Genomic DNA, 72089 nt, shown 5'->3' with positions numbered 1-72089 from the left:
AAACAACGAGCAGTTACACGAAACGCTTCGCAAAGACCTTATTGTCGCCTTCTCCCGTGCAGGACATTGAAGGGAAGGATTCTAAAGACCTGCTCTCTCCATCGCCGGTGCACACTGGTGAGTTGGGCGGAGTAGACTATGAACGACGGTGCAATATAAAGTAAGAGGCAAACCATAGATTGTTTTCGTGTGTATTATTCGGTGTGTTTAAAAAAAAACTAAGTTTCCAAGAACAAAACCGAATTTTGCAACAAAACAAAACTGCAAAAAGAGGCACATCTATGCAAGTGTGAGGAACCAATTTTGACGAGACCATTCACACGCATGTCATATACACGCACGAGCGCGCACATGTCCCTCTAATTCTCAGCACCACACATATCTCAATTGACTAGGAGAGCACTCTCCATTTTATGGAGTTCTCCTCCCATAAAATAAGCAAGGTGATACTAAATATCTTTATGCATGCCATCTCATGTGACCTATAAAAGCTATCAGATGTAAGCGGGCCCGGCCTGGGAGAGGTGGGATGTTACAAAATGGTATCAGAGCCGACTCTCGCGGTTTCACGGGCGCGTGTTCGCAGTTGCGCAGGCATGGTGCGCATGGCTGGTGTGGACCAGGAGTGGTCACACAGCATGGCACATGCGCTGGCACTGGACACACGGACGTGGCCAAGAGGGGACGTTCCTGGCCTAGGGTTGATCGACGAGGACGTCGATCTCCTAAGGAGGTGAGGATGTGACATCCCAGCCTAGGGCTTAATAGGATTAATAGAATACTCATATAAACAAGTTGCAACTTCTTTTTCGCAAGCCGATCTCCAAAGAACTTCAGGGTTAAGTGTGCTTGGCCTGGAGCAATTTAGGGATGGGTGACCAATCGGGAAATTTTTCCGGGTGCACACGAGTGAGGACAAAGTGTGCAGAAAATACTTGTGTTGGTCTGTGACCTATGAAAGCTGCCCATGTATTAATTCCAGCATAGCAAAAGTCATCTATGTAGCCCAATTCAACGCAAAAGTCATCTATGTAGCCCAATTCAACGGTCGTTCGGAATTGTTTTGACTTGCCGTACTTGATATCGAACGTAACAAGCGGTTCTTTGACGGAAAAGGTAAAGCAAAATCAACATCATGAACGCAAAATGACGCTGCTGGCCACCGGCGCACCACGATGGCAGAGCTAATAGCCTGTCGCTTGGTGGGTTCCGGGCGCACCGGTACGCGCACCGGTGCAAGTGGCGGCTAGAACGCCAAGGGAAGCGTGAAGTAAGTCCACCCTCCCGACAGCGGGGAGCAGTGCGGCGCCTCGTTCGGCAACAGCATGATGTAGCTCGCGAGGCAACCGCCGCAGGCGAGCACGGAGAAGAGGAGCAGCGCCAGCGCCGTCACCAGCCACACGCCCACACGCAAGCGCTCCTCCCCATCCAGCATCGGTGGCGAAGAGGACACTAGGCAGCGGCCGGCGCGGGTCAGGATGAACAACGAGGCGGCGTGCATGACAATGGCGCCAATCCCCTCTGTCCGGCCTTGTGTTGTTGTCCAGCTTGTTAATTCTTAGGTTTGATATATCGGAAAACTGTGCCAAAAAGTTATGATATTGCTAACGGGAGTGATTTTGTCCAGCCCTACGTCGTTGGCTCGTCGCAATTTCTCTTGCAAAACACGATTACACTCGTGCTTGTGATTTTAGCCAATATCCATTGTCGTATTTTCAATAGTACAAATTTGTGCAAAACCCGAGGATTTTAATTTTTAAAAAGGTGATTCTCCAAAAAGTTTGGTGATTTGGCGTGCTGCTACTCTGTCCCTCTAGAGTTTAGGAATTTTTTTTGTTTTTAGATTTTTTTTAAAATATTTACAGAAATAATCTATCGGCCAAAAAAATTACAAAAATAGACCCTGCCGCTCACCTCTGGGGCGGCAAGCTGATGTGGCAAACGGGGAGGAACGGGCGGTGACGGAGGGAGGGTTTTTTGCAGGAAAACCCTTGCCGCCCTCTGGTAGGGCGGCAAGGGGCCGAATGCAAAAAAGCCATTTTGCATTCGGCCCCTTGCCGCCCTCTGGCCAGGCGGCAGGCCTCGCTACCTATAAAAGGCCTGCCGCCCAGCCCCCAACCCTCATTCCTCCCCCCTCAAATCCAGTGAAAAAAAAAAGAAGAGAGGGGAGGAGAAGAGAAGAAGGGGCGAAGCCCTGCCGGATTCAGACGCCGATTTCAGGTAATATTCATAGATCCTATATGTGACTATTGAGTTAAATAGTGTGTATTTTTTAAAAGATTGTTTGAATAAATGCATTATATTTTTAGGGTTTTAGTTGTAGTAATCTAGGAGTGCGTATTGTAGATATCGGTAACTACGTAGATCCGCTAGTTTGGAATCAATACATTACCGTTGCATTGGCTTACACAAGAAGATATTACGTTGTAGATGTTTATTGCATGAAAGAGTAATATGATATAGTTAATTCGTTGACAGATATGTCGAACAAACAAATATTCCAAGTTTACCATGGACCAGGAAACGTCCGTTACGGGCCAACTGGGGTAGATCTGTCAGATTTTATTGTATCAGAAAGGGGAATTGATAGACCGGCTGAGAGGAGTGTACCTTCTATAAAAGGATGGTTAATGAGGGGCTTGAGAGTTGATCCACAGACAAGTGACATAACAATCAATGTTATAGTAAGTCGGGCAACTGAGGGTTTTTATTGGGAACTAATGCCAGTTCAAAACTCTCGAGTGTGGAGATGGTATGTGGAAAATGCATTGCAACGCGGGTGGCCTCTAGCTTTGGTTCTGTTTGTTCACCCGAAGGATCCAGGTGTGCAGATGAACATGGATGATGGCGAGGGACCCAGTGCTGAAGTAAATGAGACTTCTGTGGAGGAGGTCAATGCACGAGAGGACAGGGGCGTAGTAGCTCCAGTGGGCATTCAACCAGGTGGAGTGGCCGACGAGGGGGAGACTGTCGGTGCCATTGTGGATGAAATGGAGAGGGAGGATTCTAACAACGAGCGTGTAGAGGAAGGTGATTCGTCAGATGATGAGACGGATATTAATCCAGCAGAATGGGCTAGTGAGGATTTTCTGGGCTGATCGTCTCTGAAGAGGATAGTGTGAGATGGGAGTACAAAGAAAATGAGGTTATTCAGGGAGCGATTTATAGTAGAGCAGAAGATATGAAGGAGGCGGTAAAACATTTTGCAGTGTCACTTCATAGAGAGTTTTGGGTTGCCAAGTCCAACCGGTCGCAATATGAAGTTCGGTGTGTTAAGGAAAAAGATGGTTGTCCCTGGAGAGTGGACGCGTATAAGGGGAAATGGAAGGATTATTGGACAGTGTCAGTCGTTACCAAGCATACATGTTTTCTACCTGGTGTTCAGAAATACCACAGGAACATTACATGTGCATTTGTTGCATCTGAAATGTATGCGCATGTCATCGATAATCTCACATATGAACCAAGGTCATTAATCCAACACATCAAGGAGACATACAAGTATACTATTAGCTATGCCAAGGCCTGGAGGGCCAAACAGAAAATAATAGAGATGAGATTTGGAACTTACAAAGCCTCGTATGACAATTTGCCACGCCTGCTTGGTGTTATCGAGGAAAGAAACCCTGGGAGCTCTTACGAAGTGAAGAAATTCCCCTCAATTAAACATCCTGGCAAGAGTGTGTTGCAAAGGGCGTTCTTAGCTCTACATGCATGCAAGATGGCATTCGTGAACTGTCGTCCTGTTCTCTGCATTGATGGGACATTCTTGACAGGAAAGTATCGGGGCCATATACTAACAGCAATAGGGGTAGATGGGAATAATCAGGTATTGCCCTTGGCATTTGCTTTTATTGAGAGTGAGAATACCGACAGCTGGTACTGGTTCCTGAAATTGGTTAAAACAAAAGTTGTTGGTATGAGGCCAAATGTGTGCCTGATACATGATAGGCACGCTGGCATTCTGCGAGCGATAGAAGAGTTCAGTTTGGGAGTATGGAATGAGGATACCCTGGTGTTTGGGAAGATGTACAGAGTAGGTGGTGCATGCGTCATGTGGGAGCTAATTTCTTCAAGAAATTCAAGAACAAGGAGCTCATGGACATGTTCAAGAGGCTGTGCAATCAGAACCAGGAGAAAAAATTCAATGAGCTTTGGAAGAGATTAGGTGAGTTGACAGCCAAATGCAGTGATCAGCGTGCAGCGGCTCCATCGACCGCCGTTGCTGACCCTCCTCAAGCTCTTGGACCTCTCCCAACGGATAGTCCAACATTGGTTAGAAGAACTGGATTGGAGATTCGGAAATTTTCTCAGTGGATTCTGCATGAACCAAAAGAGAAATGGGCCAAGGCGTATGACATAGGTGGTGCTAGATATGGAATAATGACAACAAATTTGGCAGAAGTTTACAACTGGGTGATGCGCGGTGTCCGTGGACTGCCACTTGTTGGCATAGTGGAGTTCATTTTACATGGGACATGCAGGTATTTTAGGGATCGGTTCCAGGCAATTCTTCCCTCTATGCCGAACAACAGCATTTTGTTTGGAACTTTCATGCAGAAAAAGCTAGAGGAGTTGCGTAAAAAGGCCATGAAACATCGAGCTCTAGTGCAAGGTACCCAACAACTCAAGTTTGAGATACTATGTCAAGATAAGGCAGGCAGGGGTATCTACCGCAAGAGAGTGAAGCAGGAGTGTGTTCTCAAAGCCGACGGCACATGTCATTGCTCTTGTGCAAAGCTGAAGCTGCTCCACAGGCCATGCACCCATGTCATTGCTGCCGCAGCGGAGTGTGGCATACCATATGCAGTATATGTGTCACAGTACTTCAGTAAGCAAGCAATATATCATACATGGAGCGGCGAGATTTATGGGTTCGGCATAGCTGGGGAGTTCACAGAGACTAACGATGAAGTACTGAATATTCCTGACCCATCGAAGCTCCGAGGCAAGGCTGGAAGAAGGAGGAATCGTCGCATCCGCAACGATATGGACGAGTCGGAGGCTGGCAGGGTGAAGCGTTGCAGCAAATGCGATGAACGTGGGCACACCTACAAGCATTGTCCTAAAGACAAGGAGAAACCAAGTGCGGCGGAGGCAAGACTATCAGGATCAGCAGCAGATGGAGCTTGCCCTACGGATGAAGGCACTACCTCCACTCGACCACATCCTAGGCGTCGTCGTGCCACGTCTGGCTACGTGGTGTAGTTCTTATGTTCTATGTTGGCATGCGGCTTTGCTTGTAATTTGTTTCGAACTTATCAATGTGTTTATGTTTCGTCGTGTAATGTCAGACTTCGGCATGTCATGTCTTTAGGTCTCGTGATGTAATGTCAGACTAAGGCACCTAGTGTCTTTAGGTATGCTGATGTATGTCGGACTTCGACATGTTATATTATATTATCGAACTCTACATATATGTTAAATTGCACGTCATCGTTAGGTTCCATTAGTAACATTTGCTATATTTAAATAGCTTGTACTCTTGTTGTACATAATTATTCTCATGATTTCATTACTATTTCATAATTTTGCGAGTTATCTTTTGTTTTACATTACTACTTTTTGAATTGTTCTAACACGAAACACTATATTTTTCAGAGATGGCACGTCAGGATACACCTCAGTTGTTGGACCCGGCGATAGATCACCGACACCGGTCTCACCTTACTGTGGTGCAGGGGGCTCAGCTTGGGACGTTCCGGGCACGGACGTGCGGTGAGCTATTCACGGTTCATGACTCCTTTGTCGAGAGGTACGAACAGTGTATTACTAAAAATTAGTTGCGCTGTAATATTTTTTATAATGACATATTAATTTGTTATTGTAGGCTGCGTGAGGCCGGCTTCCTATCGATGTGTCGGCTGGTGGAGGCTGCCGCCGGCGACGCGGACCCGGCCAGACGATGGACTGTGGACAGGTCCCTCCTAGCAGCTTTGGTCGATCGTTGGAAGCCAGAGACGCACACTTTTCACTTGCCGTGCGGTGAGGTAGCCCCTACCCTACAGGACGTATCGTACATGTTGGGGCTACCGCTCGCGGGAGACGCTGTTGGGCCAGTGACCACGGCTGTGGACTGGCAGGACGATCTGACGGCACGTTTCGCACTAGTACAGCGCGCACCGCACCTCCCGCTCGAGCCGTTGGCACACCACCGCAACACCGGACCTACGAAGAGGTGGCTGCTTCAGTTCACCGTGAGTGTTTTTGTACCAAAATGACAAGCGTACTACATATTTAGTCCACAGTTAAGGTGCCTAACATTTTATCGAACGCTTGCAGGTCGAGCAGCTACAGGCGGAGGCCGACGAGTACTCCTACAGCCGCTGTTTTGGAGGCGTACTTGCTCTGGCTTTTTGGCTGGGTGATGTTCTGTGGCGGTCACGGGCACGCGGTCGACAAGGGACTCGTGCACTACGCCAGGAGCATCGCCGACGCCGCGGTAGGCGAGGTGCCTCAGTGGAGCTGGGGTTCCGCATTGTTGGCGGCTTTGTACCATGGACTTTGTGAGGCTTGCACGAAGACGGATCCCAGTGTGACTTTTGGTGGGTGCCCTCTCTTTCTTTCTATCTGGGCAGCTGAGAGGATTGCGATCAATCCTCTCAGCTGCCCTGAGGTGGTCCAACACGCGTACGAGGAGTCACTGTACGAGGAGCGACCAGAGGTCGACTACCCTACGATGGGTACTCTATGGTGCCGTCGTCAGGTATGTTGCATCGATCTTCTCGTATTGTTAAGTTAATTGCTAACTTCATTGTACATCACATCGATTGTCTCGTATTGCAGCGTCGATGGGCTCACGTCCAGGTTAGGCGGTCGTATCCTGAGTTTGTTATGGAGTTCGACTGCCTTCTGCCGACTGACGTCGTGTGGGAGCCCTACAGTGCCGCGGCTACCCAGGCTTGTGCGCCGTTGGGTCTGTCCACACTGTGCACCAGGGACCAGGCGTACTGGATGACTACGGTTCCGATGGTCTTCGACATCTGTGTTGAGCCTCACGTCCCTTTCCCCGTGATGCGGCAGTTCGGCTTCCGTCAGCCCTTTCCAGTACCGTTTCCGACGACCGTCCCAGCAGCTATTCACCGATAAGATCTTTCACTACGCTTTCCGTTGTTGCATTAAAATCTACCTGTTCACAATAATTTGTAACATCTGTCGATTCACACTAATATTACACATTAATTCGCAGGTACTCGCGCAAGGGTCAGCAGTCAGCTGGCGACTGGCCCGCCAAGTTGGCGACTTTTATTGAGGACTGGTTGCTCGCAACCGAGGAGGTCGTGGACCACGAGGGAGAGCCACATACTGAGGAGGCGTACCAGGCCTACCTACGCTGGTACTAGCCACGCACCCGTACTAGGGTCACCTTCGCTCCCTTGGAGCAGCAGCCTCACGTTGCGAGCACTAGAGACCTCTACAGCAGGCACCGTGACTAGGACTTCGCTCGTGCTGGGAGTACCTTGCATCGCACCATTCCTTTATGTTTTCATGTCTTTCTCTTCGTCAAATTTTACGAATATGTATGAACAAATTAACCATGCAGGTCGACGACATCAACCGGGTCGTCGTTGACGGTTCAACGACGATCCAACGTTTAGGCGCGGGGATTCCGGTACCCGTAGAGGAGCACCTGACGACGTACACGCGGATGGTGGAGTCGATGCGCTCGATTCTCCGAGTGCTCACCTGTCGTGCAGACGACGTTGCTCGGGCAGACACAGCTGTACAGCGGCCACCCGTACCGACTGGTCCCCGTCTAGCTGTGCACGTTCCTAGGCCGACTCCCCCTCCGCATGGAGGTAAGTATTTTTAAGGATTTTTCTGTACATGCCTCGCACATATATGTGAGTCGTTTCACTTGCCGATTGCTTCAGGGTTTCGTGCACCGTTCAGCACCCCGCCTTCCTCAGCTAGGCCTTCTGTTGTGCCCCCCACAGGTACTTAAAAAAACAACATTACTTCGACAATCAATTTACATGCATTTTATGTCTTAGCTTACAAGGGTCCCGTTGTCGATGTGTAGGTTTCGCCCAGTTCGCTATGACGCAGGCCGCCCACTTCTCCCAGGCTGTAGGGTCAGCGTCTCAGGCAGCTGCGTCGACCTCGCACTCAACGCAGTTCTGGCAGTACACCGGGACTTCGTCACAGGCAGTCGGCACGTCGAGTCAGGGTCCACCACTGGACCATGCTGGGACCTCGTCGGACCGCTTGCTGCCTTCCACCTTGCTCTTCGACATCACTGACTTCGACTTCGCTTCAGGCTCGACAGAGGACATCATCGGCCCCTCACAGCTGGGAGGCGCACCGCCGGTGCAGACGCAGGACCAGGCGCAGGCCACTCCTCCGCCAGACACTCGTGCTACCCGTGCTGTGCCACCAGATCGTTTCACCTACTCCCAGGACCACGTGCGAGCACAAGGCCCGGAGGACCAAGCGTGGTCGCGGCGCGGGGCAGGGCCAGTAGAGCAGTCTTCTCTTTGTTTATTTGCTTCACTTTCCAGTACTGTATGCTTGTGTAATGACTACATTGTTGTTATATGTGCACGATACCTTTCGACGCATGCACGACTACTTTCTGCCGCACCGATGCAGCCTCCTTTTATTCGCGTGCGATACGAGTATTTGCCCGCCATTTGCCGCATACAACCAATGTAACTTTCAGCGCCGATCAGGCATGTAACTTTCGGCACCAATCAGGCGTAGCCACCATGCCCCACCACGTTCACATGTCAGGGGTATCACTTGATTTTTTGCGCCTATATAAGTCGCCTTAACGAGTGAGACCTCACAATCTTTCAGAACTCAGTCACATTCAGTACTCTCTTCCCCACTTGCTTCATTACAAATCCTACCGGCTTTCGTCAATGGCTAGAGGCCGGGGTGTTGAGGATCCAAACTGGCGTAGCGATCCTTGTGTATACCTACTACCACCTTGGTGCCAGCGTCCTCCCTGCCTATGCGGTGATCGATGCCAACTAATGGCTTCAAGGAATCCTGATATTCGAGGAAGGCGCTTTTTTAGTTGCCCTAACTATGACCGTGAGGTATTTTATTATCTGCATATGCTTATTCTTCCGTATGGGCAATCGCTTTATTCTTCGTAACACTACTCTATTCGGTAGACCCGCACTACGGCTTGCGCATACATCGAGTGAGTCGATACAGAAAATCCCGTTCTCAACCTAACCACTTGTTTACAAGAAGGTCACTGGTATTTCGTATCCGAAAGTAATGAGCAATACTTACAGAGAAAAGCGGCTTATGAACGACAATGTCGTGTACAACAGAGCGACTGGCGGGTGCTAACTACGGCACTCCCTCCATGGGAAGCCCGTCCAAGATGCAGGTGTGGTGATCGTTGTCAGGTTCTTCGTTCCATAAATCCTACAACATTGGGTCGAAGGTTCTTTGTTTGTCCAAATATTCTTGACGATGATTTCATGGTAACAATATTTTGATTACATGAATCCTTATTTTCTCACAACATTTACTAACTTTGCTCGCTTTACATCTATTCTTTCCTCCCAGGAACCACCAAGGAGATGTCAATACAGAGAATGGATAGACACCAGAAGGGTTCTAACTCCACCTAGCCGTGTTGTGCAGCTTGAACTACCAGAGCAATACAGGGTTACTAAAGCGCTGTTTGAGAGAGGAGAGGGATCCTCACGTAGGGGTTAGCTATTACCGGACAACGTGGCATATTGAAATTTCTACTGTCATGCTTGCTTGTCCCATTAGTACATCGTCGTTGTGTTCAACTATTGCACTACCTCCCTCCTAGTTCGAATCTAATATCATCTATGTAACCGCAATGGAAATAGTTGTATCATGTTCAAATTGTACTACTATTTCTTCATGTTACATAATTCTCCTTGTTTAAGTCCATATAATGTTTCTACGACCGAGACTGCAATAGGCCTATATTAATTATCCGAGTACTAATACGTCGAATAAGGTACAAAATAATACCTCACTTAACATATGAAATTGCGCAACAACCAACTTCAATACATTTTTGTAACAATATTAACAAGTTTTACCAATAAATACTTCTTTATTTATTATTAACATAACATAGAAAAATCTTTCGGCCGTACTTTTTACATCTGGGTCCCTTGCCGCCCTCGATGCAAAAAGTACGGCCGCAAGCTCTTTATGGGCGGCCAAAATTGCAATTAGCCCCTTGCCGCCCTCTGTATGTGCGGCAAGGGCCTAATCGCAATTTTGGCCAACGGCGGCAGACGGCGCGGTCGACCCACCGTCTGCCACATCAGCTTGCTGCCCACCATTGGGGCGGCAGGGTCTATTTTTGCAATTTTTTTGGCCGATAGATGATTTCTGTAAATATTAAAAAAAAATCTAAAAACGAAAAAAATTCTAGAGTTTAGTCTGTGCTGGCAAGTGGCATACTAGCAACAAGCCAAGAAATCTTTGGCCCAGTAATCCAAAAGCTCTGACCAAAGCTAACTTCAGCTAAAGGAATAAGTTCACTTCGTGACCCTCAAAAGTGATCGAAATCTAATCCGTGAGCCTAAACCACAAAACCGGATATCTTGACCCCCAAACTCTTAAAACCGGTGCAATTTGACTCCCTGGGCGGTTTTGGATGGTGGTTTTGCTGACGTGGCGTCTACGTGGCGATATTGACCGGGTCTCCTTTACACGTGGCGTTGACGTGGCGCTCAGGTGGCATTAGAATTTTAAAAAATAATTCATTTATCATTCACATAGAGGATGACATGCGGGGCCCACTGACATGGGGACCCACATGTCATCCTCTCTCATCCCCTTCTTCCTCCTCCCTCTCTCTCCCTTCTCTCATTCTCTCCCCCAGGCTCTCTTCACCACCGGAGCGGCAATGGGGATGGCGGCGGCATCGCCGGGCGAGAGCTGGAGCGGCGGCGGGGACGGCAAGGGGGGTAGATGCGGCGGCCATCGACGGGCTCGTGCTGGACGGCGGCGGCAACCATCGGCGAGCAGTGGGGACGGCGGCGGCGTCCATCGGCGAGCGGGCGGGCGAGGACCGTCGAGGGCGATAGATGCGGCAGCCATCGACGACGACGGGCGGGAGCTGGAGTGGCGGCAGCTGCACCTGCCACTGCCACCGCCGCCGCCTGCTGAAGGGGAAGAGAAATCGTTGGGATCTCGTCGCTCGACGCTACCATCGCCGGGGCGGAAGGGGCCGAGCCTGCCTCTGCCGCTCTTCGTCCATCTCCGGTCCTTCCCTTCTCTCTCTCTCCCCTTCCTCTCCCTCCTTGCTGCGCTAGAGTGGCGGGCAAGGCCAGTGCGGCGGCGGCGACGACGGACAAGGGCTGGAGCGGCGTCGGTGACGGGCAAGGGCCGTAGTGGCGACGGCGGCGGGCGAGGGCCGAAAGGGAGGGAGGAGAGGTGGCGCCGCCCGAGATTTCGCCCGCCCACAATGCCGCGTCAGCTACCTCCGCCATCCTCTGTTCCTCCCACACATACTCTCCTCTCCTCTCTCCACTTGGCAAGGCCACCTCCGCCGCTTCAACTTCCGCCGCCACCCCCGCCCGCCGCCGTTCTAGCTCCAGCCTCCTGTGCTCCCCGCGGCCGGCCGAAGGGGAGAGAAGTGAAAGAGAAAGAAAGAGAGAAGGGAGGAAGAAGAAAAGGAGAGAGAGAGAGGATGACGTGTGGGGTCCACATGTCAATGGGCCCCACATTTGTTTACTTTGTGTGTGAATGAATATGGGTCCCATGCATATTTTTTATTTCAAATGCCACCTAAGCACCACGTCAACGCCACGTGGAAAGAAGACCGAGTCAATACTGCCACGTAGGCGCCACCACTACACTGGCCAAGGTCACCTGTGACGGGCCCAAACCCTCATCTTTGACGGCTTCGCGCATGGTCAGTGATCAGTGGTCACTGGTGAGTCCAGTCAGCTTTGACGGGTGGCCGGCCGTCACAGGTGACACCTACCTCTGACGGGCAAGTTACTAGAAGGCCGTTAGAGGTGTTGGTCTCCGCTAGCCTAGGGCGAGTTAGGACCCGTCACAGGTGACTCATCTCTGACGGCCCTTTAAATAAAGGCCGTCAGAGGTTGAGGTCTCCGTAGTTAGAAGTTCTCATAGGTGAGCTACCTGTGACAGCCCCAAAAGTAAAGGCCTGTCACAGGTAGGTCACCTCTGACGGGCCTTTATTTGCTAGTCCGTCACAGGTTAGGTTACCTTTGACGAATTTTTTTTCCGACCCGTCACTGATGAGTTAATTCCAAAAAAAATAAATGCTAAGTATTGGCTAGCCTTAGGATTTGCTAGCCATGCCCTTTGAAACACAGATACATTACAGATATATTCCAGTCACAGATACATCACCCCCCCAATATAACATCACAGATCCCCAACAACACATATATGCAGTTCAAATGCCACAATTTTGCACAGCAAATTCACACCCCTTGAAAGCCACAATTTCGGTCGTTGCTCATAGAACCGCATATATACTTACCAAATGGATTAAAGCCATAATGTACTCGACCTCCACAACTTGTCAATAAGGAAAAAAAGGAGAAAACAGATGAATAGTACAACGTAAATCGTAGTTGATCAAATGTGATGACAATTTAGTAAACTACCATAAATATTGCACATATGAAAGTAAATTACATTGCACTCCATAAAAACATAATTTTTTACATCGCAAGAAATTATAAAAACATCTTTTTTACATCACAATAAATTATCTAGCCAAGTTCATGAGTCTATTTGACATGAAAATGTCCTTTCTTGTTCATTATTTCTGCAAGAATGAAAGTGCACACTTCGCCTCTGATAGCGGGGGGTAGATGGGTGAGATCTTGAAGCCAGCTCTACCTTTCTGTTTAATAAATAAGAGGTTAATTAGCACGTTTTGAATAGCAATGTAGGTATTGAAATGAGCTTATTCGCCATTAGCAACAACCTCAGGGTCGAAATCTTTCACCTCTCTTAGAAGTGTTGACATGTTGTGGCACACGTGGAAACCACATTGGTCTCCGATCTGTTGTGCGCATGCAAACTTGGTGTCATGATAAAGTTCGTCGTTGCCCTCCTTGTGCCTACCACCCTTTTCCACATATGGGCCCCAAGCCATATTTAAGGCCTTGGTGATTTCACTGAAATCATAATCTTTGGACTTATTGGAGTTAAGGTAGGTAACCCTACTCCACTTAGGTACGATGACTAGGAGAATCCAATGTCGCCTGCGCAGTGGTTATGTAGCGTTAGTACTAAGAACCTTAACTTCAAAAACAATATACACAAAGGGTATTGTCCTCTTACTCTTGGTTGTGTGAGCACATGATGTACTCCTTGTCTTGATGGGCCCATAAACACCGGTTGACAAGGAACCCAACCTGATTACCAAGGCGACGACTCTCGATCCAACACAACCTTAAAACATTTACGTATTAGAACTAATTTAATTAGGAGATATAGTCCAATCATATCACAAGTATAGAAGGTATGCACTTACAAGGAGTAGCATTTTAGAAGACCAGTGTCCAACTTCCGGATCCTGAAAAGGTCGAAGAGGTCATCAAAGCCTATAGTTATATAGGCAGGTGACGATAGGAACGGCTGGTGGTCGTGATGTCCAACTATGGATGACTCCCTCATTTTCCGCTTGGCATTGCTTAGCTCCATGTATTGCTTATGTAGCTCTCGGCAAGCAATACCCATCACGGCTAACACATTGTCCTCCACCAATGGCATGCCTAACTCAAATTGGGCTGGCGCCTTCACGACCTTCCCCGCTTTGCTCACCGGCATCGACGTCACAGCCTTGCCCCTTTTTGGCTCCGGCGCCAACTCCCCGACCTTCCCCTTGCCGCGTTCACGCTTCTGGCCGTTGACAAGTGGTGGGGAGCTATCGGCCTTTCTTGTGGTCTTTATTGGAGCTAAGCTTTGAGCTATATCTGCCAAGTCCATATCAACTCCACCGGGAGAATGGGTACTGACAATGCCGGTCCACGGGGAGCCTCAACTGATAGCTTAGACTTGGAAGGTGTAAGCTCCGTCGGTCGACTTGGACGAGGAGTCATCTTCACAACTATGTCTTCTTTGGGCCATTGTATGAACGTCTTGCGCGCATCGCCCAAAGTCATGATTTCATCATTTGGGGGCACGGGCAGCGGATAGCCTGACCAGGTGTCCTTTACTGTATCGATGGACACCTTGGCATACCCAGCTAGCAGGTCTGCGCCATGGACCTTGTCTATAACTGAGGGCTTGAAAGCCATGACCTCAGCGACTTCAGGAGCGAAAGTTGGGTGGACTCTCGCTAGTAGGACACACTGTGATGCGCCCTGCATAAGGTGAAAGTTTGAATTTAATATTGGAACGTGTAAATGTCTTTTATTAGATATGGATCGGATAACAATAATTACCTCGATGTGGTCCACTGCAGCTAGTGGTGCGATCGGGAGACCAGGGGCCGGCACCTCTGTGGATGCACAACTACTCCTAAGCTGTGACGGACTCGCGTCGTGTTGTGCACGAGGAGTTGGTTGCACAGCAGGTGTTGTGACTCGGGGTATATTCATGTCGGCGAGGACCTTGTTAACCCTTTCTTCCAACCTTGCATTCATGCTAGCTTCTAGTTCTTGAATGACCTCAACCTTAAGTTCGGCCTTCAAACGAGCGTCCCTCTCTTCCTTGGAGACTTTCCGTTTCCTGTATTGGGAGCTATACTGAGGGAGTCCATGCTTCCAGGGCACATCGCTACCAATTCCCCGAGTTCGGCCAGGATGTTCTTTGGTTCCGAGCGCCTTTGCGAGGATGTCATCTTCACGCCTCTTCGGCGCGGACTCAACCTCGCTTTGTGAAGCTTGTTCAGCAACCAAGCCCAACTAGAAAAGAAAATAGTTGTTTATACGAACTTGTACTTTATACGAACGGAAATTAGTTAGGTTAAGTAGTGAACTCACCAGTTCCTGATAGACGACGGCATCACTTTTGTTCTCAAATGTGACAGAGCCATCCGGGTTGACCTTACCCCTTGCCCGCGCCAAGTTGCGAGCTCTTTGTTCAAGGATGTCTGAAAACGGGGCAGGGACAATCGCTGCTGCAGCGGCTGCATCTTCATGGGCCCATATTGCCTCCTTGCCGATGTACCCTGCGGTGCCCAGCCGATGCAGGTGCTCATTCCGCTGTTGCAGTAGGCGATGTGCCTCGCTTGATTCCCTAAACTCTTGGGTGGTCTTGAGAGAGCAGAATTCCTCCCACACCGCTTCGGTTATTTGAGGGTATTCATCGAACGGCGTACGATTGCGGGCGGGTTGACAAACTCGGTGAAGAGTTTCGACTTCCAATTCTTCCAAGCTTTGCCCATCTTTTGGAATGCCTTCCGCTTGAGCCTATCCTTTGCTTCAGCCGGAAATGTGAACCATTTCTCCATTGCCGTCCAAGCTCGCTCTTTCTCGGCTTCTGCGACCTTCTCGATATCTTTATGGAGGATCCCGAAGTTCTCACGTGCCGCTAGCCCGCAGCAGTTAGACCATCTTCCAATGACAGTCCTGGGCGCCGTGGGCCTACCACTAGTGTCAACCTCTCTTATAACTTGCACTGTGGTCGGCCATATATTTTGTGACCGGGGATTTCTACTAGACCTACTTGCACTTGTCCCGCCCGACATCGACGTATGTTGTTCCTGCGGCAATTCTGCAACACAAACAGAAGACAATATTTGCTAAGGGGTGCTAGCTAAAATTTATGTGGTCATGTGGTGAAAATTTATCCTATAAATTACCATGAATTTCGGGTTGTTCGACCGCCGTTGTCGCGGGATGACCTTCGGCAATTGTCTATGTGGCTGGGTTTGCTTCTTCCTGGATCCTCGCAGGTGTTGGGGAGGGCGGGTTTGCGCCGGGCGTTGACATGGTCTAATTTTCGCGGAAAAGCTTATAAATTTCCTACCATTATACTAAATAGCATTAGATCCAATGTAATACGGGGTATACTATGAAAGATATGGCCTCAGTTTTGCTCAGAAATATGCATCAATTACAATCATTTGCATGAAGGGATAAAAAGATGAAATCATAACATCAAAAGAGCAAGTGCAGAAAATCTGTTCTTATGCATAAAAAAAGAACAAGTGTAGATACTCTGTTCTTATCCATAAAGAACAAGTGTAAAGGTATATAACCACTGAATCAATCATGCAAATTTAAAAAACAGCAGCAGCAAGGGTACAGAATTTGCATGATTGACATAAAACAGCAGCAGCAGGAGTATATATGCCACAGGGGTAGCAATAGCAGGGGAAATTCACATAAACAGCAGGGTGAACAAGTAGCCACAGTAAGACCAGTAGCAGGGCAAAGATAGTCCACAGGGGCAGCAACAACAGGGGCAAATTAACTAAAACAACATGTCTAGATATACTCCTCTTATCAATCAAGAAGAAAAGAGCAAGTGCAGAAAATCTGTTCTTATGGATAAAAAAAGAACAAGTGTAGATACTCTGTTCTTATCCATAAAGAACAAGTGTAGAGGTATATAACCACTGAGTCAATCATGCAAATTTAAAAAACAGCAGCAGCAAGGGTACAGAATTTGCATGATTGACATAAAACAGCAGCAGCAGGAGTATATATGCCACAGGGGAAAAGAGCAAGTGCAGAAAATCTGTTCTTATGTCTAGATATTGAGCAATTCATCACTGGCCATTTAATAAGGAACACATTGGGCAGCAGCAGCAGCGGCAAAGATACTCCACAGGGGCAGCAACAATAGGGGTGTATTAACAAGTAGCCCACAATAACAGCAGTAGCAGGGGTGTATTAACATAAAACATCACCTCATATATTTCACATCTCAAATATGCATATATTTCATAAAAAAAAAGGAGACAGTACTACTAACTTCATGTAAACAGCAATTCATCCATTCAATTCATTTATGTGGCAGCAGCAGCAAGGGTATATAAATCATCAAAGAATGACAGAAAACAAAATGCATGGAGAACTTTGGTGTCTAGGTCGGTTCCGTCCATAGACTACACTGACCTATCCACCAAAATTCCCCATGCATTTTGTATTCTGTGATGGTTTGATAACCTCGGAACTACATTAAATCTGCGGCCAATCTATCAATTCTTCCCTTTTAACTAAATTTTAAACCCTAAACCTAATAAAGGTCCTTAATTATCAAAGAATGACAGAAAACAAAATGCATGGAGAATTTTGGTGTCTAGGTCGGTTCCGTCCATGGACTACACTGACCTATCCACCAAAATTCCCCATGCATTTTGTATTCTGTGATGGTTTAATAACCTCGGAACTACATTAAATCTGTGGCCAATCTATCAATTCTTCCCTTTTAACTAAATTTCAAACCCTAAACCTAATAAAGGTCCTTAATTATCAAAGAATGATAGAAAACAAAATGCATGGAAAATTTTGGTGTCTAGGTCGGTTTCGTCCGTGGACTGCACTGACCAAACCACCAAAATTCCCCATGCATTTTGTATTTTGTGATGGTTTGATAACCCCTAACTAGCTAGCTTAATAAACTTTTTCTAGCTAGCTACCCTACCTAGCTAGAAACACTCCATGAATGGTTATATGTCCAAATGGCACTTAAATCCACTATCAAGTTGCAAACTAGCTACACATTCAATGTTTAACTAACAGTTGCAACCTTAGGCCGCAGCATGGGCAAACATAGACAGCAAGGGGCAAGTGTAGATAATAAAACAGCCCACAATAATTTATGTGGCAGTAGCATCAGGGGTATATAAATCATGTATATAAACAACAATTCATGCAATTCAACTATTCATAGACAACAAGGGTATATAAATCAACAAGTGTAGATAATCTGTTCTTATCCATAAAGAAAAGAACATCCACTGCAGCAAAATTCATGCTAAGATCCTCTATTGATGCTAAGATTCACTGCACCAAAATCATGTATATAAAATCTAGCCCCTACATTCATCCAAAACATCCACAGACAACAAATCACATTTAATTCATCTATACAGCAGCACCAACAATCGAAACAACAAATCACATTTCATTCATCTAAACAATGCAATTCATCCATCGAAAAAAGGAGGAATGGGGGAGGGTGGCGGCGTACTTGGAGACGGCGGCGCAGGCCGTAGTCGTCCTGGATCCTGGTGGCGGCGGCGGAGAGGCAGCGGCGAACAGGTCGAGGCGGTCGGCGGTGCAGGCCGGTGTCGTCAATCCAGGCGTCGGGGAGGTCGGGGAAGTAGATGGCGGTGGAGAGGGCAGCGGTGGTCGGGGATCCCGGTGTCGGGGAGGTCGGGGTCGGGGAGGTCGGGGAAGTCGATGGACGGACGGCAGAGAGGACGAGCGGCGGCGAGGGCGGCGGTGGAGAGGGGGTCGGAGAGGGCGGAGATGGCGGTAGAGAGGGCGGCGGAGATGGCGGAGGAGAGGGTGGCGGAGAGGTTGAGGCGGCGATGGTGGAGATGGCGGTGGAGAGGACGGCGGCGGTCGAGAGAATGGCGGCGAGGAGGCGGTGGAGAGGTCGAGGCGGCGGTGGAGAGGGCGGCGGCGAGGAGGACGGTGGAGAGGTCGAGGCGGCGGTGGAGTGGGCGGCGGCGAGGAGGACGGTGGAGAGGTCGAGGCGGCGGTGGAGAGGGCGGTGGTGGAGAGGTCGAGGTGGCGGCGGTGGGGAGGGCGGCGGATCTGGATCGAGACGAGAGAGGCGAAGCGGCGGTCGAGAGAGTGAGTGAGTGAGAGTGGGTGCCTGATCTGGATCGATCTAGAAGATGTCCAACCCTAGTCAAACTCACCTGTGACGGGCGCCAACTGTGGGGCCGTCACAGGTGGCATCACCTGTGATGGGCGCCAACTGTGGGGCCGTCACAGGTGGCCTCACCTGTGACGGCTCCACTGGCCACCTGTGACGGGCCCAACACTCTGGGCCGTCACAAGTGAGGTCACCTGTGACGGCCCCACAGATAGAGCCCGTCACAGGTGAGTTTGCCTACAGCAATTTTATTTTATTTTATTTCACTTAGTTCTTTTATTTTCCTTAACATATTTCCACATACACTACATATTTTTGTTATACTTAATTATTTTATTTCACTAACAGTAGTAATTGCACTTCATTATTATACTAATTTTATTATTTTATTTCCAATGGTTATACTTGCTTAATTATTTTATTTCACTTCTAGTGGATGCTTCACTTAATTATTTTATTTGACTATTTCATAAGCAATATACTATTGATCATTGCGAACATATTAGAGTCATACAGATAACAGACATGTAGACATAAACTACGTACATAAATTACAAAAATAATCTTTCCTCATGGTCGACATGTGCATTTTGAACTTCATCTTCTTCTTCCTCCTCTTCTAGAGGTATTTCTTGACCTATGCCGTGGACGTGCTGGTTGTAATCATCCTCGTCTGCAATATTGTCTAATCCAACAATTCTCCTTTTCCCTTCACGAACAACATGTAGTTTCTTGTTACACGGGTCAACTATGTAGAACACTTGAACAACTTGTTTGGCGAGAACGAACGGTTCATCCTTGTACGCGTTGTTAGCCAAGTTGATAGTGGTGAAACCTTCATTGTCAACTTTTACATTGCGAAGATCGACCTATCGACAACGAAACAACGGGACTTCGAACTTCAAGTAATCCACCATAGTATTGATCACGACGACCACCGTCACTACCAGCCTCGATGCGTAACCCACTGTTCTGCACTGTGCATTTGCTGTCTTGCTTTACCGTGTGAAAGGTGTATCCATTTATGTCATATCCTTGCCAGGTGGTGGCACTCCATTCAGGACCCTGTGACAACCACTGAAGTGTTTCACTAGACAAGTTCTGCAACCTGGCAATTCGGTTCTTCAGCCACTCGTTGAATGAAGATATGTGCTTATTCCTGACCCAACTCTCTGATCGGCTTCGGTTCTCTTGTCGGATAACTGCAAGGTGTTCGTCAACGTACGGCACCACCTTAGTCATATGCTGTAGTACCGTGAAATGAGCTTTATCGTACACCTTCCGATCCAGCCTAATAGTCTTTCTTCCAACAGTACCAACACCATCAAGCCTCCCTTCATGATGAGATCGTGGTAATCCAATTGAAGATGTTTCTGACATGTAGTCCACACAAAAATCGATGACCTCTTCGGTGGTGTAACTCTCGATGATACTCCCCTCGGGATGTGAACGGTTCCGTACATAACCCTTAAGGATCCCCATGTACCTTTCGCAAGGATACATCTGCGTCATGAATGCTGGACCACAGCACTTTGTTTGCCTCACAAGGTGCACCGGAAGATGTTCCATTATGTCAAAGAAAGTTGGAGGAAAGTACATCTCAAGATGACATAGGGTTCTCACAAGTTCTGCTTGTCGTTCATCTAGTCCCTCGGGATCAATGATCTTCTGGCCAATTGCATGGAAGAAGGAACACAACCGCTGGATCGTGTGTCACACTTTAGGAGGCAAAATATTCCTTATTGCAACGGGCAACAGCTGTGTGATAAGAACGTGGCAATCATGCGACTTCATTCCTACCAACTTAAGATCTTGCAGTGAAACGAGCCTACTGATTCTTGATGAGTAACCAGATGGAACCTTTATACCACTCAAACATGTTAGCAAATCAATCTTCTTTTCTTTCGACAGAGTGTAGCAGGCTGGAGGAAGGTAAACCCTGCCGGATTCCGTGGTTATGGGATGTAGCTCCGAGCGAACACCCATATCTTCCAAATCTCGTCGGGCGTTGAGACCATCCTTTGTAGTACCTGGGTTAAGCAGTAATCCCATTAAACTCTCGCATACATTCTTCTCGACATGCACCAAATCTATGCAGTGGCGAACTTCAAGATCCTTCCAGTATGGTAGTCTCCAAAATATTGACTTCTTTTTCCACATGCTCCTTTCTTTTGTCTTTTGTTTTTCCACATGCTCCTCTGTTTTTTCCTTCGATGTGCTCTTCTCTTTTCCCTTTCCAACTTTCCTCTTTTTTCCAAACTCGTTGGTTATTCCCATCACTAAGTTGTGCACCTCTGTCCCTGTTAGCTCTGCCGGGGGTCCGGCTGTATCTCTGTGTCCATTGAAATTCTTTCTCATATTCCTATACGGGTGATACCTTGGGAGAAATCTCCTGTGACCCATGTAGACCGTCTTGTGTGAATGCTTCAACCATTTGCTTCTCGTTTCCTCCATACACTCCGAACACGCCCATTTCCCTTTCACAGTTTGGCCAGAAAGGTTGCCAAGGGCCGGATAATCGTTGATGGTACAAAACAGCATCGCATGGAGGTTGAAATACTCTTGTGCATATGCGTCCCATGTTCGTGTGCCCTCATTCCATAGCTTTTCGAAGTCATCGATTATCGGTTCAAGGAACACATCGATATCGTTGCCAGGTTGTCTCGGTCCTTGAATGAGCATGGCAAGCATAATGTACTTTCTTTTGAAACACAACCAGGGAGGAAGGTTATAGTTAACAAGCAGAACTGGCCATGTACTGTGATGACTGCTCAAATCACCAAAAGGATTAATGCCGTCCGTACACATTGCGAAACGCATGTTTCTTGGGTCATTTGAGAATTCCTGGTAAATCCTATCGATTGTCCTCCACTGTACTGAATCTGCTGGGTGCCTCAGCATACTATCGACTTTCCGTTCTTCGGCATGCCAGCGCACAAGCTTAGCTTGTTCCTTGTTCGCAAACATTCTCTTCATGCGCTCCGCAATTGGGAGATACCACACCACCTTTGCTGGGCCTCCCCTCTTTGACTTACTTCCTTCACCTTCACTCTTTGCTCATTTGTATCTTGATGCCCCACAGATAGGGCAGACATCGAAGTCAGCGTATTCCTTGTAATACAAATGCAGTCGTTCGGACATGCATGAATTCTTCTGACCTCCAGGCCCAACGGACATAATACTTACTTCGCTTCATATGTAGTCTGCGGTAAATTGTTCCCCTCTGGCAACAGATCCTTTAACAGCTCAAGAAGTTCTGTAAAACTCTTGTCCGACCAGCCATTACTAGCCTTAAGCTTCATGAGTTCCAACACGCATGACAACTTGCTGTGCTTCGACTTGCATCCATCATACAACGGCATCTGACAATCTTCCACCAACTTACTAAACTTCTCAAAATATCTGTCGTTGTCCTCTGCGTCTTCAATGTCATGCAACATTGTAGATAGACACTGAGTGTCCAAATCTATGGTCTCTCCACCTAAAGGAGAAGGTACGAACATGCCTTCTCGAGCTGCGGCGGTGTTCTCTACATCCTGATCCAACACTTCTTCAGCTGTGACATCAGGCGCCTCTTGCTCTCCATGCTTGGTCCAGCAGGTATATTTCTTCATGAATCCATTCATTATCAAAAGAGCATGCACTTCATCCTTGTCTTCGATCATCTGTTCATTCTTACAGTCTCTACATGGGCACAACATGTGCATGCTCATCCTACTTTTTTTGTCATTATCCGCAAATGTGACAAATTCAGTGACCCCCTCTCTATACTCGGTAGACGAACGATGCGCATAGTACATCCATCTACGATCCATCTGAAATCAACAACATACGAAGAAAAATATATGATGATCGATATATTGAGAATGAATGGAGAATAATGTGCTTTTTACCTTGAATTTTAGCAAAAAATCGCCCCCCCTTGCCCTCCCAACCGATTTATGAACAGTAAAATGGCCGGGATGGAAAGCAGTTAGCAGTTTGGGGGTATTTATAGATCCAACACACCTCAAACGGGTTAGATAAAAAAAGCCCGTCAAAGGTATTGGTCATACCTTTGACGGGCTTCTATTCAGTGGCCCGTCACTGGTATCCCCTCACCTGTGACGGGCCGCCACCTGTGACGACTTTCATTTCTGGCCCGTCACAGGTGAGGGGATACCAGTGACGGGTTGGAAGCAAAACTCGTCACTGGTATACCTGTGACGGATTTTCCTTTCGGCCCGTCACAGGTGAGGGGATACCTGTGACGGTCCGCGGCCGGATAGCTCACCGGTGACGTTATCCCGTCTGACCCGTCAGAGGTAATGGTCACTAGTGACCAAATCGTTTGCCCGTCACAGGTATCCCGTCACAGGTGTGAGGATCTGGCGTAGTGCACGTAGGCGAAACCACCTTCCAAAACCGCCCAGGGAGTCAAATTGCACTGGTTTTAAGAGTTTAGGGGTCAAGATATCTGGTTTTGTGGTTTAGGGTCATGGATTAGATTTCGATCACTTTTGAGGGTCATGAAGTGAACTTATTCCTCAGCTAAACGGCTATGTGCTGCTCTCTGGGCCCTGGACTATATGGGCTTAGCCGGAGCAAAAAAAAAAAAAAAGCCTTGTCAGTGGCCAGCCTATTAACGAAAATCCATGCAGCCCAATACTACGGTCGTTCAGAGTTTAGACCATAGCAACACCTTGATGTTGAACTAATCTTTGGTCGAGCCTTATTGGAAGGAAAAGGGGAGGAAAAAACAACATCATGAACGACCTTATAAAATAACTTTTGACAGTTTCATAGTCAGTCACAGAGCTTGCACACGACACGACCCATGCATGGAAATTAATTAATCGCGTTGTCGACGTCAAAATTAAAATATACAACTACGAAGCAGCATGCGTTCCTCTCACCATGCAAGTTAGATTTCCTTAGATTTGAGTTGAGTCTGAAGAGAAAAGAGATGGAAAAATACCTGTAAAACCTATACTCGCATCAATTATCAACTGCTTTAGTAGTTCTGTTACGTGGAAGGGTTTGTTCAGCAATGAGAAATGCCCAGGATATTTTCCTCAATATGACCAGACGAAGGTTTGAACTTAGCATGAAAATTCTGTCAAAATCTTCCAAGGTCTCATCACTCTTACTCGTTTTTTAGGACGTACGACATTTGATCGAGTCTAAAAAATACTACCTAGATTACACCTAGATTACACAAGTGCAAAACAGCGGAACTACTTATGTATATAAACGTTTTCTTAAACACATATTTGGGATAATACTAAAAAATGGCATGTAATTAACACGAAATTAATTGGTACAAATTAGAACACTTAGGTGTGTTCGGCATAAGAGGTTCCCAACTCCTCTCCCTCGTGTTCCGCGCGCACGCTTTTTAAACTACTAAATGGTGTGTGTTTTGCAAAAAGTTTCTATACAAAAGTTGTTTAAAAAAAATCATATTAATCCATTTGTGAAAAAAATTTAGCTAATACTCAATTAATCACACACTAATAGACCACTCCGTTTTCCGTGCACAGGAGATTGGTTCCCATCTCCTCCATCCGAACACAGCCAAGCTTACAAAAGCTCCAGAACAACAAATTCGATCACTTGAAGCTTTCTCAACGAGATCCTTGCTAAGAATGTCCAGTTCTAAGGGTATGATTCTTCCAAACTTGTGTGGATCGATGTATTTGTGATATTCACTAATATTATTCCACTCTAACCATTCGTTGATGTATTATTAATTAGTGCAGGACTTAGTAGCTCTGTGCCTCCGCAAGGTGGCTCTGGAGCATCCAAAAGGCACGCGGACACTCGTCATGAAGTGACAAACCTTACAGGTAAATGTTTTTTTTCTTCCAAATTTTGTTCAATCCAGCCATCCACAAAATACAGAACTTATGTATAATATGTTCCAAAAGGATGTATAATATCAACTATATCCATCTATCCCAATTGTCTCTTGTAAAAATACCGTAAAATGAAACATAATTAATTTACTACATGATTCATTTTGATTTCTACCTTTGAACGTAAATAGTTTCTGTTGTCGTTTCGGATGAATTCGCTTTCCCGTGCTACTTAATTTGTTCCAAATTTGCTGCTTCTTATTTCTCCGAGTTAGTTGAATAATATAACAAACACATTTCTGTATCAACAAGAGGGCTGCTATATATAGTAATTAACTACCTTCGGATTTAAGTAAATGATACTCTGACTTTTTTTAGGCAAACTATTAAAACTTTGACCAACAATAGTTCTTAAATACGAAAACGTAAAATCCATGTGGCTAGATTTTTATTATAAGTACTTTTACAGTATTATGATATTGTTAGATACTATCATTATATTCTATTAGAAAATGGTAGTGGTCATATATTTTATTCTAAAGTCCAATAAAGTTAGCAATGCCATATATTTTAATATAGAGGTATTACAAGAAACTCATTTCTGGCAAGTAGATATATACTCTATTGAAAAATATTAGGGACGGTCTAGTACTAAAAAATGATTACACATTAATTGGCATACATATAATGGCGATGGTACACATATTGCAAGTTTAGCTAGGTTGTTTAAATTTGTTGTAAATAATCTGTAGACCATCCAACTTGTCCACACATGTAGGATCGAAAGGTTTTCTGACACCTCGGAACAACAACCAGCAGCCCTACAATGGTCAAGGTGCTCACAGCCTCACATACGGGATCAAAACATTTGCCACAAAAGTAAGTCAACTGGGTGTCCTAATTGATACAAATAGCATGACAATTTCTCTGTTCGTTTTTGTTAAAGGACTTGTTATGGTGCAAAGCATCAGCATGTTAATTAGGCTTGAGAAACACACTGACATGTATATATTTGTTTTCTCATCAGGCAAGGGCATGTCCAAATTAGTCGTATAAGCCATGAACCTAAATGAGCAAGGATTATCAACACTAATTCATTGTTCAAACCTCTGTGAAGATTACAATGTACATATGTATATAGGTGATACATACGGAAAAGATTATTGTAAATAGCTGTCCACGTAGGTCATAATATCCACATCAATGGGATGGAAAAAAATAATTGTAACATGTTATTTGTTCAAATTTGTTGTATACTCCTTAAAATGGGGAGTTTATATATCTTCAAAAGTAATGTACAGCACATATTGTTCAATGTAAATCCTCACAGCGTTATTTTTTTTTTGTTTCCAACAACCATGTTAACAGAAAGTTTTGCGCTCTAAATAAGTAATTTTCTTGGCAGTTTCTCGGCAGCTAAGGAAAGATATATTCTTGTTGATCCAGACTGACAAGGTTACATATCTTGGAGCTTTAGAAAGTTCACAATCTTCTTAATTTGCTTGGCGGTCCGACCACTAATAAAACATTTTCTTACGGTTAGCAGCCAAAAAATCTAAATATTCCTGGCTTTCTAGACTTGGCGGTCAACCAAAGGAATAATGAACCTTGGCTGCTTTCATGCTATACTTGGCTGTTTTTGAACGCCAAGAAAATTACGGTTTCTTAAAATACTATTCTCCTATCTTCTATGGCGGTTCTTATGAGAACCGTCTAAGAAAATCAATTTTTACAGGTATTTTCCTCAAGAGAACCATATATTAAAAAACACCCTATTTTAACAAAATCCGCCTATAGAAATCATGATATTTTAGCTCGTTCTGTACATTAAATCATTTTCTATGTAGCATTAAGCCATGTATTTTCTTTAGGGTTTAGGATTTTCACTTGAAAGCTATTTTAATATTGCCTCTAAACCCTAAACCCTCAAAAATTGCGGTCAAGAAGAGAAAAACCTTCCACGTAGTTAATCATATACCTGTAACTTATTATAACATATTGTTAGAACCTAACAAGTAAAGCTTAACACTCGAATATATGTGGTACATACCACATTATCAACAACTAAACCACTAGCAATATTAGCTCCTAAAGATTAACAACAAGAATGCCATATCATCAGCCACTAGAAAACATGACAAACCATCATCCTCTACATCATTTTCACAATATTTTTAACATATATCTTTTTACCATTTTCATAATATTTAACATACATTTATCCATGTATTCCACAACAAAGCACAATGCATCAACTAGTTTTTATACCATTTCCTCATGCAAACTGCAATTAAGAATTATTATCTCCTATAAAACTTAATTATATCTCCTAGCAGTAAGCCATGCACATGGTGATAATATATAATGGGTGGCACGCACATTAGTAAGTGGGCATAAGCTTGGACTCCTTCTACGCACATATTTTATCTCACTATATTGCTTCATTGCTACCTAAGGTTGAGTTTACCTTGATGATCAGCTTTGCATGCACTTGTCAAAAGCAAACATTCTTTGCTGCAAGCCATCTTATGTCAACATGATGGCAAAGGGGTAGAGTGTAAATAGCACTAGTAGAAAAAATGGTAGTCTAGAGTAGCTTGCAATTTGGTCATGCTGAGGCGATTGGTAAAAAATAAAGAAATATTTTTTTTCTTCAGTAGTGCGGGTGCTTTTCTAGTGTCAATGTGCATTTTGCCCCTAGAATTTACCATTTCTTTGATAAGGAAAAATTCTCTTGATGTGCTATTATTTCTGCACGTGTACCACGATTACATATATTGACATACTATAATTATTTTTAACAACCAGACCACTCCCTCCGTTTTCTTTTAAATGATAGATGTTTCCGACATGCTCGACTGAATTAAGGAATGTGTGAATTGACACTTTTACCCTCCCGTTGCTGTATTCTTCCACGGATCACGCCCGCACCGGGAGCAGACCAGCGGTGGCTGCGGGTGGCGGCTACGCAGCCTGCCAGTGAGTAGTGACGGCAGCAATGCGGCTATGCAGGAGGGTGGGGCGGGTGGCCATGGAGCAAGGTGTGATGAGCGGCTGTGGAAAGCAGGCAGCAGAGGCTACAGATGGACTTCATCTTCATCTTCTCTACCAAGAGGTGCGTTGACGTCTTGTCTATCCTGCGTGTGAGCCTCATGATCAGTAGAAATGTGGCAAATTGAATCTTTGCGGCATGTGAATTTTTAATCTTGGTCTGAGATGGTGTTGTTCCTGGAGAGAATAATCGGTGGATCAGTACAAAATTATCCTCAGGTTGATTATTGGTATGTAAATGTTGACCCTCTCAGGGATAGACTTGGGCTGGGCTCAATTATCTACCGATCGAGATTGTGTGATCTCCGCTGAATAATCAGTAAATGAATCTTGATCTCGATGCTTGTTCAGCATGCAGCACCACACAGCTTTGCTACTCCGAAAAATTTAGGTGAGGCTGAAAGAGATGGCAACTGTAACTGTGTGTGTGCATTTTTTTTTTTTGACTGAATTGCATTATGGGCTAGCTATGTTTACCATTGTTTCACAATGGACCAGGTCATGGTTAGTCTTTTCAATTTAGGCCATATATCTTTGTAATTATTTGCAACATGGATCAGGCTAAGAGAGTTGGGCTGGCTGCTACGATGACTTTTCTGGTCCAGCCATGTAATTAACATCCACGATAAGCTCGAGCGAGCCTCGATCATCACGCAAACCAGAAAGGGGATCAGCGGCGCTGGTGAAGTTAGGAGAGGAGGCGGTGGCCAGTAGCCTAGGACAGTACAGCTTAGAGAAAGATAACGAAAGGGGATTGGCGGCGCTGGTGAAGTTAGGAGAGGAGGAGGTGGCAAGGAGCACAGGACAGTACAGCTTAGAGAAAGATTAGAGCCATATACATTTGGGAGGAGTTAATGGATTGATTCATGCTTGCTTTCTCGGTTATTTCCCCAGCCTCCACCTCCAGCGGCTGTTGGCACCATTGCCGGACCGGGACAGGTAACGGGATTAGGATTTTCATTTGGGCAGAAGCAACGGATGCTATGATTTAACAGGATGTTATGCAGGCTGTAGATCGATGGTGGAGGCGCACGAAGTAGAAGACATTGCCACTTGGTTCATGATGCAGCTCATACTAGCATTACAAGAAGATCAACGCCATTACCAGTATGCATGGCATTACCTGCCGGCTGCCGCCGTGCTTCTGAGTGGATGGTTCGCTGTGCCCGGCAGCGCGTCGGCGAGGGTGTGAGGCTGGATAATGGATTGGCTGATAGGGACTGGTACTTGCCGTCCAACATCGTTGTCGACGTCGGTCTTGAGCTCGCCCTACGAGAGCCGCTTCATCTCTCTACTAAGAGAACACGATGTTGGAGCCGCGCTGGCAGTGAAAAACCTAGATTGCTATACCCTGGTCCAAGCTGCAAACAACTGCAATCTTATACGGTGTTCAGTGAAAAGTTTGGTATAGACATGGTTCATTATGCAACTTGGGTAATAAAAACTAGACCATAGTGCAATTTACTCTTTTTTTTTGGTCTTGGATTTCTGCCCATTTATACATTTGCTAGTCCACATAAATATTGAATCTTGCTCTAAGTGAATCTTGAATCTTGGTCTGATGAATGTTGAACATTTGGTTAAATTATTGGAGAAGATCCATATAACTAGATGACCTCTTCTTAGGGGCATTCACATAAAAAAAATGTACTCTTCCCCTAAGAAAAACATTTACACTGAAAATTTCTGATTTTCATCGAAAAGTTTGATTAGTGCTGGCTTTAATCTTATGAGTATTTCATACCAGTGCTTGCTTTAATCTGAAAATTTGATCATTGCAGAGGTGCAAAGTTTCAGTCCTAATTCTTAGGTGGTGTTCTTTACTCTTGAAGATGAAGATAAAGATTAAATTTATGATTGATTGAGTTTTAATTATTACAAACTTGAAAAAGAGGTTAATATGATATTTTAGAGCAACTTTCATTTAGAAAGTTTTCGCACGAAACGCACCGTTTAACAGTTTGAAAAGCGTGCCATGAAAATCATAATCTTCATCCAGCTTTTGTTGGAGAAAAGAACGGGACCTTACTCTTGCTACAGATCCAAAATACAGAGGTCTTCATGATACAGCCATATGAGAAGCTGATAATTACTGCTTGTTTGTAACTGAAAATGCATGGGACTCACACATATGGTCTCCAAGCTTCAGTTGATGTATATCTTCCTTTACCCTTTTATAATTTGATTTCAGACACCTTTTAATTGGGAGTATGAAGTCTAAATATTGAATTTGCTCTGAATAGGTGGAGGCAGTCTACATGGAGTTCTCTAGCTGAAGTGAATGGTTTCTACTGGATAATGCTACATTGCCACCGAGAAGAGGACAGTAGTGGTTAAGCTGTGCTGATTTCCTTTTTACAGTTCAAAATCTGTAAAGACATGACTAGCCCAAATCTTAGAGGTTGCTTTGGACTAGAGATTTTAACACATTAGGAGTATATTTATAAGTGATTTTATCTTTTTTTTAAAAAAATGAATGGAGTATAATATATAAGTGTTTGTTGGATTATATCAAAAGGATGGATTCCAATCATTCATCAAAATATTACAAATGGAACATCAAACATTGAAATATGGATTAATAGCTAGGAATCATAGTCCCCATTCTAGAAACCCAAGTATCAATCGACATACAAATGGTGATGGTAAAAGGACATTACGGTGAAAAGAACATCAGGAACGCTGTAAATCGCTAGACACACTTGTGACAACCAAAAACAGAGAAACACACTACAAGCTTCGATACAGATACATTATTTATTCAAATATTAACTTAACCACTACTTTATTGAATTCACCGTTCCGATCTGCTGATGGCATCATTCGCGATCTGACAATTGCTCAACCTTAGACCTGCACAAAGAACATAGCAAAATCATGGAAATGTAAAATGCTGGATAATTTTTGCATTAATAAATAAATAAATATAATCGTGCATTTATATTTTAATATATATAGGCATTGGCAATTTGGCTTGGTGACATTAACTAGAGTTACTAAGTTCATTCTAACTAAGTTTCTTGCATATCTAATGGGGAGTACTTACCACTGCCTCGGGAGTGTGGAATACATGAATATCAAGCTCTCTTATGTCATCGGTGGCAGTGCTACTCTGGGAATTCGTAAACTTGATAGTTCCATGCGTACTAGCAAATGTTCCAGTCCCACCTGTAATGGACCACTGACCATTGGGTTTGACACCCAGGAGCCCAGCCACCTCAATTGTGGACCCTGCAAAACTATTCCATACACAAAGACATTAAGTTTTATGTATCGCAAGTACTCTTAATGTAATGATTCTAATGTCATCAATCTTGTGTACAACTTTAATATCTTTTGGAAATGTAATTTTGTAACTATAGAAGAAATAAATACTATCAAATATTTGGTGGAAACTAAACACTACCCGCCAATTCACGAAATGTACAGTCATGTGTATAGATCTTGTTTTCACCTGCCATCGCTGAACACCATGGTGTGAGCCATGTACCAGCTGGTGGTGGTTTGACCAGCTTGGAGATGAAAGCCTTGTAGACGTCCAACAATATTTTCATTTGCGCTAGGTCCTGTGGTGAGAAGCCAGTCATGAACATACATCTGGCCAAACCCTATAGGTTCTGTTGAGTTTATCACTCCATATTCGTTCCGGTTTGGAACACCTGGCAAAGCAGGGAACTAGTGCAAGTACATGTGAAGGCTAGTCTCATTCTCCTGGGAACACTTGCATGGACATGGAGAGATGTCTCCAATTATGTTGGCCTTGACAAGGACTGCTGGCAGGCACAGGAAGGGAAAAATCAAGCAGTGAGAGGGAGTAGCCATGTAGTGTACGATTGTTGGCTACAGTTGCAAGAGGAAAAATAGAGAGGTGTTGGGGTGTTGTATTGTTTGTGTACTGTGTGACAAATGAAGTAATTGGAGTGGTATTTATAGAACATTATATAGTGAAAGATGAGGCGGGATAATTACGAAATTGAGAGAAGAATTCATGTGACGAATTTTATTTATTTCTCCTTGGCATGCCTGATGATCCATGGTACTTGTTTATTTCCCCTTGAAATCCCATATGATTCGTAGTACTAATAAAAAAACCATGGATCCATGCTTTTGTTCGGGCTATCTTATTTGAGAGCTGGAACAAATCTTGACCATTGATCAGTATGATTTTTTTCCTATAAAAATATTTTATTCTCTCAATTAATAAATCAGCTCAAAAAAGAGAATTCAATATTATTACAGTTTTCTAAACTTAACTGTGCATGAAAGAATTCAAAGTTTACTAATTTGACAATGTTCTACTCCTAGGATAGCAAAGTTCACCATTGAAACTTGAAAGTCAAAGTGATTTCAGACTTTCAATTAGAAAATTAAAAACGTAAAGTGAAAAGCACTGTTCATGTACATGAATTATTAGTAAATTTCTAAACTAGAAATAAAAGTCATCTCTGCTGGTTTCAAGATTGAACTATAATGCATCAGTACCAAATTCACCATTTTAAAAATACTTTAAATTCAAGTTTTTTGGTGGAATTTGATGATTTGATCTTAGGATTTAAAATTTGTATCGTGGTATACGCTAATACGAATTTTAATATATAGTAGATGGCATCATTTTATCACCTAGTTGTTATAAATAGCAAGTCCATAAAATCATTCAATTCCGTTTATCGATTAGATGTGATGTATTTTTACATGTACATAAAATCTAGGTGATGTATTTTATCACCTAGTTGTTATAAATAGCAAGTCCATGAAATCAAATCATGTACTCCGGCCTTTTGTACATGATTTAGCGATTTGGGGTATTTTTTGGTGTTGGTTGAGGCGGAGATTTATCTCATGCTAGTAATTGGCTCATTAATAGCTGATTGTTGCAGACGCACGTATGGTGGGTCAGATTATAGTGAGGCCACTGCCAATTGTGCTATACATATAGAAGTCAGGGGCACATGGCTACCATGTTGGCGTCGAACAAAACTGGGGTGGAGTTATACGGAAAACGTGCTGAGAGGGTGTCAGTACGGGGTTATGGATGTATTAACTATGTTAAAAAAAAGGTGACTATGCGAGATCAAGATTTACAGATCATACGGAATATATTCAGGTGTGGTTGTTTTGCACATGGCCATGCAGCACGTATATGATGGGTCAACTTGTAACATGAGCACTGAAAAATATAAATAATGTCATGACATCCATGAGGCCAGGAATATGATCAAGCTAGTTGGGGAGGTTAAGCACAAAAATGTATTATATGACTAATAGAAGTCATGCTAGATTAATCCAAATGTATTAATCATACAAGGTCGCAGTCATGTGCTGCAGTAACAACGGGGTTGATAATTGATCGACCAAGATGACTATTGCTTTCTGCCATCCCTATTCCTCAAATAATAACTACTGTATTGTACTCAAGAAGATTTATACATATAATTGAAGTACATGGAATCCTGCAGAAACAAATTTCAATGTATATTTCAGTGATCATGTTAGAATTGAAATTGATCCATCAAATGTGCTGCATGGCATGTGTAAGCTCCCTAAAAACTAGGGGTGAAAACGGTACGGAAGCTTTCCGGATTCCGAATCTATTTTCAACAACGGAATCTGTCGGCCAGAATTTTTCGGCAACGGAAACGAATTCAGAAACATTTTCTTGGAAACGGAATAAAAAATGATGAGGGCAGTTTCCGTCGGAACTTGGAATCGGTCGGAAACTTTCCAGAAATTTTATCGGAATTTCCGGAAATTTTGTGACTAAAATACCCTGGATTCTTTTTTTAACACTGAATAGTAAATACCATGGTGTTTGGCTTTTATTTTTTTTAAAAAAAATATTTTTATGTAAATCTGAAGATACATAAGAATATTTTTTTCTACATTGGGATTTATCAACAACATTACTCTCTTATAATTTGTTCTATAGATTGTGTTTTGTGATGTACTGTTAAGACTTAACAATTGGACTTATATGATTGTGTTTTATGATGAATTGTTGATCGTTGAGACTTGAGAATTGGATTTATCAGGTTGAGGGGTTGTTGTATTCCGATAAATTTTCGTTACCGTATTCGCGCCGGTTCGTTTTCGCTACGTTGTCGGTTTCGATAATATTCGATTCCGTTTTCATATCCGGAATTTCCGATTCCGAAAAAAATATGAAAACAAAAATGATAAAGATGGTTTCCGTGCCGTTTTCATCCCTACTAACAACCATACTCGGGCATATTCCATCGCACATTTACATTTGAACAAAGGGGATGTTTAGATCTAAAGGTGTAAAGTTTTGGCGTGTCACATCGAGTATTATATAGGATGTCACATGGGGGATTCAGGCACTAATATAAAAACTAATTATAGAATCCGTCAGTAAACCGTGTGACGAATTTATTAAGCCTAATTAATCCGTCAAACAAATGTTTATTGTAGCACCACATTGTCAAATTATGGAGCAATTAGGTTTAAAAGATTTGTCTCACAAATTAGTCGCAATCTATGCAATTAGCTTTTTTAGCCTATATTTAATACTTCATGCATGTATTTAAACGTTCTATTTGATAGGGTGTAAAATTTTGAGGTGGTATCTAAACGGGGCCAAAGTTATTATGACTGACAATACACAACCTCTCAACTCTCTCTCCCTATTTGTGTGTGGCTGGTACGACAGCGAGGACTAGCATGAGCAACATGGTGCTAGACGAAAGAAGAGATGGAGGCAGCAGCTACCTCATCGGTGGGAGAGGCAGTAGTCACATGCAACCGAAATCAGCCAGACAAAGAGGTTGGAGAGGACGGCACGACAACGACACCAACGCTAACGAGCTCAAGCGAGGGGAGGGCAGTCGGCGGCTTTGGCGTTTCTGGAGCCGTCTCCCATTGAGGAGGCCAAGCGGCGGCTATAGCTGAGGAGGCCGACACTGTTGTGCTGCACATCGACGGGGAAGGTGTTCAGGCCGAGGAGGGAGCTGACGGGGATGTGTCGGTGGTGCTAGCGATGGCCCACATCGTACAACATCAAGGAGGAGATGGAATCGGAGATGGATGTTGGGTAGTGCCGCTCCTCTCTGCCCTCCGCTGCACACTCTCCTTGCTGAGCACAGCACCGCCGCTCCCCCCTCCCCCCTTAATTGGGGTCTCTTGCCGGTCGAACAAGGCCACGGAGCCATGACTTCCATCCCCGACAACTCATTGGGATCCAGCCTTTCCAGGATGTATCCTAGCAGTGGCGAGGAAATGGGGCTCCCCTGGTGTCACTGAGCTGAAGCACAAGGAGATGAGGTGGCTGTTGACGGTCGTTATTGATCAGTTTCGACCGTCAATATTACCAAAATAGAGGAGAACTAGTGATGCTTGCAATGCATAAATATGTTAGAATAATAATATTCCACTAGTATTAGGTATACTAACATTTTGCAGATAATGACACTAAAGTGGAGGAGAATCGACATCAACACAGACGATAAATCAACCGGACGGTGTCGAGAATTAGACTTATGCATCAATGGGCCAAGAACTCAGAATTGACACGATGAATCGGGCCAAAATTCACATGTCTATAGAGTGAAGCAATAGAGGAGTATATAATCCTAAGTTAATTCCCTGGGGAGTGTATTCCTCCATATTTTGCCCTGGTTGTATGGTCATGAACAGCTGTCGTAAGGAACTCTGCAGTCAGGGGTGGATTCTCGAAGTACCAGGAGGGCATCGGATAGAGGGTATTAGCTAGTATTTCGGTTAACTAGAATGTATGTATACTATGTATATTAGAAGTACGGGAATAGATCTTCTTTCCACTTAGCTTAGATAATATATTATGAGAATGAGTAGTTAATGCTTGTGTGTCACTCTACCCTTGGATTATCTTAACACCTGTTTAGAATATGATTATCACAAGTAATATATAAATTATTAGTCGAGTTCTCTCTACATGATCTTCTCACGGGACAAAATAAATACGATACCCTTGGAATACTCTCGGGTGAAATGCTACAATGGTATATCCGTGCGCTTGCGGATGAACTCTGTAACAATAATATACCAGAAGTATTTATGCGCCATTGCTGAGAATTATATTTCTAGTATTGTCGTTATGAAATACCAACAAGCATTTCTGGCGCCGTTGCTGGGGAAGATTCATAATAGAGATTACGTGAACTAATACTTTATATTTACCTCTGTATAATCATTTTCCTTTGCAGGCTAACCTTGGTTATTTTCACTTTTGTTGTAAAAACAGGGTAGTGCATGACTGGTTTCAGCTTACCGGAAAACTTCAAGGAAAATCCAGAAGCTTTCTTTCGGAGTGTCAGGCTGCGAGTCGCTGCTCTGCAGAAAACTCTATCTACAGAGAAACCAGCCATACCAGCGCCACCGACCTTCAAGACTATGACTAACAAGACTCTCCACGAGTTCACTGCTCCCTCTGCTGACAATGTGGCCATTGGACCGCAGGTCAACATAGGGGATGTGGATTTCGACTTGAAGTCCAGCCTCATCACGATGGCACAGGCTAGCCTGTTCTGTGGCAAGCCTAATGAGGATGCCATTGCTCATCTGCAACAGTTCCTGGAGATCTATAGCACGTACACCATCAAGGGTGGACTGACGCCGTCAGGCTACGACTGTTTCCGTTCTCCCTTATCGGGAGAGTGAAGCAGTGGTTCTAGGCCAATCGTGCTGTTGTCAACACCTGCGTTAAGTGCTCTACGGCATTCCTCTCAAAATTCGTCCCAATGGGCAAAACCAATGCCCTTCGTGGAAGGATTTCCAATTTCCAGCAGACAAAGGACGAGTCTATTCCGGAAGCATGGGAACGTCTTCAGGAGTACGTGGCCGCCTGTCCTCATCATGGGATGGACGACTAGCTGATCCTGCAGAACTTCTATAATGGACTCACCATGATGTCCCGCGATCACCTGGACGCGGCAGCTGGAGGAGCTTTCTTCTCTAAAACGGTTCAAGGAGTCGTTGATCTAATAGAGAAGATGGTCTCCAATATGAGTTGGAGCGAGGAACGACTCCAGACCCGTCAGCGAGGCATGCACACCGTCAAGGAGCTGGTGTTACTTGCTGCCAAGCTGGACCTCCTCATGAAGCGATTGGACGACCATGAGAAACGGCCACAAGGCACCGTCAAGGCCTTGGACTCTCACGTCACATGTGAGGTCTGCGGTAACACGGGTCATTCTGGGAATGACTGCCCGGAAACCCGTGAGGAGGCGATGTACATGGGCAACAACAATAACGGGTATCGTCCACAAGGAGGTCAGGGGTGGAACCAACCACGCCCATATTATCGAGGAGGTAACAACAACAATAATTTTTCTAACCAGCCCTCCTTGAAGGATCTCGTTTTTGCACAAGCTAAAACTACTGATGCATTAAGCAAAAAGCTTGCGGCCAATGACAAGGTCCTAGAAAACATAAATGTTAAGTTAGATGGTTGTGCTTCTACTTTTCAAAATCAGCTGAGCTTTAATAAAATGATAGAAACCCAGCTAGCTCAGTTGGTGTGGAGATTATGGGTACCCCATACCCACACGGCATGATTATCCGACTAGTTATAGGGGATAACTTATATCTATGAAATATGTAACAGATAATGACTTGGGTATTACGTTTCCCTGTATGTTATGGAACAACCTAAAGTCCTGGTTTGATAAGATTGTAAAGTAGATTTAGGAAACCGATACCGTATTGGTTAAGGTTTCTATCTTGTAATCCTGCCCCCCATCCTATATAAGATGGGCAGGAGGCCCTCTAGGGGCATGAGACAACCTGATCGTTTGATCTATACTATACTCGGCGGATTCAAATCCCCAAACAGGAGTAGGGTATTACCTCTCATTGAGAGGGCCTGAACCTGTCTAAATCCTTTCTCTCCGCATCCATCCACTTTTAGGTCTCGTGCGATACCCACTTTTATTATTGCCGAATTCATGTTTCGACAGTTGGTGCGCCAGGTAGGGGTTGCGTCAAGTTTCCAATCAAGAAGTGCGATGGAAATCAACTTCAGAAAGAAAAAAGATCAATGTCGATCCAATTAGCAACGTCGCCGGGTGTTTGCACGTTCAGCGCTGATGATCATCTTGGCATGCACGGATGCACTGGTCCCTGGATTCTCGCTCACAAGATGTGTGTGCATGCTGCACGCCGTGAAGCCGCCGACTGCTTGCCAGGACAACCAATCATGAGTGTGCATGCACACCGGTGGAACGATAAAGAAGCTTGAGATCAAGATCAACCAGCTAGCTCGTGGCCGTAATATTTGGCATCATCACATATATCGATCTATACAACTATTACCTGGTTTGGCTTTCCACTTTAATTTTATTTAGATTGATCCCTAATCACATGTTACTCTACGGTGTTTTCTCTCCATGATTTCATGTGCCCCGTTCGCCGCCGACTGGTGTTTCCGCCTGCACGGCTGGCCTATAATGCCGCCGTTGTTGGGCGTCTACGTTTTCACCGACCGGCCGCCTCGTTCGCTGCCGATTGGTGTTTCCGCCTGCACGGCTGGCCTATTATGCCGCCATTGTTGGGCGTCTACGTCTTCACCGACCGGCCGCCTCGTCCGCCGCCGACTGGTGTTTCCGCCTGCACGGCTGGCCTATTATGCTGCCGTTGTTGGGCGTCTAAGTCTTCACCGGCTGCCTCGTCCACCGCTGGCTGGTGTTTCCGCCTTGATAGCTGGCCTATTATGCTATCGCTGATGGACACCTTTGTCTTCACCGTTTGGTTTTTGCCATCGCCGACTGGTGTTTCTATCTTCACGACTATGCGTCTTCGCCACCGGTTTGCTTCTGTTGCCTCCAACTCGTGTTCACTTCATCACGGCAATGCAACTTTGTCATCATGGTGGAGCGACTTCATCTTTATTATCTTCGACACCGGCAAACTCTATTGCTGCTACTTCGCAAGTTTTGCTACTTCACCAACCACGACGTCTTTGTGAACCTCAACATCTCGGCATGCGATGCCGTGTTATTTTACTAGAACAAGTGGCTCTCCAATATTCAGGATTTCTACTTGGACATCTTCAACACATATCTTCAATCAAGCAATGACTACTCGACGACAAGAAGCTATAATTCTCAACTCTATGTTCAGTTGTTTCTCAACTAACAAAAGAGTCAGGGGCTACACAAATACAAGACTCAAAATTCAACAGATGCTATGTCAACATGAAGCAATCAATTAATCAGTCAAGGAGTTCTATGGAATCTACTTCGGGAGTCATCAGCTTCGTCCTCGCTCCAAAGCAGGCGTTCTACTTCAGCAATCTCAATTATTTTACCGGCAATTTTGGCTTCTTAGCGCTGCCATAATCTACTCCAAAAATGTCAAGTATCAAGTTCAAGATTTAATCTACACGTTCGGGAGCTTAGAGTTATCAACTAATCAGCTTAGTTTCAACGAGTTGGACAACAACATCTACTTTCTTCTAAATGAAGCATCTGCAATAGCTACAAGACCAAGTTCTACTGCTATCGTCATAAATCAAGAGGCGTTGCATTAATCTCAGTTATGCACACGCTAACGTCAAGAAAACTATTCGAGCTTCGCCATCTTCTCAACATTTTGAAGGATTATTGTCACTGACATCATCATCAACACCTCTACTTCATCGGCCCCGACGTCTCCGCTGTTGCTAAGGGGTGACTACGTCTTCGGTTGCTTTTGTCATCACCAACTGATGAACCCTGAGTTCCTCTCGACACTCAAGGCAGTTGTTTGGCCCGATCTTTCAGTGAGTTGATGATAACTACGATTTGTGGAAAAGACGTTGACGACCCGACTACAACCGTACAAGACGTTGCGTTGCGCCTTAGCGATCGATACACCTCTCCGTGGGTTGTTGATCTTGCCGGTGCAGATCAACCCTATTCTTGCAAGCAATCGAGAACAAGCAAGAACAAGATAGAAAGCAACTGAATTGCTAGATAGACAAGACGCATAAAGATAAATTGATACACGATAAAGTGGGGTTCCGAACAAGCAGACGGACGGTCTAGCCGACACGCGCGCTGCAAGCGAAGTAGCAATGGCTAAACTTACAATTAATCAAAACCCAAGAAACCCTGAAGGGGTACCTAGCTATATATAGGGGTGGGAGGACGGCCTAGGGGTGCCTAGGGTCGTGCTCCACCTGGTTGGGGCGCACCCCACATGGGCCCCACCTGGGCCGGGGTCCCAAATGAAGTTACAAGCCCATAGGCCCATTATAGGTGACGCAGCACCTTGTGCCTGTGATTCCAGCCACACGAGATGGAATTCAGAGAGGCTGGATCCGTTGGAAAGAGGGCTCCGAGAGCTTTCCATCAAGTACTCATAGGCTAAAAACGGAGGTCGTATGCAGATTCGGCGGCCGTTTGAAGTCAGCAGTGTAGTAGGTGGCCGAACTGGATTGCAGAACTTGGACGGCTTAATCTTGATGTGAACAACGGTTGTATCTATAGTAGCCATGGTCACATCATCCTCCCCTTCTTCACGGAAAACCGTCCTCGGTTTTTCCATATGGTGCTCTTCGTGTAGTCTATTTAAAACTACCTGCTTCTTCCAATCACAACAAGACAAACTCGAGATAATTTTGTTAGCAATAACATTTCTCTCTAGCTTGCATGTTTTATCCACATATATAGGAGGTTCTAAATCTGAACAGATGTAAACTCTATGCACCAAATATATTCCTCTATCATTATATTCACCAAAGAGATGAAAAATATAACGTTGGTTGGATATGGCAAATCAGACTTAGCAAATAATTTCTCCTTCAAATTATCGAGCTCACAAAAATCATCAAACTGAACATAGCCCAAAGTATTTAAAGAAGATCTCAATTCACGCTCCTCTACTTCATTTGCAATGTGAACAACATGCTTAAAATCAGCGCAGTATGAATTAACAGTAGGAATAGCATGTTCATTCACTAGTTGTGGCATGGATATAAATGAAGCATTATCACATAACTCTTCTTTATCATAAGGAACAATAAACAAATCAACTTGTGACAAAGGAATCTCAGCAGTTGGTTCTACTAATGGTTGCTCTGCTCTAGCATGAAAAGTGGACAAATTCAATTCATTAACAACACACTCACCTTTATTAATTTCAGCACCATTAAGTTTACCTTTGATGCCTTCTTCAGATGATGGAGGTGCCTCGACTTTGAGTGTGATCAATGGGACTGGCGGCTCTTTCATGTCTCTCTCCTCCTTTTCATGATTATGCACTTCCTGCAAATGGTTAGTAATAGAAGACAAAAACATAGCATGTTGCTTCTTCATGTCCTCCTCTATTTTACTTTCAGCATTGCAAGCAAGTTGTAACAAATGAGAAAGAGATGTATATCTTTGACAATCAAGCATGTCCTGAATTTCTTTGTTAAGCCCACGTAAAAACCTCAATTCTTTAGCTTCTTCGCATTCATCTAAACCACAACGTAATAAACAAGCTTGCATATCATGATAGTATGAAGTAACAGTTCTGGTATCTTGTTTTACACATTGCAGTTTGTTGAACAAAATGTCAGCATAATACATAGGAACATAAACATCTCTGAAATATCGTTTCAGGTCTTTCCAAGATTGTGGTATTTTGTTATGCCTACAAAGATGTTTCCAATCATTAGAAGCATGTTTAATTAAAACACTAGAGGCACACATAACCTTTTGTTTCTAGGACAAGACATGCTTTTGAAATTCACTATCAAACGTGAGCTCCCAATTAATGTAAGCATGAGGATCATAGTTTCCCTCGAAATAAGGCAGTGCAGATTTGATCTTACCTAGAACATCGTCAATTACCTCATAAAGGTCATGTTGATCACTCATGTCTCGACGAAGATGTCGATGTTGAGCACCGTTATCCCCAATTGTCTTGCGTATCCCTGCCATTGTTAGTAGAAAACAAGAAACATACACAAAAATATGCACGTTCCTATTAACTATTAGGTAGTGAAGCTCAAAAATCACACACACTCAAGCTTTTCACCAAGCTCTTACAAGATCTTACCAATGCAAGCGGAATGGTGACATACATCGACTGAACCAATCACCCCAATGGAGGTTAGATGTATCGATGCCTTGGCAAACACTTGCGGTACGGCTGTAATCAAATCTGTGGAGCTCTAGGTAGGCTTAAATATGTAGCAAAGGAATAGCAAATGCTCAAATCAGATAATGCAAAGTTGAATAATTGTTCAAAGTCAAGTACCGTGCTGGTCCTAGGCTAGAACGTACTAGAGACGCGAGCCTAGACACAAGCGATACCACAGGATAGCACTAGAAACAACTTAGGCACACTCTGATATGTGAAGTTCAGCTCAATGACAACAAAATGATTTTCTCCTTTTTCTTCTTTCTTTCTTTCTCTTTTTTTTTGTCTTTCCTGCTTTTCTTTTCTTTTTTCTTTTCTTTTTTTTTGGTGCGGCTTTTTTTTTCTTCTTTTTTTAAGCACCTTTCTGCCTTTTTTTTAACAAAAACCGACTCAAGGACCTCAATGTAAGGTCATAGGGACTCAAATGTAAATATAAAAATTACAGGGACTCAACTGTAAAAGTGCAAATCCAAAATTAAAATTATACAAAAATGGAATGCTGAATTTATACTGGTTCCGTTTTTCCAAACGGATCTCCAATCGGACACTCCGAAAATTTTTACCAAGCTATGCGGGAAGACACGGTATGGATCTAAACCGACATAAGACGGAGGGAATCGGACTCCTCACGGTGGTAGTGGGCGACGGGTGGATGGATACGGCATCTCTAGGAGTCTAGATTTGGTGAGAGAAAAAGGGAAACTGATCTTCAATCAATCTGATCTACTATTTCTTTCCAAATTAAACTCTCAAACTTCCAAAAAAAATTTGGAAATTCTTATTCCTCCTCTCAGCGCCGGCAACAAGCACGAGCGATCTATTCACGGGCAAACCAAAACTCAAGCAAAAGCTAGATGCAACTCCAAAACTGACCGATAAAAACTTCTGAAAACTACAAAAATAGAACCGTGGCAGCAAGCCGATTCCGTTTTTGTAGGTCCCGACGACAACAGAGACACGGAGGCGACGATGACTGTGGTACTAAACGTGACCAAAACTCGAAACTCTAAACGGACTAAACGCTAAGACCAGCAACACGACTCAACGATGTAACGCAAAACTCAACAAAGCAAAAACCGAAATGAACAATGCAATGGCACAATATGGCTAGGTAAATGATGCAATTTTTTTGGCTATTTTTCTGGTTATGGGTAGATAAAAACTCACCGAGCAACGAAAGCTCTGATACCACCTGATGAACCCTGAGTTCCTCTCGACACTCAAGGCAGTTGTTTGGCCCGATCTTTCGGTGAGTTGATGATAACTACGATTTGTGGAAAAGACGTTGACGACCCGACTACAACCGTACAAGACGTTGCGTTGCGCCTTAGCGATCGATACACCTCTCCGTGGGTTGTTGATCTTGCCGGTGCAGATAGAAAGTAACTGAATTGCTAGATAGACAAGACGCACAAAGATAAATTGATACACGATAAAGTGGGGTTCCGAACAAGCAGACGGACGTTCTAGCCGACACGCGCGCTGCAAGCGAAGTAGCAATGGCTAAACTTACAATTAATCAAAACCCAAGAAACCCTGAAGGGGTACCTAGCTATATATAGGGGTGGGAGGACGACCTAGGGGTGCCTAGGGTCGTGCTCCACCTGGTTGGGGCGCACCCCACATGGGCCCCACCTGGGCCGGGGTCCCAAATGAAGTTACAAGCCCATAGGCCCATTATAGGTGACGCAGCACCTTGTGCCTGTGATTCCGGCCACACGAGATGGAATTCAGAGATGAGGCTGGATCCGTTGGAAAGAGGGCTCCGAGAGCTTTCCATCGAGTACCACAGGCCGAAAACGGAGGTCATATGCAGATTCGGCGGCCGTTTGAAGTTAGCAGTGTAGTAGGTGCCCGAACTGGATTGCAGAACTTGGACGGCTTGATCTTGATGTGAACGACGGTTTTATCTATAGTAGCCATGGTCACATCATCTTCATCGTCGACTTGTTATTTCGTCTTCACGGTTGACCTACTATGCAAACACTGATGAGCGTCTTCGTCATTATCATCGGTTGCTACACCGCTATTGACTGGATCACCGACATCGTCATCTTCATCAACATCCTGTCGAGCCTCTCCAACATAGCCCATTCTACTGCTATTGATGGGCAACTTCATCATCATAGCCGGCTATCTCTATTGCTGCCAATCGTCATTACCATCGTTGCATTTGTCGTCGTCGACTATTTCCTGCATTTTCATGATTGGAGGATTTCGCCATCGTCGTTGATTCGCGTCTATGTCTTCATCTTTGGCTTGTTTTCATCTTCTTCACCAGCTGTCTCGTCTGTCTCCGACTGATTATTTCGTCACCATGGCTACAAAACTCTGTCGCTATTGCTGGGTGCCATCATCTTCACTGCTAGTTGATCTGACTGCTGTCGACTGGTATCTTCGCTTCCATGCCGATTGCATCAGGTATCACCGATGGACAATTTCAACTACTCCAAAAGGATAAGCTATATGCTCAGGGGCTCACGAGCTGAAGCACAACGATCATACCTTCAAGATGGATTTTGTTCTAGATACATTCAACATGAATTTATGGTCATGAGTCGATTTCTTATGCTCAACGATTGGACTATTCATTATTCCCCATAAGGGATATCAACCGAATACTTGCACCAGTCGGGATTCAATTTTTATATCTATTTTGGAGTATCCCATAAGGGATAATCACTCAGATCAGAAGCTATTCATATAAGCTATACTTGGTCTATATCACCCGTTCCAGATTTATTACTCGGGAGCATGTTACATGCGTCATCCTTTAAAAGGTGTCGATGGTATATTTTTTGGCCTAGGCCTAATATGTCTGCAGCTCATATTTTCAGGTATGGCCTGTCACGTTCTTTTAGGGATTTAGGCACTTTTTGCTTAGGCCAAAGTGCGCGTGATCAAGTGCCCAATACCTTAAAATCCTTTTATACCACAGTTACTCAACTTTTTAGGAGTTGGTACAATGCATCTTAAAAGGTGTCAAATAGTAAAGCTTTATATAGCTGCTCCGCTGACTTTTTTATATAGTCATGATGCTATTTGGGTTTATCAACCAGTTGATTGGATACAATATCATTGCTTTCCGCCACGTAAGTGTGCATTTTTGTTGACCAATATTATGGCTTAGGCTGATTATATATCTTGGTCATTTTCCAGGCGGTTGGTAAATCCTTTATGAGTTTATTTACTCGGATTTTACACCACATATGCCGTATATTTCCGGGTGTGGTGAAACTATGTGTCTTTTAGGGACTTAAGCACATCTGTTAAAGTAGTGTGCGCATGGCGTATGCCCAATACATTGGAAATTTCTTTATTCACAACATACAAGCTTCTTTATAGCTGTTTTGCTATGTGAATTTTCAATGAGGTGGCCAACTTTAGGTTACACTCATCATATTTTACAAAGCAGTCGGTATATCACTCGGATCATGTTATTCAGGGATTCACACCGCATATGCTACATATTAATATCAAGTCGCTTGGTTGACCATAATTATTGAAACCACTTGGTTGGTTGGATTATTTATTCCTTGACTATATGTTTGGTTTGTTCAATTAACCACATAGTCGAGGGCTACACCTATTAGGTGCATCTAGTCATTGCACCAGACTTTATTTTTCAGCCCTCCACAGTCTTCAGATTTGGTAAAAGTACTCGGGAGGTCATGGCAAAGATGATTGAAGCACTCGGCTTTGGAGTAATGTAGTTCGAGAGAAGATTATCTTTTCGACTGTGAAGGTCTCAGGGGCTATTGTGGACATTATGGGTACCTCATACCCACACGGCATGATTATCCGACTAGTTATAGGGGATAACTTATATCTATGAAATATGTAACAGATCATGACTTGGGTATTACGTTTCCCTGTATGTTATGGAACGGCCTAAAGTCCTGGTTTGATAAGATTGTAAAGTAGATTTAGGAAACCGATACCGTATTGGTTAAGGTTTCTATCTTATAATCCTGCCCCCCATCCTATATAAGATGGGCAGGATGCCCTCTAGGGGCATGAGACAACCTGATCGTCAGATCTATACTATACTCAGCGGATTCAAATCCCCAAACAGGAGTAGGGTATTACCTCTCATTGAGAGGGCCTGAACCTGTCTAAATCCTTTGTCTCCGCATCCATCCACTTTTAGGTATCGTGCGATACCCCATTTTATTATTGCCGAATTCATGTTTCGACAGTTGACATCCTTAGTCCCTGCAAATGAAACTGGGAGGATCCAGGGCAACCCGACTCCTCCATTGAAAATGTCAAGGCGATCACGACGAGGGGAGGTAATTCCACTCGTGATCTGCCATATCCTAACCCATTTCAACACATTTTCATTCCCTCTCCAAAGTTTGCTCTCAAGTTCATTCAAGCCTTGATAATTTTCCTCAAATTCAAATATTTAGTTGCATATATACAAGTTACTTTGGTGAAACTAACCGACGGGTGAAATTCTTGTCATTCCTAACCCCCGCCGAGTTAGTCCGTTCTTGCTCCATTGTGCAGAATGAGGAGGCGACTGTCTCGTTTGTTCAAGGGGTCCGGCTCTTCATCAAGTCATCATGACGAGTCTAGCACTCGTTCATCAGTAGATGTCTCGATGGAAGACGCCGAAGGTCCGCGACGACTCCTGAACGACACCGACCTCGACCTTGTCAGTGATCGGGAGAGACAAGCCTACTACATGCTGAGCGACCGGGAGTATGCTCACACGCGAGAATACTCACTGGAGCTGCTAAAAAAGATAGGTGTCGATGTTGAATTTCGTACTATTTGGAAAGCTGTTGGTTGGCAGAGATTTGTTGTGGTAGATGAGCCTGGTTCTCGTCTGCTTACTTTGCAATTTCTGTGCACTTTGAAAGAAATAGAAGATGGAATTTCCTTTCGCTTTGTCTATAAAATGTGCACACTTACATGGAAAGGCTTAAGTACACTTCTTGATTTTCACGATTCCTTTAAAATCGATCTCCATAAAGGAATTTCTGGGTTCGAGAAAAATAGGTTTTGGGAAGACATTTCTGGTGCTCCAATTTGCGAGAAACCTAGAATGAATGATATCCATAATCCTGCACTTAGACTCATGCACAAATGGATTGCTATGACTTTGTTTCCTAGAGGTGATCTAAGGCCCATTAGTTGAGATGAATTGATTATCATGTTTGCCATGGTTAGAAAAATCAAAATTGCTCCTGTGAAATGTATGATAAGGCAATGGTTAGAAAGTATAATGTTCTCTGCTCCTGTTGAGTGCACTTCTCTAATTACTCGGATAACAAAAGGGCTAGGGGTTGTTAGCGACCAAATTGCTTTTATCTCAGCCTCTCGTCCATGTATTGATGTGGCTTATCTGGTGCAAGGGCATATTCTAAAACATGGAGTAGATGGATCTTTGATTTACTTTTTCTCCGGTTGTACAAATGAAATCCCATTGCCAAATGCGGGGTATCATTTGTACAACTGCCATGAACTAACCATTCCCCTGCAGACCATAGAAGAATCTCGTGTAGGTGGAGCATACAGGGAGACGCGCAACATAACAAGGAACGAATGAGAAAGTTCATCATCCTCAACACCCTTGATATGTAGACGGGAGAGATCCAGTACAACCTCACGGAACACATAGCTCAAATGAAAGAATGGCAACAATCTGCTGATGCTCAGTTCGCCAACTTCAACAACATGATGCAGCAACAGCACGATGACCTTCAAGCGTACTTCCGTTTTTAGGGGTTCAATCCTTATCAAGGACCCTGAGCGAAAGCCAAGCTTGGGGGGTGATATCTCTCCCCCCACTGAGGTAACTTGTATCACATTGCATATTTCTCTTTTCAACTGCATATCTACTTTCCAATTGCATTTTATGAAACTTGAAAACATCATAAAAATTTGCAAAATAGAAAGTACCAAAAAGATAGGATAGGTTTGAGTCATGCTAGGTAAGACAAGCTAGTTCTCTTTGTTGAAGTGATGAATAGTTGCTTTGTTTTATATCTCTGATATATGGGTTCTTGGTAAGTGCTCTCTCAAAGGTTAAATATAAGTAGCCAACAATTATCCGGGAACCTGAGGTAAATGAGCTGCACTTGCTGATCTAAGTCTAAGTTGTTGCGAGATATGAGATAGTAAATAAGAGTTGCTATGATCCTGATACAAGTTTGACTTGAATTCCGGATGTTTTGTTTTTCAAAATGATAAAATTGAAAGTTCCTCATTTGATATAAATTCCTACCAGAGCCAAAAAAAATGTGCTACCATGATTAAACCATATACATTTTGGTTACTTGCCATTCCATTGAACTTTGTCAAACTCTTGTGACTTGTGTAGATACTTCTCATGCTCTATGATCAAGATCATACACCCACATATATGCACATGCTAAACTCCTACACTGGGAGCTAAGCAATATTCCATTCCATTCCCATTTTACCACCAAAATAAATTCTCCATACTTACATGTGCTTTCTTCTCCTAAAGAGAAAAGTCCGTTTGAAAAAAAAAGAGAGATGAGGGAAAGGCATGGTTATGAAAAAAAACAATAATAAAGTTATGCTCCATCAAGCATGAGCATGATGTTGAAAAAAAAATTTAGCCATGCCCTCTCCTAATAAATAAAAGAAGGATTTTTGGCAGAAGAAAGTAAGCACAAAGGAGAAGCATTTTCTTCATATATCATTTCCACCATATACCACACACATATTGCACGATCTTGATCTTGAGTATGTTTACTTGTTTAGTCATCTGCTTTAGTCTAAGTTTTTGACTTAGTAATAAATGTGAATGTAAGTATGCCATGTTTGATCCCTACCGAACTCCACATATCAAACCTTAGAGTAGGAATCAAAAAGGCAAATTGGTGAGGAATTTATATTGATACACTTAGAGAGACCGAGTGAATCATTTGAGGAATTTGGCTTTCTTTTGCAAATCATTTGAAAACTTTCGGAATAAGAGTTGAATAAAGATTGGGTGATTGATGCTCTAATTATTGTTCTGTCTTTTGACCGCCCAAGGCAAGGAGAAGCAGTGTCTCGTGGGAATCATGGGTAAGGGTAAGCCACCGTGCCAAAGATTATTTAATCTGAGAGAGAGTTCATATACCTTGCACCTGTATCTTTGAGATATGCAGCATAGTAGCAACTCCTGATTAACAACCAAGTCTTTCCTCTCGTCCTTCACTCAAGACGAGCAAAGGTTCAAGCTTGGGGGGTTTTGTAGATGGTCGTTATTGATCAGTTTCGACCGTCAATATTACCAAAATAGAGGAGAACTAGTGATGCTTGCAATGCATAAATATGTTAGAATAATAATATTCCACTAGTATTAGGTATACTAACCTTTTGCAGAGAATGACACTAGAGTAGAGGAGAATCCACATCAACACAGACGATAAATCAATCGGACGGTGTCGAGAATTAGACTTATGCATGAATGGGCCAAGAACTCAGAATTGACACAATGAATTGGGCCAAAATTCACAAGTCTACAGAGTGAAGCAATAGAGGAGGCCGCCAGCCGAAGATGGGCCGGGGAGGCCCAGCCCATGGTTCGGCCGAACCTGGTGGTTCGGCCGAACGGTTCGGCCGAACCCATCCTGGCACCGTTGGATGCAGGGTTCCGCGTGGACGTCCAAGATTGCATCCCAATGACGGTTGGAGGGCACTTCGGACAATTCCCCTTCCACAGCCATCATAACTACCTCTATATAAGGACTTCACCCTCTCACTTCACTCACACACCTCAAGCAATAGCTCTCTCATTTCTCTCAAGTTTAGTTTAGTAGTATCTAGCTGGTGGAATAGGAATAGAGTAGAAATTAGGAGTCCGGAAGTCTTTGGAAGAGTTCGGGTATGGCTCTAGTAGCTTTTCTCTTCTGTTTTGTAAGCCTTGTACTTTTATTAGAATACTCTTCTAAATGCATTTATGGTATTGAAATACTTTCTGAGTATATGAATGCCTACTTTACATTATGTTCATGTTATACTGAATATACGGCTAGCTTATCTGGGAGATGTTTTGGTGCGGGTATAATGTTTGCTTATGCAATTACTCTATGTCATGACGATGATAATAGAGTAGTATCTGGTAGTTTAGGCGTGGTGTCTAGATTACGGGATATCATTATTTGGGGTTATATATTGCGGATGAGAAGTGGGCCGCTAATGGTGACAGCTCAGTACGGGTATTCCTCCGTGCCGGTATATAATCCTAAGTTAATTCCTGGGGAGGGTATTCCTCCGTATTTAGCCCCGGTTGTATTGTCATGACGGGCTATCGTAAGGAACTCTGCAGTCAGGGGTGGCTTCTCGAAGTACCAGGAGGGCATCAGATAGAGGGTATTAGCTAGTATTTCGGTTAACTAGAATGTATGTATACTATGTATATTAGAAGTACGGGAATATATTTTTTTTCTCTTTTCTTTCCACTTAGCTTAGATAATATATTATGAGAATGAGTAGTTAATGCTTGTGTGTCACTCTACCCTTGGATTATCTTAACCCCTGTTTAGAATATGATTATCACAAGTATTATATAAATTATTAGTCGAGTTCTCTCTACATGATCTTCCCACGGGATAAAATAAATACGATACCCTTGGAATACTCTTGGGTGAAATGCTACAATGGGATATCCGTGCGCTTGCGGATGAACTCTGTAAGCATAATATACCAGAAGTATTTCTGCGCCATTGCTGAGAATTATATTTCTAGTAATGTCGTTAAGAAATACCAACAGTGGCCCCTGCCACGGTGCTCCCTCGACGCTAGCCTCTCCTCGAACTCCCCTCTCTTAGCGGCCGCGGAGTCGAGAGTACTCACCGGCCACACCGCACTATCGGGCAAGAGGGAGAGGAGAAGAAAGTGAAAAAAAGGGGTAAGTCGTGACATGTGGGCCCCATATGCTGATTCAGCTTGCTGGGCTATATCAACTCACTACGTCAGCTAAAACCACCTTCAAAACCTCCGAGGGAGTCAAATTGTACTGGGTTTACTAGTAGAAGGGTCAAGATATCAAATTTTCTAGTTGAGAGATATGAATTAGATTGGACCTGTATTTGAGAGTCAACGTGGTCTTTTTCCGCCGAAAACAACAAATGGGCTCGCAGTGGAAGCAAAAAAAAGACTTGGCCTATCATGATGCAAATATAAGTAGATTTAATTTATACCATAAATAAATAATGATATTGAACATGTAAACTAGTATAATCGCATTATACGATCTACGCATATAAACTTTACTGTAAAATATGAGCAGATCGAATATAAGAAACATGTGAATGCATACTGTGGCTTCTAGACATTTGGCTACACAGCAGGAACAACTCGTGATACAGGGTGTTGAGCGTAACACCCGAGCAAAGAGGAAGACAAGCCATGGTGGAAAAACAACAAGCAGTTGTGCAAAACGCTTCCCAAAAAACCTTATTATCGTCTTCTCCCATACAGAATGTCCAAGGCGAGGGTTCTAAAGACATGCTCTCTCATCGCCGGTGCACGCCGGTGAGCGGGACGGAGTAAACTACGAGCGACGGTGCAATACAGAGTATGAGGTAAACCCTAGATTGTTTTCGTGTGGATTATTTGGTGTGATTAAAAAAAATAAGTTTCCAAAAACAAACACCAAAATTTGCAACAAAACAAAATTGCAAAAAGAGTCACATCTGCGCAAGTGTGAGGAACCAATTTTGGTGAGACCATTCACACGCTGTCACGTACAGGCAAGCGAGCGCGCACATGTCCCTCTAATTCTCACCACCACACATATCTCAATTGGCTTGGAGAGCACTATCTCTTTTAAGGAGGTCTCTTCTCGTAAAATAAGCAAGGTGAAACTAAAATCTCTAAGCATGCAATCTCATGAGATGGATTTTTATAATTTGAAAAAAATAATCTTCAAATGGGCTAGGAGCCATTTATTAATTCCAGCATAATAATACTAAGCTAAGTAGCCCAATTCAACGGTCGTTCAGAATTGTATTGACTTGCCGTTCTTGATGTTGAACGTAACAAGCGTTCTTGGACGGAAAAGGTAAGAAAAAACATCATGAAAGCGAAATGACGCTGGTGGCCGCTGGCGCCACGACGGCGGATCGAGCTGATAGCCTGCCGCTCGGTATGCTCACCGGCGCAAGTGGCGGCCAGAACGCCAAGGGAAGCCAGTGACGACGTACGTCCACTGTCGACAGCAGTACGATGTAACCGGCGACCACGGAGAAGAGGAGCAGCGCCAGCACTGTCACCAGCCACACGCCTGCATCGGTGACGAAGAGGACACAAGGGAGGACAACGAGGCGGCGTGTATGACAATAGCGCCAACCCCCTCCCTCCGGCCTCATGTTGTTGTCCTTTGGAATTCTTGGGTTTGATATATGGGAAAAGCGTGCCAAAAAGTTAATGATAGTGCTAACGGGAGTGCTTTTGTCCAATTTTATGTCGTTGGCTCGTACTCCCTCCGGCCCACAATATAAGAGATTTTGAGTTTTTGCTTGCAACGTTTGATCACTCGTCTTATTCAATTTTTTTTTTTACAAATATAAAAAACGAAAAGTTGTGCTTGAAGTACTATAGATAATAAAGTAAGTCACAAATAAAATAAATAATAATTTCAGAAAATTTTGAATAAGACGAGTGGTCAAACGTTGCAAGCAAAAACTCAAAATCCCTTATATTATGGAACGGAGGGAATAGCAATTTCTCTTGCAAAGCACGATTACATTCGTGCTTGTGATTTTAGACAATATCCATTCGTTCTACTCTGTACCTCTAGTCTATGCTTGCAAGTGGCATACTAGCAACAAGCCATGAAATCTTTGGCCCAGTAGTCCCATAGCTCTGGCCATCGGCTAAAAGCCTATGTACTGCTCTCTGGGCCCTGGACTGTATGGGCTTAGCGGGAGCAGAAAAAAAAGGAAAAAGTACACCGAAGGTCCCTCAACTTGTCATCGAGTTACAAAATCAACCTTGAACCGTAAAACCGGATACAACGCATCCCCCAATATACAAAACCACTGCAAACTAGGTCCCTCGGCGGTTTTAGCTCTGGTTTTATCCGATGTGTCAGCTGACTCAGCATGGGACTCACGTGGGCCCCACACGTCAGCCTCTTCTTCCCATCCCTCTCCACTCCTCTTCCTCTTTCCTCTCCTCTCCACCAGCGGCGACGGAGCACTGGTGGAGAAACCCTTTGTAGTCCCGGTTTGTAACCCCCCTGTAGTCCCGGTTTTCAAACCGGGACTACCAATCCGGGACTAAAGATCGCTATCTTTAGTCCCGGGTGAAATAACCGGGACTAAAGATCAATGTTTAGTCCCGGTTGGTTACACCAACCGGGACTAAAGATCGAGCTGACCTTTTTTTTTCATGGCCCTATTGCTGCATGGTTTATATATATATATATATATATATATATATATATATATATATATATATATATATATATATATATATATATATATATATATATATATATATATATATATAAACCATGCATATATATGCATACATATATATATATATTATATTATATGTATATATGGTTCAGTACATACGTACATGCATAATATATATGTATTTATATATATGTTATGCAAATGCATATGTGTGTGTATATATATATATTCATATATATATATGACCAAAATATATTTACATTATAGAAAATGTGTACACATGCATATAGAAACATATGTAGTCATGTATTAATTACAATCTATTATATGTCCTAGCTAGCTACGATTTTGACGTAGTAGTAGTCGCTAGCTCAGAAGCTAAGGACCGGCGAATTGTGTTTCTGTCGTAGTAGAATTCACCCTTGGGATCAAGGATTTCTTCGTTGATGAATCCCACGAGTTGTTCTTGAACCGCCGCGATAAATTCCTTGTGTGTGGTCAGGTTATCCCTCATGCGAATAAACTATATGAATGTATGAAATTGATTAGTAATTAAACAAGAAATCGTTACGCAATGAAATTTTGAATTTATTTGTACGTACATCGAGCTCTCTTGTGGTGATGATTTGGTCTGCAAGGCAGTGGCAATACTCGCACACGTAGTAGCCGCACAAGTTAGTTCCCTGCTTTTGCTTTGCGCACTACAAATAAATGACAAATTAACGGCGTGAGATCTAATTAATATACACTTGTATGTATTAATTTGAATCGGAGAAATATAAATTTAGAGCATGTGTACTTACAGGAAATTTGAACCTCCGCCTAAGTCTTTCTCTCCAGTTGCCACGGACCAAATGACGGAACCGATACCAAGCCCTACATGGAGTTTAAAGATATGATTCGTAGTAGAAATAATTAACATAACAAGAATTTCTTAACTAACAGAGGAACTTATAACATTACCTGTCTATAAGTTCGAAAACCTTGTCAAACGTAGACTCTTTTTTATCCATTGAGTCATATACGTTGACGGTGCAGGCCGACAGGTCGAAGAGTAAAAGCACCCAGTGGAATCTGCAATGTGCGTGGGATGCTTTACATATGAAACACTTAGCAAGTTCGTACGGGAATGAAATTTGGTATGTAGGAAGACAGTAAAATTAAACTAACTCTGTGTTGTACGGCAACAGTATGAACGTCTTGTAATGCTGCGCCTTCAGGAGATGGACGAGATTGTCCTCTGTTTCTTGCGGATATTGGTCGAGCATTGCGACGTTTACTGTCCGAGGGTCGATGAATCCAGTATCGAAAACCCTCCGACGTCGGGCCCTTTGAATCTCCATTCTACAACGATAAAAGGGAGTATTTTATTTTATATAGTCTACTTATATACAAGGACCTAATTAATTAAAGAAGGAGACGTAGTAATTAAGAAATATAACTGAACGATATACTTACAAAATCCAGCAACTCATAATAGAGACGTCGAGGGCGTCCAGCTGGTATAGTTCGTAGATTCCCTTGAAATTGATCCAGAGAATGTCATCTCCTTGCAAGAAGTCTGGGTCCCTGATCCTCGCTCCGATCATCTCTCTACCGGTGGCGCTCATCTCCATGTACAGCTGATGGAACTTGTACATTTGTGTGGGTAGGGACTGCACCAGCTCGGGCTTGACAAGCGGTTTACCGAGTTCGTACATATATTTCAGTTCCTCCTTTTCTATTGGTTCAACTCCTAGCAATTGATCCGTAGTTAGACCGGTGTCAGTAATAAATTCTTCTATCGTCATGTCTTCCCCGGTCACCAACGGCTCGATCTCCTGGTTTGGTTGCTCTCCAAGCTGAGGGACTGGTTTGGACTTTCCAGAAGATGCTTTCTTCAGCGTTCGCTCATAGTCCAATAGCTTGATGGCCTCCTTGACAGGTGCAGACATACCCCTAAAGAAGTTCCTGACACTCGGGTCTATAGGAATCTTCTTTTCTAGACTTCGAGGCTTGAATTGTCTCTTGACTTCTGATGCCACGTAAGCGTCAAGCTCCTCTTGCGTGCAATCGTACCCCGGGTCCTTGTTCTTGGCGGCGTCAACTTTCGCCTTCTTCGTTGCCCTTGCGTGGGCAGGCCGTGGAGCTGGGGGGGCCCTTGACTTTGAAGGTGCCGGAAGAGGAGCTTGCGAAGGAGTAGGTGTAGGAGCCCGAGGAGTAGTCGGTGCAGGATCCTGAGGAGGAGTCGGTGCTGGAGCCTGAGGTGGAGACGGTGCTGGCGGAGCATGAGGAGGAGACAGTGCAAGATCCTGAGGAGGAGATGGCGGAGCCGGAGGAGATGGTGCACGAGACGCCGCTTGTCGCCCAGGGAGGATGATGTACCGCCTGCGCCATAGAATAATGGCATGGCTTGTGTCTCGTAGATGCGTCTCACCGTCTCCTCCAGGGTAATCCAGCTCGAGGTCCTCGTACGCTCCTTCGACCAACTCAACTTCGACCTTCGAGTATCCTGCTGGAATCGGCCTGCAGTGGTAAGTACCTGAAGGGTCCGTTGGGATGGCCATGCCCGACGCCACCTTCAAGTTGTGAGAGATTATTTATTAGTAATCAACATATATAAGCAGCAACTACCGGAATGGCTAAATCTAAAATATATAAACTACGAGCTTACCTTTATTGATAAGTTCTTGAAAGGAATATGCAGCTCACATGGTGTCCGCTAAGTGATGTCATCAATGGGACAGGTCGATTCGTCCTGTGTTTGCATGGCGTCCATGCTCTGTGATCCTACCTGCCCCGTTGAGGCGCAGCTGCTACGGTTTCCTGACGGGCTCACCATTGCAGGAGGAATGGTCGGCTGGGGATCATGGGACCGATGTGCGGCCATGCGTTCATCAACCTTCCTTGCCACCTCCTCTTGCATGCTGAGCTCGTAGCTCGATACCCGGAACTCTAGATCTGCAATCTTCGCCTCAGTATCTCTCTTGCTCCTCATCCGACTCCTGTACGTGTGGATGTCCTCCTTGAAACCAATCTTCCCAGGAATCACCCCTTTCCCTCGTGTTCGTCCTGGATGCTCTGGAGTCTGCAGGGCGAGTGTCAGCTTGTCCCTATCTCTGTCCGGTCGGAACGTGCCCTGAGAGGAGGCTTCCACTGCATCTGTTAGTCGTCGCGCAGCCTCTCGTATCTGATCGCCGAAGACCAGTGAGCCATCAGCTGGGTTGAACGTTCCACCATGAGCATAGTACCAGAACTTCGATCGTTCCAGCGAATTGGCGGTTGCCGGTTCGATACCCCTCTCAAGCAAGCTAGCCTCCATCTCCTCCCACTTCGGCATCGCGACGCTATAGCCTCCTGACCCCAAGTGGTGATGGTACTTCTTCTTGGCGGCATTTTCTTTGTTTCTTTCCATCATCGCCTGACCTTGTTCACCTGTCTTATATGCAACGAACTCGTCCCAGTGATCCCTTAGCTTTGGGAATGTGTCGAAGTTCGGTGTCTACCCCTTCAGGATATACTTCTGGTACAGATCTCCCTTGAAGCTCTGAAACTGTTCTGCCATTTTATTCAGAATCCACCTTTTCACTTTGTCCTCTGTACCCAGCAGGAAGGGTGAATGTCTCGAGCATTGTGGTCCACAGCATCTCTTTCTCCGAATTTGGGACAAAGCTCTCATGATCTCCGCGTGCCCTTGTTCTTCGCCAGTACACCGTACTGACAGGCACGTTATCCCGCACAACCCAACCGCTGTGACGTACATAGTTCTTGGCGGCTTCGGCCGGGGCACTAGGACGTCCATCTTCTTCCACTTCCGTTATGATGTGCCGATCCTCAAGCTTCTTCGCTGCACCTCGTTGCCCACGTGCCCTCTTCTGTCCAACGGAGGGTTGACTTCCACTAGCCTCCTCCTCCAGGTTCCCCTCCACATCCCTTTCCACGTGCCCCTACTGGTTCCCCTCCGCATCTCTCTCCACGTTCCCTTCCTCGTTCAAGTACTGGTTTGGATCCTCGTTCCCCTCTTCTTCATTCCAGTACTGGCTGCTTCCCTCCGCGATTGTATCGTACAATATCTGTTCCTCATCGCGGTCAGCCATCTGTTGATACAAGAAACATCTGCTAAGTCATGAGACATTTATGTTTTAACAATCTAAGTCATGTATGCTAAGTGTAATTGTCGTACATTAGAACCCTACACAACCTTACATGCTAAGTCTAATTACAAATCTTGATATAAGCTAAGTCTAGGTGACGTATATTATACAACCCTAGCTAGTCAATAATTATATACTAAGTCTAATTACAAATAAAATAATCTTATATTAAAACTCAAATAATATTACATGCTAAGACTAAAATAGTCATGTATGCTAAGTGTTTCGTGCGTATATGCTAAGTCTAATTAAAACTACAATAGTCAATTGCTAGGAGTCGCACCAATTCCATAGTCAATAATTACATACAAAGTCTAATTACAAATAAAGTAATCTTATATTAAAACTCAAATAATATTACATGCTAAGACTGAAAGAGCTAGTCATGTATGCTAAGTGTAACTGTCGTATATGCTAAGTCTAATTAAGACTAAAATTGTCAATTGCTAGGAGTCGCACCAATTCCGTAGTCAATAATTATATACTAAGTCTAATTAAAAATAAAATAATCTTATATTAAAACTCAAATAATATTACATGCTAAGACTGAAAGAGCTAGTCATGTATGCTAAGTGTAACTGTCGTATATGCTAAGTCTAATTAAGACTAAAATTGTCAATTGCTAGGAGTCGCACCAATTTCGTAGTCAATAATTATATACTAAGTCTAATTAAAAATAAAATAATCTTATATTAAAACTCAAATAATATTACATGCTAAGACTGAAAGAGCTAGTCATGTATGCTAAGTGTAACTGTCGTATATGCTAAGTCTAATTAAGACTAAAATTGTCAATTGCTAGGAGTCGCACCAATTCCGTAGTCAATAATTACATACTAAGTCTAACTACAAATAAAATAATCTTATATTAAAACTCAAATAATACTAGAACACTACACAATCTTATATGCTAAGTCTAATTACAAGTCTAATAATCTTAATTGCATTACAAATATAACAATCATTTATATTATTACGTCACTTGCCTGCACGAATTCCTTCTAAGGCTAGCTCTTCCACTCCGGGTTGAAGGACGACTCCGACAACACGTCTTTTCTGCAAGATACAAAAAGATGTATTAGGATAAATGCGAAGTAACATATATATATTGCATTTCACGTTCATGTTCGTTCACGTTCGTTCACTCGTTCACGTTCCCTCGTTCACGTTCGTTCGCTCGTTCTCGTTCACGTTCGTTCACTTGTTCTCATTCACGTTCGTTCCCTCGTTCTCGTTTGTCTTCATTCGATTGTTCTCATTCACGTTCGTTCCCTCATTCTCGTTGACGTTAATTCGTTCGATCGTTCTCGTTCTCGCTCTCGTTCGTTCGATCGTTCTCGTTCTCGTTCACGTTCTCGGTAACGTTGACGTGTTCGTTCTCGTTCACGTGTTCGTTAACGGCGGTGGGGCGGCATCGGGCCGGCGCGTGGCATGGCGGCGTGGCGGCGGCGTGGCGACGGCGTGGCATTGCATGCGGCGGCGGCGTTGCGCACGCGGCGGCGGCGTGGCGCGGCGTCGTCGTGGCGCGGCGTCTCGTGGCGGGCGGCGCGACGGAGAGAGATCGAGATCGGAGAGATCGAGATCGATGAAGGGAGCGAGGCGGCGGCGGCTCTCACCCCAGAGATGCGGCGGCGGTGGAGGAGGCGGAGGCGGCGGCGAGGACGACGAGCTCCTCGAGACGACGGCGAGATACGGCGGCGTCGGCGTGGGGATTTGCCCTAGGCAGTGGCGGCGAAGGAGAGAGGCCGAGAGAGATCGATCGGCCGAAAACGTCTAAGTGTTGGTGGAGAAGACGAGGGCGCACCGGGAATATATATACCCCCGGATCTTTAGTCCCGGTTGTTCTCATCAACCGGGACTAAAGATCTTTTCCCGCTATTTCCAAATTGTTTTTAAACCCGGTTAGGGTTAAGAATCGGGACTAAAAATTATAGCATTGCATATTATTTTCGCTTACATATGTGTTTCTAAAATAGAAGTTAATGCATTAACATTATTTAAAGTACAAAGATTAATGACAATTACTTCGAAAAATTATTTTTGTCTGTAATAAATTAAGTGGATAAATCGTAATAAGCAAATATATGACTTAAAATTAATAAAAATTCCAATAATCATATATACTTAGCATATGAATGATATTATTAAATTGGTAAAAACTCTAATTAAGATATGTATGTACATACTGCATGATTTAAAATTAATAAAAATTGTAATCATCATATATACTTAGCATAGGAATTATATTAAATTAAATGTTAAAAGCTCTAATTAACATATGTAAATGCCACATGCATGATTTAAACCTTTTAAAAATTCGAATAGTCATATATAAGTAGCATATGAAAGATAGTAAATTAAATTGTGAAAAACTCTAATTAACATCTGTAAATGCCACATGAATGATTTAATACTTTTAAAAATTCTCTAGACAATTATAATTAGCATATGAATGATAGTAAAGTAAATGTTAAAAACTCTAATTAACATATGAAATTGCCACTTGTGTGATTTAAAACTTTTAAAAATTCTCTAGTCAATTATAATTAGCATATGAATGATAGTAAATTAAATGTTAAAAACTCTAATTAACATATATATGAAATTGCCACCTGCGTGATTTAAAACTTTTAAAAATTGTAAGTATCACATATAACTAGCATATACATGATTTAAACTTGTTGAAACCTCTAATAATCGTGCGTAATTAACATATGCCATACATCAATTGATTTATATGGATAATCAATACATCCAAAATAGTTTACATCGTGTACACAATAATTACGGCATTACATCGGCGGTGACGGTTGATCGCACGTACTTTCTCCTCACTATTGTTCCCTCCTTGTGATCGCTGCGTGAGTAAGGGGTGTCTTCATTTGATAGGAGGATGCTAGGGTCAATCGTCACCGTGAAAGGGGGTTGCCCATCCAACTGATCGTAATCCTCGTCAGTCTTGTCCTCAACTCCGACGATTTTTCTTTTGCCTGGGAGAACCACTTGACGCTTAGGCTCGTCAGGCCCTCTGCCCTTCTTTCCTTTGCTAGACATGTCCTTCATGAAAAAGACTTGTGTTACATCATTGGCAAGGACAAAAGGTTCGTCCGAGTATCCAACCTTGTTAAGGTCAATAGTTGTCATCCCACTGTCATCAATCATTAAGCCTCCACCAGTCAACCTAACCCATTTGCACCGGAACAGAGGAACCTTGAGAGGACCATAGTCAAGTTCCCATATGTCCTCGATGGCACCGTAATACGTGGCAGTTGTTCCATCGTGTCCCATGGCATCGACACGAACAGCGCTGTTTTGGTTCGTGCTCTTCACGTCTTGGGCTCTCGTGTAGAATGTGCACCCATTGATCTCATATCCCTGGAATGTCGCGATCGACCCAGACGGTCCCCTCATCAGGAAGGCAAGTTGTTGGTTGATCGACTCGTTACCCATGAGATGTTGTCGTAGCCACGCGAGGAAAGTATCAATGTGATGCCGTGTAATCTATGCATCGGACTTACCGATGTTCCTGGCGCGAACTAGAGCCAAGTGCTCCTCGATGTAAGGAGCTACCAATGAAGAGTGTTGCAGAACAGTGAAATGGGCTTTACGGAATAAATTGTTGTCTACCGTCATTATTACTTTCCTTCTGAGAGTTCCCTTTCCCCGTAGTCTCCCTTCATGGCGTGATTCAGGTACCCTGATTGGGTGAGTGTCTTCGATAAATTCTACGCAAAATTCGATGACCTCCTCTGTTCCATAACCCTTGGCGATGCTTCCCTCTGGACGAGCACGGTTACGAACATACTTCTTAAGAACGCCCATGTACCTCTCGAAAGGAAACATGTTGTGTAGGTACACAGGCCCGAGAATACTGATCTCTTTCACAAGGTGACAAAGCAGATGCGTCATTATATTGAAAAATGAAGGTGGAAATATCAACTCAAAACTGACGAGACATTGCACCACTTCATTCTAAAGGGCTTCTAATCTATCCGGATCGATGACCTTCTGCGAAATTGCGTTCATGAATGCACATAGCTTTGTTATTGTTGCCCGGACATTGTCTGGAAGGATACCCCTTATTACAACTGGTAGCAGTTGTGTCATCAACACGTGACAGTCATGAGACTTTAAGTTTGTGAACTTCTTCTCCTTCGTGCTTATTATTCGCTTGATATTCGTGGAGTATCCAGACGGTATCTTTATGCTCTCCAAGCATTCAAACATACTTTCCTTCTCTGCCTTGCTAAGAGTGTAGCTGGCTGGACTCAAGTAATGGCTTCCTTTCTCCTTTGGTTCCGGGTGAAGGTCACCGCGTTGTTCCATATGCTTCAGATCATTACGTGCTTCCAGTGTATCTTTCGACTTTCCGTATACACCTAGGAAGCCAAGAAGGTTTACGCAAAGGTTCTTAGTGAGGTGCATCACGTCGATTGCGTGGCGTACGTCCAAGAATTCCCAATATGGTAACTCCCAAAATATAGAGTTCTTTTTCCACATCGCCGCGTGACCATCTTCGCTCTCTATAGGCTGGCCTCCAGGCCCCTTTCCGAACACTACTTTAAGATCTTTAACCATAACAAACACTGTTTTCCCGCTGCGATGTTTAGGCGTACGGTGGTCGGCCTTATGTTCGAAGTGCTTGCCTTTCTTTTGTACCGGGTGGTTTGCTGCAAGGAATCGACGTTGACCCATGTATACAACCTTCCTACAGTGCTTAAGATACGTACTTTCTGTTTCATCCATACAGTGAGTGCAAGCCTTGTACCCCTTATTGGACTGTCTGGATAGGTTGCTAAGTGCAGGCCAATCGTTGATGGTTACGAACAGCAGCGCTCGTAGGTTAAACTCCTCCTGTTTGTCCTCGTCCCACACGGGGACACCTTCCTTCTTCCACAACAGTTTAAGATCTTCGACCAGTGGTCTTAGGTACACATCGATGTCGTTACCAGGTTGCTTGGGGCCTTGAATAATAATCGGCATCATTATGTACTTCCTCTTCATGCATAGCTAGGGGGGAGGTTGTAGATACACATCGTAACGGGCCAAGTGCTATGGCCGCTGCTCATCTCTCCAAAAGGATTCATGCCATCCGTACTCAAACCAAACCGTATGTTTCGTGCGTCCTTTCCAAATTCTTTAAATTTTCTGTCGATGTTTCGCCACTGCGAACCATCGGCGGGGTGTCTCAGCATCCCGTCCTATTGACGCTCTTCAGCGTGCCATCGCATCATTCTAGCATTCCCCTTGTTCTTGAACAAACGCCTTAGCCGTGGTATTATAGGGAAATACCACATCACCTTAGGAGGAATTCTCTTCTTTGTTAGCTGCCCGTCAACTTCTCCTGGATCGTCTCATCTAATCTTGTATCATAGTGCTTTGCAAACAGGGCATGCTTCTAGGTTCTCATACTCCTCACCGCGATATACGATACAATCGTTCGGACATGCGTGAATCTTATGAACTTCCAGTCCTAGCGGGCAGACTATCTTCTTAGCCTCGTACGTTGTCTCGGGCAATTTGTTTCCCCCCGGAAGAATGTTCTTGACGAGTTTCAATAAATCGCCAAATGCCTTGTCACTAACCCTATTTTTTGCCTTCCATTGCAAGAACTCCAGAGTGGTATCCAACTTTTTGTGCCCCTACTCGCAACCTGGGTACAACGAAGTTCTGTGGTCCTCCAACATCTTGTCCAATTTATGGGCCTCCTTTTCACTTTCGCAGTCCTCCCTGGCGTCCTGCAACATCTGACCAAGATCATCCGCAACGTCGTTACCATCAGCAGCTATTTCCTCCTCGCCCGTTTGATTTCCTTCAAATCCAACATACTGAGCAAAGTCCGGAATATTGTCGTCTTCCACTTCATCTTCTTCCATTTCAACACCTTGCTCTCCGTCGGATGTCCAACAATTATAGCTTGGCATGAACCCCGACTCAAACAAGTGGAAATGAATAGTCCTGGATGCAGAATACTTCTTCTGATTCTTACACTTATTGCATGGACAACAAATAAAACCCCTTTGACTGTTAGCTTCGGCCACTCTCAAAAAATAGTGCACGCCGTCAATAAACTCTTTGGACCGCCGGTCAGCGTACATCCATTGCCGATCCATCTACATGAGTAAAAAAAACCGTACACAAATAATTATTCTTACAATAATGACAGTTATACAATAATTATAAGATATCTTTATTCATACAAAAATCATAAAATATTACACCAAATAATTCTTAAAAACTATTTGTAAAGTTTTAAACTAATATTAATGTGCTTTACTTCTTTTAATTTTCATTTTAGTTTGTTTTCTATTATTTAAGATTAACTTTCACTAGAGTTTTCCTTCTCAACTATTTTATAAAACCTTGTTTAGCAAATGAACTAAATTTCTATATATTCTTTCTTCCCCACACAAATTTTCTCTCTCATCAACTTACAACTATACTTTGGAGACAAAAAAGTGTGCAAAACATAGGTGCAAATGTAATATGCAAAAAAAAACATTGGAGGATGAAGTTGCAAACCTTTTAGGCACCTCCGATTTGTATGTAATCACCAAAATAAATTCAATAGAAATTTTGGCATGACCTCCCCTCTTTTTTGAAGAAATTTTGAAGCTTACTCGGGCAGCTGGAGGAGGAAGAAGACATATATATATAGGGGTGGGACTTTAGTCCCGGTTGGTAGCACCAACCGGGGCTAAAGATCACTGGGATCTTTAGCCCCGGTTGGTGCTACCAACCGGGACTAAAGTTACGATCTTTAGTCCCGGTTCGTAACCCGGGGGGGGCCTGACATGCCCTGACAGCATTCGAACCGGGACTAAAGATAATCTTTAGTCCCGGTTGGTGACCGGGACTAAAGATCAAATATGCCCGTTACCCTTTTGAACCGAGACTAAAGATCATCTTTAGCCCCGGTTTTTATTACATCCGGGACTATTGTGGAAATCAGCCGACCGACGAAAGATGGTTTCTCCACCAGTGGAGGATAAGCCGGGTGCAGGCGCCGTCCGGCGGGGGAGTGGCTGGGCGCAGGAGGCGATAGGAGGAGCTGCGCGCAGGCGTGCGGGCGGCGGGGAGCAGCTGGGCGCAGGCGATGGGGGGAGGCCGTGCCACGACGATGAGCTCGTGCTGAGCCTGCGCCAAGGTCACGCTGCTTGCACCGCGTCACCAGAGGAAGAATGAGGAAATAGTAGAAGAAGAACAGAAAAAAGGTAGGAAATGACAAGCAGTAGCGTCGTGCTGTGCCAATCAGCCAAAGCACACCAGCGTCTGCACTGTCGCACGACCTCTCCCCGACGGCCATTGGCCCCGCCACGCCTCGCAATCGCGCCCTGCCGCCGGCCACGTCGGCTCTCGGCCTGTCGAACCGCGCCACGCCTGCCCCGCGGCGCCACCATCGGCTGCCAGGCCGCGCCAGTCGTATTCATTGGCCATCACAAACGGCGCCATCACGGGAAAGATGAAAGAATGAAAAGAAAACGAAGGAGAATAGAAAAGAAAGCAGCGAGCAGCAAGTGCCATGTTGTGCCGCTACATGCTAGCACTGGCGGCGCCGTAGGGCAGCATCCGCGGCGTCGCGCCGCTCCTCCCTCCGCCGCCCGCACCCAGCTGCTCCCCGCCGCCCGCCGCCTACGCGCAGTGAAATGGACCAAGTGAAGAAGCAGTAGTACTCGCTCTCGCTGCTCCCCGCCGTTATGGCGCCATGGGAACCCACTTCGCCCGTGCCTCTGCTCGTCTCGATCGCCGGTGGGGAGGTGTCGTCGTTGTCGGCGGGAGACCACGGTGAGGGAGCGGATGGAGAGGAGGTTCTTGGGAAGGAACCCGCTGCGGTGCAGGTGGACGACGAGCTCAGAGAGGCCGCGGTCGGCGGATTCGGTAGGCAGAGGAGTCGAGGAGACCCACGGGGCTGGGAGGCGAAGGCGAGGCGGCGGATGCAGGCGTCTCCCTTCTCCAGCGTCGTCGCCTCGTCGCCCGCCGCCGCTGCCGGACTCCCGCCTCCCCCACCGGCCTTTTCCCCACCGCCGGCTGTGCTGCCCAATTGAGGAGAAAAGTGAGAAAAAAGAAGAGGAGAGAGGAAGAGAGGTGGAGAGGGGAGGGGAAGAAGAGACTTACATGTGGGACCCACGTGGGTCTCACGCTGAGTCAGCTGCCACGTCAGACAAAACCGGAGTCAAAACCGCCTAGGGACCTAGTTTATACTGGTTTTGTAAGTTGAGGGATGCGTTGTATCTGGTTTTGCGGTTCGAGGACGATTTTGTAACTCGATGACAAGTTGAGGGACATTCGGTGTACTTTTTCCAAAAAAAAAAAAGCCTTGTCAGTGGCTAGCCTATTAACGGAAATCCATGCAGCCCAATTCAACGGTCGTTCAGAGTTTAGACTTTAGACCATGATATTGAACAAATCTTTTGGTCTAGCGTTCTTGGATGGAAAAGAGGAGGAAAAATAACATCATGAACGACCTTATAAATTAACTTTTGACAGTTTCATAGTCAGTCACAGAGCTTGCACACGACACGAGCCATGCATGGAAATTAATTAATCTAGCTCGTTGCCGACGTCAAAATTAACATATACGGCTACGAAGCAGCAAGTGTTCCTCGCACCATCCAAGATTTCCTTAGATTTGAGTTGTGTCTGATTGGAAGAGAAAACGGAAAGAAAAATACTTGTAAGGCTGTAACCTAAAATATGTAGCGCACCCTTGCTTCAGTTAGTCAACTGCTTTAGTAGTTCTGTTACATGGAAGGTTAATTTGTTCGGAGTATTATATAGACTAAATTACATCAACGGTACAACAAGTTGATAGGTGGGTGCGATTTATTACAAGAAGTTGAGAATGTGACACCTAAGTGCAATAACTTGGCAAGTGACTTTAATACAAGTTTTTGATAATTTAGTATTTTCGTGCAATAACTTAGCTAGACATGTGCTATTTTTGTTAATGAGTACTATCTAAGTTTTTTCACGATGCTAATATATATCATCACATAGCAATCCCGTATATATTAATATAATGTATAAAAATATATTGCTCATCCAATTTGCATCATCGATTTAGATTTTTTTTTCCCATCTCAAATACAAACTAGAAAATTTTTACACAGTAAAATTTGTTTGACTTTTAATTACTAGAATGACAAAAAAAAAGTATGAATCTACATAAGTAAACCGAGTATGTATAGCAGGAATGCACAAAATAATTAAGTTTTTAGACCACTTCCCAAGTTAAGTTATTGTATCAAAATCGTATACGTCTGCTTATTTATTAAGGTTTTTTACTAGGTTACACGCACTTACCAAGTTATTATACTATTATGCTCATTTATCAAGTTTTTTACTAAATTGCACCCACTTGCCAAGTTGATGTATCGTGAATGCAATTTACTCTATTATATATGAGTGCCACGAGAAATGTCCAGGATGTTTTCCTCAACATGACCAGACGAAGGTTTGAACATTAGCATGAAAATTCGGTCAAAATCACCGACATGTGTATGAAATAGCTACAAATGGTCAGCAGTCACCACGCAAAATTTCCAAGCTCTCATCACTCTAATCTAATCGTTTTTTAGGACGATGTTTGATCGAGTCTAAAAAATGGGAACCAAGATTACACAAGTACACAACAGCGGAACTTATGTATATGTATGTTTTCTCAAACACATATATCTGGGATAATACTAAGAAAATGGCATGTGATTAACACGACATTAATAGGTACACCTACAAATTAAAACACTTACAGCTTACGTGACTAGCTACTGCTTTGTAGTTTCCCATCACATCGATCGTAATTACCTTAGGGCAAATTCTAGTCATCTATATAAGCAACATAAACATACAAAGATAGCCAGAAATAATTGTCAGAGCTCAAAAGGCAACATAGATAGCCAAGCTTACAAAAAGCACAGGCCAGAACAACAAATTCGATCACTTGAAGCTTTCTCAACAAGACCCTTGCGAAGAATGTCCAGTTCTAAGGGTATGATTCTTCCAAACTTGTGTGGATGTATTTGTGATATATATTCACTAATACTACCTCCTTTTTTAATAGATGACGCCGTTGACTTTTTCTCACATGTTTGACCATTCGTCTTATTCAAAAAATTTACGTAATTATAATTTATTTTGTTATGAGTTGTTTTGTCACTCATAGTACTTTAAGTGTGATTAATATCTTATACATTTGCATAAAATTTTTGAATAAGACGAATGGTCAAACATGTGAGAAAAAGTCAACAGCGTCATCTATTAAAAAATTAAGAGAGTATAATATTATTCCACTCTAACCATTCGTTGATGTGTATTATTAATTAGTGCAGGACTTAGTAGCTCTGTGCCTCCCCAAGGTGGCTCTGGAACATCCAAAAGGCACGCGGACATTCATCATGAAGTGACAAACCTTCCAGGTATAAAAGAGAAAAATACCCTAAAAATAAAACATAATTAATTTACTACATGATTCTTTTTAGTTCTACCTTTGAACGTAAATAATTTTTGTTGTTGTTTCGCCAGATGAATTCCTTATCCCGTGCTACTTAATTTGTTCCAAATTTGCTGCTTCTTTCTTCGAGTTAGTTGAATAATATAACGAACACATTTGGTGTATCAGGAAGAGGGCTGATATATAGTACTCCAATTAACTACCTCCGGATTTAAGTACATCTTACTATGGCTTTATTTAGGCAAACTATTCAAACTTTGACCATCAGCTCTTAAGTACAAAAACATAAAAAATCCATGTGGATAGACTTGTATTACAAGTATTTTTACAGTATATATTATGATGTTGCTAGATACTACTTCCTCCATATTTTAATGTATAACGCCGTTGACTTTTCGATTAACATTTGACCATTCATTTTATTCAAATTTTTTTTGCAAATATGAAAATATTTATGTCATGCTTAAAGAACATTTGATGATGAATCAAATCACAATAAAATAAATGATAATTACATAAATTTTTTGAATAAGACGAATGGTCAAACGTTGGATAAAAAGTCAATAGCGTCTTACATTAAAATATGGAGGGAGTATATTATATTCTATTAGACAAAGGTAGTGGTCATATGTTTTACACTAAACTCCAAAATAAAGTACTCCAAAATAAAGTTAACAATGTCGTATATTTTAAGATGGATGTATTACAAGAAACTCATTTCTGGCAAGTAGATATATAGTCTATTACACATTAATTGGCATACATATATAATGTCGATGCTACACATATTGCCTAGCTTAGCTAGGTTTTTTAAATTTGTTGAAAATAATCTGTAGACCATCCAACTTGTGTGCACATGTAGGATCGAAAGGTTTTACACCTTCTCGGAACAACAACCAGCAGCCCTACAATGGTCAAGGTGCTCACAGCCTCACATACGGGTTCAAAACATTTGCCACAAAAGTAAGTCAACTGGGTGTCCTAATTGATACAAATAGCATGAGATTTTTCTCCGTTCGTTTTTGTTGAAGGACCTGTCATGGTGCAAGCATCAGCATGTTAATTAGGCTTGAGAAACACACTGACATGTATATTTTTGTTTTCTCATCAGGCAAGGGCATGTCCAAATTGGTCGTATAAGCCATGAACCAAAATGAGCAGGGATTATCAACACTAATTCGTTGTTCAAACCTCTGTGAAAATTACAATGTACATATATATGTATATTGGGAAAAGATTATTGTAAATAGCTGTCCACCTCCCCGCAAAAAAAAAAAAAGGCTGTCCACCTAGGTCAAAATATCCACATCCATGGGAAGGAAAAAAATAATTGTAACATTTTATTTGTTGAAATTTGTTGTATACTCCTTAAAATGGGGAGTTTATATATATATCTTCAAAAGTAATGTACAGCACATATTGTTCAATGTAAATCCTCACAGCGTTATTGTTTTTGTTTTTTGGTCTCCAACAACCATGTTAACATAAAGTTTTCCTAAGACAGATAGCTTGTACGGACATTCTGGTTCCTCACCTCCCCATCTACAACCATACTCGGGCATATTTCTTCGCACATTAAAAAGTTATTATGGTTGACAATGCACTACTTCCAAAATAATTTATACAGGCAATAAAAAAATATTTTCTCAGGCTGGTCAGGAAACCATCTATCAATTAGGGCATGCACTAGAAAATTGATGATTCAATTAGAGCATCTACAAGAATAAGTAATTTCCTTGGAAGTTCTAACTGTTAAAAATAAGTAATTTTCTTAGCGGTTTCTCGGCATCCAAGGAAATATATATTCTTGTCGGTCTAGACCGACAAGGTTACATTTCTTAGCGCTTTAGAAAGTTCGCAATCTTCTAAATTTGCTTGGCGGTCTGACCGCTAAGAAAACATTTCCTTACTAGTAGCAGCCAAGAAATCTGAATATTCCTGTCTTTCTAGACTTGGCGGTTAGTCAACAGAATAAAAAATCTATAGTGGTGGTTTTGATTCCTAACATAATATATGCGTCTGACAGACACGCATAATATCAACCATCGGATCGTCATATCCAACGGGCCATCGTGCACAGAGATTGCCCGCGGTAGACTGCCATCGCCACCGGAGGAATTCACCAAGTCCCCTAGAGCCAAATACCTTAGGGAACATCCAAAATACTCTAGGGAACCCTAGGGAAACCTGCTCTAGGGATCATGTCTACGGGAAAGACTCGGTTCCCTAGAGTTTTTCTGTGAAAACCTAGGGAAAATTTGTGTTCCCTAGGGTGTCAAACCACAGGGACAACTGTCCACCTGGCAACTTCATCTGACGTGTATTTCTCATCCATATTTAGGGAAAATACTGGCATTTAACGAAATTTACATATTTTATTGTTTTCTTTTTTTTTTGCTTTTTCACTGCCTGCTTTTGCCTCAATTAGAAAGAAAAGAACAATCAATTGAAACAGAAAATAATACCATTCTATTATTAGCACGAAATACTCAATTCATACAAATTGATTCTCCATTTTACATAGTACCTTTTTTTTAGTACAACAATAGATCTGAAAATTTGGCTAACTATTCCACTTATAAACACATGACAGACTTCAAAGATGTGCTGATGTATCATCAATAACATCATAGAACCAAACAATGATAAAAAAAAAAGATAATACAAGTTCCTAAGGACGAATGTAACCACTGCAATCTAGCTCGCTGCTGCAGCTAGTACAGTAGAAACTTGAGAGCGGCTAGATTTGAGTTGAATTAATCTTGTTGTTCTCCAACGTTTCCTATCCATGCCTCTTCCAAACTAGTCCCAAATAGCATCCTCAGTAGCTCAAAATCAAGATAATCTGCAAAGGGACACATAAGAAAAGTATGAGCTAAATTTTAATAACACTCACTTGGATCTATTCTTCCATGCGTTGGGCTGCAACACGGTGGAGGTGGAGGATCGAGCAGCAACCGTGTGGTGCCCGTCGATTGCCAGAGATCGCTCTTTGGCTGCAGGCTACCAAGAAAAGACAGTAGAAGAAATCAGGATACAAGAAACTTGGATCTGAATAGTAGATGAATGGAGAAGACGATGGCAGTGCTGTGGAGCAGTGGCTCCAAACTGCCGTGTCAGGAACAGCAGCTGTCTGGTGCTTGCTTGCTGCGGCCAGTCGCTGGAGCTCGAGCTTGGATTGCCGGCGATGAACGGCAGCCGCTGGACGCCGGTGCCGACCGGCTAACTACTTGGATGAAGAAGAAAGATATGGTACAAGATGTGGTCTGCCTTGAGTCACGGGAGTAGATAAGGTAGGAAGGAGAAAAAAATAAATTGGCAGAAAATTTGTATCGCCAAGGCGCGCTTTGCTCGGCGGTGAGTAAAAAATTCTCCGAAAAAACTTTGGGAATAATCTATCCCGTTTTATGCTGACATGGCACAATTGTGTGTCCTTTTCGCGAGATGTTCCTTAGGAGTGCAATCAAACTCTAGGGATTCCGTTCGATCCCTTGGGTTTGCAAAATTCACCCTAGGGATATTCTGTTCCCTTGGGCTGTTCCAAAAGCTCTAGGGGAAAATTTAAAACTCTAGGGAACCCATTAAATTCTAGTAGTGCTCACGACCCCCTTCCAAGTTCCAACCCCGCATCGCCCCTTCGTCCTTCGCCGCTGCAGCCACTGCTTGCGCGCCTCCGCCCATCACACCACCCATCGCGCCCATCTCCTCCACGACGCCCCTCCACGCATCGCGCCGATCCATGCCGCCCCTCCACCCATCGCCGCCCATCGCGCCGATCTCCTCCTGCGGCGCCCCTCCACCCATCGTGCCCACGCTGCCCGTCCGCCCATCCGCTAACTGCCGCCTCAATCCCTGCCCTCGCCATCGTCGCCCGACTCCCCTTCCAACCTCGCCGGCCGCGGATTCCCCTAACCGCGCCGCGCTCTCATCCCTCCCCTAACAATCGCCTGTCGCCTCCCCTTCCAACCTCATCAGCCATCCGCCCGTCGCCCCCTGCCCGTCGGAGATCGCTGGCCGCTGGTTCCCCTAACCGCCGCAATCGACCCCATACCAGTGCTGCTGCACATCCTGGTCACCGTCCATCCCCCGTATTCCGGTCGCCTTTCATCCCTCAGCCGGACCCCGTCGCCACGCCATCTGGTATTTTACTTGGTTGCATCAGACGATCCTTCTTTAGTATTGATAGTTGTAGACTTGCACCGTTTGATTCGACTGAACATTTTGTACCTTTCAGGAGCAAGAGGTTGAGTTCTCGAGCGCGGAGAGAGAGGGGCCCAGGCTGACCTCGCTGGTGGCGACTTGGTGGTGTGCGTGACCTGCAAGTGCGGTGTCCACAAGGAGTTCGGCTTCGACCATTCTCACTGATCAGATCAGTCGATCCCCTTAGTCCATCCTCATT

At 43.9% G+C, this 72089-nt stretch overlaps 2 protein-coding genes, 1 non-coding gene and 1 pseudogene across 3 annotated transcripts; 2 read left to right on the top strand and 2 right to left on the bottom strand.

Annotated features, from left to right (window-relative positions):
* The first annotated feature begins 24353 nt into the window (after positions 1 to 24353).
* Positions 24354 to 25611, top strand: LOC127781433 (uncharacterized). Its single transcript, XM_052308387.1, has 4 exons — positions 24354 to 24369; positions 24468 to 24554; positions 25342 to 25442; positions 25591 to 25611. Exons 1-4 carry the CDS (start codon positions 24354 to 24356, stop codon positions 25609 to 25611), a joined length of 225 nt encoding a protein of 74 aa, XP_052164347.1.
* Positions 25612 to 30642: 5031 nt separating this feature from the next.
* On the bottom strand, positions 30643 to 31436 carry LOC127781719 (pterocarpan synthase 1-like; annotated as a pseudogene).
* A 4925-nt stretch (positions 31437 to 36361) lies between these two features.
* On the bottom strand, positions 36362 to 36468 carry LOC127783412 (small nucleolar RNA R71). The gene has a single exon (XR_008019316.1). It is a non-coding gene; the product is annotated as a small nucleolar RNA R71 (small nucleolar RNA).
* Positions 36469 to 67124: 30656 nt separating this feature from the next.
* LOC127781108 (uncharacterized) lies at positions 67125 to 68988 on the top strand. Its single transcript, XM_052308014.1, has 4 exons — positions 67125 to 67228; positions 67569 to 67655; positions 68553 to 68653; positions 68802 to 68988. The coding sequence occupies exons 1-4, from the start codon at positions 67213 to 67215 to the stop codon at positions 68835 to 68837; spliced, it is 240 nt and encodes a 79-aa protein (XP_052163974.1). The 5' UTR covers positions 67125 to 67212; the 3' UTR covers positions 68838 to 68988.
* Positions 68989 to 72089: the final 3101 nt, after the last annotated feature.

Source organism: Oryza glaberrima, chromosome 8 (genome assembly GCF_000147395.1).
Source record: "Oryza glaberrima chromosome 8, OglaRS2, whole genome shotgun sequence".
Lineage (NCBI taxonomy): Eukaryota > Viridiplantae > Streptophyta > Magnoliopsida > Poales > Poaceae > Oryza > Oryza glaberrima.
Note: the sequence above shows the minus strand (reverse complement) of the source record. Positions and strands in the feature narration are given on the sequence as shown.

Coding starts and splice junctions, on each gene's coding strand:
- LOC127781433 (XM_052308387.1), top strand. Junction 24,555..25,341: donor TGAAGTGACAAACCTTACAG/GTAAATGTTTTT, acceptor CCACACATGTAG/GATCGAAAGGTTTTCTGACA. Junction 25,443..25,590: donor TCAAAACATTTGCCACAAAA/GTAAGTCAACTG, acceptor TTTTCTCATCAG/GCAAGGGCATGTCCAAATTA.
- LOC127781108 (XM_052308014.1), top strand. Junction 67,656..68,552: donor TGAAGTGACAAACCTTCCAG/GTATAAAAGAGA, acceptor GTGCACATGTAG/GATCGAAAGGTTTTACACCT. Junction 68,654..68,801: donor TCAAAACATTTGCCACAAAA/GTAAGTCAACTG, acceptor TTTTCTCATCAG/GCAAGGGCATGTCCAAATTG.